At 33.5% G+C, this 72,089-nt stretch overlaps 1 protein-coding gene and 1 pseudogene across 1 annotated transcript; one reads left to right on the top strand and one right to left on the bottom strand.

The window, feature by feature from the left end:
- The first annotated feature begins 47,308 nt into the window (after window positions 1–47,308).
- Window positions 47,309–51,741, top strand: LOC120152617 (RNA-binding protein 38-like). Its single transcript, XM_039164812.1, has 6 exons — window positions 47,309–47,668; window positions 47,826–47,958; window positions 48,671–48,806; window positions 49,146–49,185; window positions 50,239–50,503; window positions 50,597–51,741. The coding sequence occupies exons 1-6, from the start codon at window positions 47,486–47,488 to the stop codon at window positions 50,638–50,640; spliced, it is 801 nt and encodes a 266-aa protein (XP_039020743.1). The 5' UTR covers window positions 47,309–47,485; the 3' UTR covers window positions 50,641–51,741.
- Window positions 51,742–64,710: 12,969 nt separating this feature from the next.
- LOC120152705 lies at window positions 64,711–65,375 on the bottom strand (annotated as a pseudogene).
- Between the last annotated feature and the right edge of the window lie 6,714 nt (window positions 65,376–72,089).

The following is a 72,089-nucleotide window of genomic DNA, read 5'->3' as shown; positions in this document are numbered from 1 at the left end:
CTCAAATAAATTAACACGAATTAATTGAAACACTCTACTAGAGGAAGCATTATTATTGGATTTAAAGGAAACTCTTTTATGTTTACCTTTAGCACATGTATCCCAAAATTTGTCAAAATCAAAATTTAGCTTTGGTAAAACTCTTACTAGATCACATTTTACAAGTTTATCTAATATGTCCAAGTTTTCTATTCTGCAACCATGAAATATTTTTATCTTTAGCAACTAGCCATACATTTAAGGAAACAATATCATCAAAAACCACCATGTAAGTGTTTTATATTTTATAACAAATAAAGCATAATCAAATTATAGGCAATATCAATAATTTTACAACCATTTTAACATTATAACCCTTATGAAACAGTTGAATAATACTAAGTAGATTATGATTTAATCCATTTACATATACTTCATTTTCAATTAGTATAGAATAATGGATACCAATTGAATCGATTCTTTCTATGTTGGAGTTGTCACAAATGTTGCTACTCCTCCACTATTAGGCTTGATCTTTTTAAAACAGTTCTTATAACTGGTCATATGTCCTAAGCATCCACAATCAAGATACCATGAATTTACTCTTACATTTTGTGCCTTTGAGCAATGCTCATCCACCTACAAACATATATTATTTTTTGATTTTTTGTATCCAAATTCTTTTGGGTCTATAGTCATTAGTTATCAATAATCTACTCCCACTAGGTAACCATTTTTCTAATATATCCTTGTCCTTAGTAGCAATGAGTCCTTTGAGGACCTATATACTTCTAATAACTTTCACATTTAAGGTTCTTTGTAGACCTCTATGTTTGTATGGTCTAAAGTTATTTTTAGCATAGTTGGATTTTGAGTTTTGTCCCTCTTTAAAATGATTTTATACAACCTTGTTAAAAGAATCTTTGAGATCATCAAGTTTCTCTTAATGATCATCATGAACCTTTGAAAGTAGGTTATGCAAATCTTAATTTTTCTTTTCAAATTCTTCAAGTTTGATTTGCATATCTATGAATTTGATTTGAAGTTCATTGTTGGTCTTTGATAAAAGAACATTTTCATTTTTGAAATATTTTTCTTATGTTTTGAAAGCTTGATCTCAAATTTTATGGCAAAATCATTATAAGCTTCTTGTAATTCGTCAAAAAGAATATTAATTTAATGTAGATAAATTATAGGTTACCTTAGGATCGTCCTCTATGGCCATGAGACACAAATTGGCTACCTCTTACTTCTCTTCATCGGAGCATTCTTCATCACTCCATGTAGTAACATGTGTATTTTGTTTCTTTTTGTTGAATCATTTCTTCAATTATAAGCAATCAAATTTGATATACCCTGACTTTTTGCACTCATAACAGATAATGGTATCCTTCTCTTTGGTTTCATTTTTCAAGCCTTCCTATTTGGAAGTTTTTTCCTTTATAAGACCTCATGAATCTCTTGAACTATTAGGCAAACATTTACATCTCTTCATCTTCAACTCCTTTACTGGAATCACTTTCATTTTTGTAGATTTGAGACCAATGCTATTTTTCTTCTCAATTTGTTTTTTTTTCACCTTTCTTTTTTTTGCTCTTATTTTTCCTTGACTGTCATTTCATGTGTAAGGAAAGATCCAATGAGCTCATCGAGAGTGAGAGTCTTTAGATTATTTTCTTCAACTATAGTGATTTGCTTGGATTGCCATGATTTAGGAATACTATAGATCATCTTCCTAACCAACTTTTCATTTGGGATGATCTCTCCAAATTCTTTGAGACCATTGACTATAACTGAAAATCTAATAGTCATAGTTTTGATGTCTTCATCTGGTCTCATATTGAGGTTCTCGTAATTATGATTGAGAAGAGTATTTTTAGTTTCTCTTACCTCATTTTTTCCTTAATGTGTAACTTCAAGTTTATCTCAAATTTCCTTAGCACTGGAACAAGATGACATTATCTCATATTTATTGAGGTCAATTGCATAAAATGGAAGCATTGAGCTGGAACATTTTTATCTCTTATTCATGTCACTCCTTCACATCTCTTGTTGGAATAGTTTGTCCTCTAATCAAGATGTTCCATGCTCCTAAATCTTTTTCTTGGATAATGAGCTTCATCATATTCTTCCAATAGGCATAGTTATCTCCATTACAGTTTGGAGGCTTATTGATAGGTTGTGAGTCACTAAAAATTGTCAAAGTATATACGATGGTAGACTTGAAAGATGATTGAACTCTTCTAGGATTTCCTCAGGTGGTGGCTAAACCTTCCAATGAGTTAGGCTCTCATACCAATTTTGGATTCAATGAAATGTATAAAATAGTTAAGACGGTGTGAATTGATAATTCAAAATTTTCGTGGAAGCTAATGAAAAGATAAAAATAGAACAAAAAAATTAAAATATTTAGAATTTCTCAACCAAAGTATATATCCACAATATTAGCTATTCACACTAAATATTTTCACAAATTCACTAATTTGTAGCAACCTTTAAGGATAAGGCATAACCTTACAACTCCCTCAAAAATTATACCCAAAATTTTTGAGACACCCTCTCAAAGGAAAAATTGAAAATTCTAAAATTATAAAGACCTCACAAGGAAATGTTTGCATAATTTTAGAACAAATAAGAAGACTTGAGAAATAAATACAAATGAAGTATAAAAGTGTTCCTTGAAATGAAAAGGAATATTGAAGAATGTTGACTTGAATTTTGCTCTATTTGATTGCTTAGGCTTTTTTTTGTTCTTCATATATGAATAGGAGTATTTTTGTACTCTCATTCAATTTTAGTTGTTCGGGTAGTTATGGGAGTTAATAGATTTGGTGAGAGAAGTTTTCCCGCAATAAGTGTTGCCCAGATGTTTAGAGTATCGATACTAGGTCTTAGAGTATTGGTACTACCTGCATTAATTACAAAAATATAATCATTAGAAAATAAGGATATTAGTACTGCATAAAATGAGTATCGATAGTATTGTAATAATTAGTATCGATACTGAATAAGTTTCAGTACAAACATTATTTAATGGAATTTGCCATTTTCAAAAACATAAGGATGGTATCGTTACTGCCATTTAGAGTATCGATAGTAATGTTAAAAGTAGCATCGATACTTAAATAGTGTCAATACCAAAATGGCTTACTGAAATTTACAAAGCAAAAGGAGTATCGATACTACTTTGAGCAATATCAGTACTTATGATAATTTTTAATCTTTTAGCCTGGATATGAATCTTGATATGATAGATTTTTATATAATCACATCATTCTATCATCAGTGTTACCACCAGAAATATATAATTTTAGATCAATTGAGCTTCTTTAAGATAAATTCTTTCAAAATAGTAAAACATATAATTCAAATTCAATTAAAGTTTTCTTTGCTTTACTGAAAACATTTTTCAAAAAAACATTTAAATGAAATATATTTTTTGGAAATTGTTTTTTGAAAAACAGCTTTTGAAAATCTTATAGTGTTTGAATGACATTTCTGTAAACCATATTCCACTAGTTGATAATTCTTTTAGAAATCATTTATTATAAATATTAATACAGTAAATGATATTATTTATTATAAAAAATTATTATTATTATTATTATTATTTATATATATAAATTAATTTGTGCTATTTTTATTTATGTAATATTAATATTAAAAATATTATTTTTACACTTTTATAAATGAAAATATTAAGACTAGTATATGTTATTGAAATAAAAATAATATAATTTATATTAAATATTTATTAAAAATAAGAATATTATGCACGAACCAACTTACCTCAGTGGTTCAAGGAATCATTGTTGATCCAAGAGATCACAGGTTCGAGCACCAACGACTACAACAGAGTGATTGAGCATTCATTGTCAAATGGTTGAGAATATTTAGAACATAAACTACTTTGTAATCATATCTTGATAAAAAATAGAATATTATATTATTAAAATAATATATATTAATTATTATATTAATTATTTATAAAAATATTATAATTATATTAAAAATTATATTATTAAAATAAAAATATTATATTATATTATAATTTGAAAATTATTAATAAATATATTTTAAGTATTTTTATTAAAATATTATTATATTATTATATTAACATTAAATTAGAGGTGAACATTCAATCGAGTTAAGTTGAGTAAAAATTTTAGATTTATTCGAGTCGATGAGTCATATTTTATAACTTCAAACTTTATTTAGAAAATTTTCAAGTTGAATCGAGTTTAAAAAATTCGAGTCTAGTTGAGTTGTTCGAGTTTTTGTTTAAACATAATTGTAAATATTCATAATGTAACCCCCACAGACCGATAAGGGTAACCAGATCCGATCCGAGGTGTCACATTTGGGCAACCGGAGCGACCCACTGTAAAATAAAGGAAAATTTAAAACTTTTATTAAAACGTGTAACTTATAAAATCAGTTGTCACTATTTAAAAATAAAACAGATTTCCAGACTCGTATATAAATCAAAATACAATTACATGCCCCCTAATCACATGTACCATACTCTGCAATAACGCCGGAATAACTCCCTTTCTGAAGTCGATAGATGCACTGGTACAATTCTTTTAACCTGAAAAGGTGAGTAATAGAGTGAGCTTTTGAAAGCTCAGTAATACAGAACTACTAGGTGATGCTGATGAAATTGCAGATACATATAAATATATATTTCCTTATTGTTTCCGAACATTTACAGATTTTTATGCTAAGCAGAGATCCTACCGATATTTCAGGTGGTAACAGACAATGAGCTTTCAGTTCAGAGAAATATTTTAGATGACTGAGTTCAGGAGATCAGAATAGGTTATCTAGTGTGTTCCCAAAAATCATGTAACTTTTCAGATCTTTTTAAAACATATACATATATATATACCCCCATCCGTCAAGTCCAAAATGTGTAGGTTCCCCAGAACCATACACCCACCGTCAAGTCTAGTAGGCCCTGAGTACACAGCCGAGGAGCCGGTAAGTAAGGCCCTAAGCACACAGCCGAGGAGCCTCCAGGTATACTTCCTCCAATATTACCCCCAAGTAAAACATGTTTCGTCCGTAAACGGATATATAAAAAAACAAAACATAATCCAGGTCAAGTATCAGATCAAAATCCAAGTCAAGTATCAGATCAAAATCTAAGTCAAGTATTCGATCAGAATCTAGGTCAAGTATCCGATCAGAATCCATGTCAGATATCAGATCAGAATCCATGTCAAGTATCAGATCAGTAATCAAATCGAAAATCAAGTAAAATATTCATGTGAGTAGGGAACACACCAAAATTTACAGATAGTATTCAAAGATATTGGATAATCTGAACAAGTAGAGGAACACGAATCTTCAGTATACCGATAGAATATTAGAATTCAAAATCACTATTGGAAGAGTTCAATAACTGACAGAATCATAAGTTATTCAGAGTGTGAATTATTAGGATCATATCTTATTCGGACAATTTTCAGAAGTTGTACGTAATCAGAAGGGTATTCAGAATCCTTTACATCCATGTCAATTGATCGAATAATCGAATAACTTGATAACGAAGATTCAGAACCTTAACAATTTATGTCCACTGGTCAATTCATTTTCCTTCCAGGGTATTTACTTTTTAATACCACAAATTCTTGTTCATAGATCATCTTCAAAATCATCGCTGAATAGATCTTCCAATGATCTTTATTTTATTTCCAGGCTTCCACGATATCATGAAATACAGACGTGCTTGAATTTTAGTTCATGTTCCATAAGGACAGTACATCTTATAAACTCATCAGAATTTCCAGACTTATCCAATTCACTTACTTAATCCTCAATCATTGAGGTTACTTAGCTTATTTAGCAGTCAAGTCTATTCCAGTTACTTTGGGGTTTTCCAAGGTAATTCACACGTTTCTGAATTTTGGATACATATTGTACTTCCGTTTAATTCAATTTGGTCTTCGTGGTTGATTTGTCTAACAAATATCAAATTATTACTGTTGAATGTGATCTAGAGTTGAGCTGAGCTGAATACTTCCAAAATTATCATCGAGCCAAACTTGAGAATGCAAGCACGCATTCAAGTGACATCTATGTCGTTCAGGTACTGATATAACACTAGCAGTGGTTGCTCGGCTTAATATGTGATCTGTAACTTTTAAGAGCAGTACCACATCCATGTTTATTTTGGTTCCTTAATTAATCCAAGACATTTCCTTAGTATAGGCCATAAGGGTATTTTGGTCATTTTGGTGTTCAGTTTATTCCAATCATTACAGAGCTCAATGATATCCAATAATTTCTGAGCTTGGTGATATTCTTGGGTCTTTTCCATTACAGGGGTATTTTTTGTCATTTTACAGATTCAGTGCACTTTAATCCTTTCCTTACGTCTGATCTTACTATTAATTTCAATCTTATCATTTATTTCAGTCATTTGAAACAATTTTGACAACAAAACACCCCCGAAAAATTGTTCTTCAGGTATTTACTCATAACTCGGATATTTCCGGGTCAAGTGCCTTCTTAGATTTTACAAACGGAATATCAGGAATTTTCCTGCACTAAGTCAAGATATTAACAATTAAATCCATACTTAATCGAGTTAAGTATGAATACTCTAAGTATTTTCTCATTCAGAGTCAACTCAGACTATTCTACCTCTTAAGGGCATTTTCGTAGTTTCTTAACCAAATAATTTCGAGATTAGCTCTTAATGAAAATAATATAATTTGGAGATCCTATAATTAATTTTTTTCTCGAACACTCTCTGATCTTGAAATAATTCCCTTAACAGACTTCTAGTATCCTTCACAGACCCTCATAAGACTAAAAACCGGTTATCCGCATTTCCTAAGCAAAACTAGCATTTCTTATGCACGTCAATAATTTTTACCGGATATATATATCTTTTTAGAGTTATTAACCAACTTCCAGGGACAATTCTTATCATCTTACAACATAAGGGTATTTTTGTAATTTTACCCTACCGGATTATTCTCATAATTTCCCATCCAAGTACCTTTAACATATGACCTTTGATGAAATAAATTATAAAATACAGATCCAGGTTAATTTCTTTACTACCAAACACAGAACTTGAAATTTAATTCTAACAACCCTTCAATCTCTTATATTAATCATTCGATCCATATTCAGATACCGAATTTCAACCACATTCATATCGAGTGTATAAATTATTCAACTCCACAAAAGTGACTAACATTATCTCATTCATGCATTTACCAATATCAACATATTTCATAAAACATAAAGAGGTAGTAAATTATTACCTCGATTTTCATGCAATACTGATCAACCATAAAAATTCAATTCGAACGCCTTTGATCTTCAATTCAACTTCCAATAATTCCTCAGATACATATCAACATAAATTATATCAGAAACGGAGCTTAATTGCGATAAACGAATCGAATCATGTGATAAATCAGTGAAAAATAGCTTACCGGGTTCGAATTTGGCGAAACAGACTTTGGATTCGGATTCAGAACGTCGAAAGCATAAAATAAGACTTTTCAAAAATTTGGAATTTTAGGTCAAAATCAAAGTCAACGGGTTTGACCGGAAATTTTGAGGCTTTCGGGTTTGAATTTTGAAAAACAGACTGCCGAATCGGATTTAGAACGTCGAAAAATGTCAGGATAGGTATACTCGGTCAAAGTCAAAGGTCGTTTAATGCCCGGTTAAAGCCAGTCAAAGTTTTGGTCAACAGCGGTCAACGCCGGTCAATGGATCAACGGTTCGGGTCGGGTCAACGGGTCGGGTAAAGGGGTCGGGTCAGGTTATGACCGGTTAAACCGGTCCAAATAGTTTCAAAACCGGTCAAACCGGTCACTTTTGACTTCCTCACGCGCAGTGGCGGCGCGTGGGGGCGTGTGAACAGTGCCCTGATATCGAAAAATTCCTAAAAATTATTTTAAGCGATTTCGAGATACTTACAAAGCTCGGTTCAAATTTTTGAACGGCGGAGAGCTCGATTTCAACGAATCGAAAACTTTGACCACTTCACCTCCTCACGCGCCGCCGTCGACGGAGACCAAGGATGACACCTGCAGACTTGGAACGATGCAAGGAACACGATGGTGCTGGAGGTGTCGTAAACGGATGCTCGGATCATCGTGAATCGATGAAAAAACAACTAAAATTGGGTTATTACCCATGATACTTCCGACTGAAATTAACGACGAATGGCGATGATTCATGACGAAATGTTTGAGGGGTTTTGTTCCTCGCTCGACAATGAACACGATGGTGGTTTTGGCTCGTCCATTGGAGGTCGGACGGTGAATAGATCGGAGTTGAAAGTTGGGTCAACGAGAGAGGAAAATTGGAAATCATTCTGCTGAACCTACGCTGCCCATAGGGGTTTATAATTCTCCCAAAAATAAAAATGGTCAAATCACAAGTTTAGCCACTGAACTTCATGTATTTCTTAAAATGGTCTGCCAACTTTGAAATTTTACAATTTAATCCTCAATTTTCTTCTAAAATACCAATTAATTTCAATACTTTATAATTTCTTAAATTTAGCCCTTAAATTGGAGTGTTACAATTCTCCCCTCCTTAAAAGAATTTCTTCCTCGAAATTCATTCACGTCACATAATTACATAAATAAAACTTCCATCAGTTCTTTCATATCTTTCACGTAGCTCTTATAGAAATACGGATCCTCCACTAATCCCTAACCAGTTAAGTATACATTCTTATCAGAAGTTTCTCTCATTTTAATAAAAGAATCCGAATGAAAATTTCCTTGAGTAATCAATTCAGTCTTGGTCATGAGAATAGGCTTATAAAGCAGTAGCATATCCCGATTTCATTTCTAGAGTCGAGTCAGAATTTCTCAGATAATTAAGTCTCACATGGCTCGGGGGTACTTTACAACGTCTAGACAGATGTTACTGGTATTTCTTTTTGTACAAGTATAGCCTTAACGGATAGAAACTTCGGTTTACTTGTTACAGATATGGACTCAGCCCTGGAGTTCTGGCTTAGAGAGGTATGATTGTAGTCTAGGGGCATGTATTGATCAGACATATTTTGACATTCGACTGGCCGGTCTATCTTGAAAAATTTTAACTCAAACCATAGCTCTGAACAAGTAGAGGAAAATTTAAAATCAGTTGTCACTATTTAAAAATTTTAACTCGACCCATTGTAAAAATAACGGAAAATTTAAAACTTTTATTAAAAAGTATAACTTATAAAATCAGTTGTCACTATTTAAAAATAAAACAGATTTCTAAACTCGTATATAAATCAAAATACAATTACATGCCCCCTAATCACATGTACCATACTCTGCAACAACGCCGGAAGAACTCCCTTACTAAAGTCGATAGATGCATTGGTACAATTCTTTTAACCTGAAAATGTAAGTAATAGAGTGAGCTTTGGAAAGCTCAGTAATACAAAACTACCAGGTGATGCTGATGAACGTGCATATATAGATAAAAATATATTTCCTTATTGTTTCTGAACATTTACAGATTTTTATACTGAGCAAAGATCCTACCGATATTTTAGGTGGTAACGGACAATGAGCTTTCAGTTCAGAGAAATATTTCAGATGACTGAGTTCAGGAGATCAGAATAGGTTATCTAGTGTGTTCCTAAAAATCAAGTAACTTTTCAGATCTTTTTAAAACATATATATATATATATATATACCCCCATCCGTCAAGTCCAAAATGTGTAGGTTCCCCAGAACCATACACTCCGTAAACGGATATATCAAAAATCATAACATAATCCAGGTCAAGTATCAGATCAAAATCTAGGTCAAGTATCAGATCAAAATTCAGGTCAAGTATTCGATCAAAATCCAGGTCAAGTATACGATCACAATCCATGTCAGATATCATATCAGAATCCATGTCAAGTATCAGATCAGTAATCAAATCGAAAATCAAGTAAAATATTCATGTGAGTAGGGAACACACCAGAATTTACAGATAGTATTCAAATATATTGGATAATCTTAACAAGTAGAGGAGCACAGATCTTCAGTATACCGATAGAATATTAGAATTCAAAATCACTATTGGAAGAGTTCAATAACTGACAGAATCATCAGTTATTCAGAGTGTGAATTATCAGGATCATATCTTATTCGGAAAATTTTCAGAAGTTGTACGTAATCAAAAGGGTATTCAGAATTCTTTACATCCATGTCAATTGATCGAATAATCGAACAACTTGAGAACGAAGACTCAGAACCTTAACAATTTATGTCTACTGGTCAATTCATTTTCCTTCCGGGGTATTTACTTTTTAATACCACAAATTCTTGTTCATAGATCATCTTCAGAATCATCGCTGAATAGATCTTCCAATGATCTTTATTTCATTTCCAAGCTTCCACGATATCATGAAATACTGACGTGCTTGATTTTTAGTTCATGTTCCATAACGACAGTACATCTTATAAACTCATCAGAATTTCCAGACTTATCCAATTCACTTACTTAATCCTCAATCATTGAGGTTACTTAGCTTATATAGCAGTCAAGTCCATTCCAGTTACTTTGGGGTTTTCCAAGGTAATTCAGACGTTTATGAATTTTGGATACATATTGTACTTCCGTTTAATTCAATTTGGTCTTCGTGGTTGATTTGTCTAACAAATATCAAATTATTACTGTTGAATGCGATCTAGAGTTGAGCTGAGCTGAATACTTCCAAAATTATCATAGAGCCAAACTTGAGAATACAAACACACATTCAAGTGACATCTATGTCGTTCAGGTACTGATATAACACTAGCATTGGTTGCTCGGCTTAATATGTGATCTGTAACTTTTAAGAGCAGTACCACATCCATGTTTATTTTAGTTCCTTAATTAATCCAAGACATTTCCTTAGTATAGGCCATAAGGGTATTTTGGTCATTTTGGTGTTCAGTTTATTCCAATCATTACAGAGCTCAAGGATATCCAATCATTTCTGAGCTTGGTGATATTCTTGGGTCATTTCCATTAAAGGAGTATTTTTGGTCATTTTACATATTCAATGCACTTTAATCCTTTCCTTCCGTCTGATCTTACTATTAATTTCAATCTTATCATTTATTTCAGTCATTTGAAACAATTCTGACAACAAAACAACCCCGAAAAATTATTCTTCAGGTATTTACTCATAACTCGGATATTTCTGGGTCAAGTGCCTTCTCAGATTTTACAAACGGAATATCAGGAATTTTCCTGCACTAAGTTAGAATCTTAACAATTAAATCCGTACTTAATCGAGTTAAGTACGAATCCTCTAAGTATTTTCTCATTAAGAGTCAACTCAGACTATTCTACCTCTTAAGGGCATTTCCGTAATTTCTTAACCAAATAATTTCGATATTAGCTCTTAACGAAAATAATATAATTTAGAGATCCTATATTTAATTATTTTCTCGAACACTCTCTGATCTTGAAATGATTCCATTAACAGACTTCTAGTATCCTTCACAAACACTCATAAGACTAAAAACCGGTTATCCGCATATCCTAAGCAAAACTAGCATTTCTTATGCACATCAATAATTTTTACCGGATCAATATGTCTTTTCAGAGTTATTAACCAACTTCCAGGGACAATTCTTGTCATCTTACAACATAAGGGTATTTTCATAATTTTACCCTATCAGATTATTCTCATAATTTCCCATCCAAGTACCTTTAACATATGACCTTTGATGAAATAAATTATAAAATACAGATCCAGGTTAATTTCTACCACATTCATATCGAGTGTATAAATTAATCAACTCCACAAAAGTGACCAACATTATCTCATTCATGCATTTACCAATATCAACATATTTCATAAAGCATAAAGATGTAGTAAAGTATTACCTCGATTTTCGTGCAATACTGATCGACCATAAAATTTCCATTCGAACACCTTTGATCTTTAATTCAATTTCCAATAATTCCTCAGATACATATCAACATAAATTATATCAGAAACGTAGCTTAATTGCGATAAACGGATCGAATCAGGTGATAAATCAGTGAAAAATAGCTTACCGGGTTCGAATTTGGCGAAACGGACTTCGGATTCGGATTCAGGACGTCGAAAGCATAAAATATGACTTTTCAAAAATTTGGAATTTTCGGTTAAAGTCAACGGGTTTGATCGGCAATTTCGAGGCCTTCGGATAACGGACTGCGGAATCGGATTTGGAACGTCGAAAAATGTCAGGATAGGTATACTCGGTCAAAGTCAAAGGTCGTTTAATGCCCGGTCAAAGCCAGTCAAAGTTTTGGTCAACAGTTGTCAACGTCGGTCAACGGTCAATGGGTAAACGGGTCGGGTCGGGTAAACGGGTCGGGTCAAGTCGGGTTATGACCGGTCAAACCGATCAAACCGATCACTTTTGACTTCCCCACGTGCAGTTGCGAAACGTGAACAGTGCCCTGATATCGAAAAATTCCTGGAAAATTCCTAAAAATTATTTTAAGCGATTTCGAGATACTTACAAAGCTCGGTTCAAATTTTTGAACGGCAGAGAGCTCGATTTCAACGAATCAGAAACTTTGACCGCTTTACCTCCTCATGCGCCGCCGTCGACGGAGACCAAGGATGACACCGACAGACTCAGAATGATGCAAGGAACACAATGGTGCGGGAGGTGTGGTAAACAGATGCTCGGATCGTCGTGAATCGATGAAAAACCAACTGAAATTGGGTTATTACCGACGATACTTCCGACTGCAATTAACGATGAACGGTGACAATTCATGACGAAATGTTTGAGGGGTTTTGTTCCTCGCTCGACAACGAACACGATGGTGGTTTTGGCTCGTCGATCGGTGGTCGAACGGCGAATAGATCAGAGTTGAAAGTTGGGTCAACGGGAGAGGAAAATTGGAAATCATTCTGCTGAACATGCGCTGCCCATAGGGGTTTATAATTCTCACAAAAATAAAAATGGTCAAATCATTAGTTTAGCCCCTGAACTTCCTGCATTTCTTAAAACGGTCTACCAACTTTGAAATCTTACAATTTAATCCTCAATTTTCTTCTAAAATACCAATTAATTTTAGTACTTTATAATTTCTTAAATTTAGCCCATAAATTGGAGTGTTACACATAATATCATGGTATCATTTCATTCCAATTTAAACAATTTTATACAATCATATACGATACATATATATTTCTTCATATTTTTTATGTGATAATATATATATATATATATATATATATATATATATATATATATATATATATATATATGTAACCTAAACATTAAAACATTAATCACTAAAAAATTCGAGTTATTATTTGAGTTATTCGAGTTCTATTTTATAACTCGGCTCAAATTTTAAAAAAAAATTCAAATTTGAGTCGAGTTTATGAAATTATTACTCAAAGTCAATTCAAGTAGAGTTTTTTCGAGTCAAGTTTTATAGACCCCTATATTAAATACATAAACTAATATTATTTATTATTATTGATTCAATAATATTATTATTTTTTAATTAATAAATATTATTAATTTTATCAATAATTTATTTATATTATCAAAATAAGAATATAATGTCATATACTATTATAATATAATTGAGTATATTATTATAATATTAAAAATAAATCATTATATTATTAAAATTATTAATTAATATATTTAAAAATATTTTCATAACTAATATTTTTATTAAAATGATATTAAAATATTATATTAATATTAAATATATAAATAATATTACTTTGAGTATTTATGTTTTGAAGTGAAAATTTTTGAAAATGACTTATAAAAAATCAGATTGTAAGTCATTTTTAAGAAAATACAAAGGAAGTTTCTTGGCCAAAAATATGAATTACATTAACCAACATATTTTTCACCGATTAAACACTGAAAAATAAAAAAAAATTAAAAAATATTTTACATAAAATAAATAGACCCTAAGATAATGTTGAGAAAATTCAACCATTTTTTGACAATGAAAATGGCCAACTACTTTATTAAAAGAAACCAAAAAGGTGTCCAAATACAAAATCACACAACTCCCTATATCCAATTGTATAAAAAGCTCGTGCAGCCCCCAAAGCAAAATAAATTTGAAAACTCAAAAATTAAATGTAATGTCAACTGAAAAAGGAAAGTAAACAGACAAGAAAAAAATTCTAAACCCTACTGGTTATTCTTCTTCCTTGCGAGAAACCATATGAAGACGATGATGAGCAAACCAGCATGAAAAAAATATCAAAGATTGAGCATGAAAAAAATATCAAAGATTAAGCATGTAAACAAATGAGCTGGCATATACCTTTAGCTAAGGTAGGTCAAGCCACCGTCTGTCCTCCACCACCTCCCTCTCCTATAGTAGTGGAGCTTCTTAAATCCAACATCGATCTACCAACCAAAATCCCTCATAAGCTGCTAATAGATGCGCATCCATGTTTCTAGTGTGAGGGGTAAAACAAAAAGTACATACAGAAAAGCCCTCTGCTTTCCGTTTTGCCTTCCAAATCAGTGTACTAATCTCAGATAAATCTAGTACCGGAGAAGCCAGTTTCTCAACTATCATTTTTGTTTCACCTTCAATCACCACATTTTGAAAGCCCAAATCAACAGCAAGCTCGACAGCATGAATCCTCGTTGTACCTTCTGCCATAAACGCTAAGGTAACCCTAAAAAATTCCTCCTACAATCACCTAAGATGCACAGATGGAGCCAGAACTAGATCTCAACAGAGGTTGAATCTTTTTAACAGCTTTAAGTTATATATATAATTTTACATTTATTATTTGTTTATTTCAAAAAAATATAAATGATAACATCAAATATGTATAATTCTATATTTATATGAAATAAAAAATTAAAAATTAAAAACTAAAGTAAAGTAAAGTAAATAATAAAAAAATATGATTTTAAAAAGTGCAAAAGACATAACTATCACATAATCACAATAAAATGCGTCATTCCTTCAAATCTCGAAATGCATCCATGAGTGATGTTGTACTAAAGCTCCTTGCAATATCTCTTTCAATTTTGATAAGCATGCAACTCTTAAAAAATTCATCCTCCATTTTGTTGCGAAGTGCTGTCTTGATGATATTCATTGTAGAAAAAGCTCTTTCAGCACTTGCTATGGAAACTAGGAGAGTAAACAAAAGTTTTAACGTTCAAAATATATATGGATAAGTGTTCACTTTCCTAGTATCCACCAACCACTGACTTAGATCAGAGATTGTCAACAATTTTCTTAGACCTAAATGCCAAGAATAATTCCACCTCATAATAACGTAATTGTGTTTGTAAATCATTCTTTTCAACTTCTGTGAAATCCTCCAGATAAAATTTATTCATAAGATTGCAAACTTCTTCAACCTTGAAAACTTGGTCACCATCTCTTGGCTCCAAAGCACAACCAAGAGTTAATAACTCTATCGATTTCTTATTAAATCTACTGTTTAACTCTTATAGTTGAGCATCAATTGTAGCATAAAATATTTCTACTCTATAGTGATGTTCAACTGTAAAATGATCTTGTTGGTGACGAGCGCAGCCTCCTCTTTCTCTATAAATAGAACTTATATTTGGGATATATAAGTTGCAACTTTCACAAAATGAGGTAACCTCCATAAAAATATTATTTCATCCATCATCTCTAAATTTCTGCAAAAGTAACTTTGAACTCTCAACAGGATGTAGTAAATTCAAAATATCCTTAGATTTTCGTTGTAATGATTGAGAAAGTGAATCAGTGATTTCTAATATTTTCTTCATAAGATGTAAAATGAAGACAAAATCAAAGGAAGTAAAAGTCTCTAAAGTTGTTGTCGCTTCTCCAAGTTTAGAAGATGTACTTCCTTCATCAATGAGTTTATATAGAATAACACAAGTGGCACTAAACATTTTTTATCAAGCTTGAAATTGATCTCAAGTAAGAACCCCATCAAGTATTACCTGCCCTTTGCAAATTACTTGTTTATTCAAACAAGTTCCAATTTCAAGTTATTCTTCTTCAATCAAATGATTTATCTCGTCAGAATAAGCATTTTTTAGTTCATTAATGCCCTTATATGAGGCAAGAACAACATTGATAATAAAGGATAACTTAGAAAAAATTGATAAATAGGTATGACCTCTTTAACTGCAGCTAATAGTGCCAAGTATAAACGATGGGCAAAACAATGCACATAGTAAGCAAAATGACGCTCATTGCTAACTAATGCTTGTAACCTATTCCACTTTCTTCGCATGTTACTTGCACCATCATAACCTTGGCCTCGAATATTCTTTATGTCAAAGCAATAACGAGAAAGAACATAAAATATTTCATCTTTTAAAGACATTGCTGAAGTGTTAGGAACATGAATAATGCTAAAAAATGTTCCTTTACTAGACCGAAATTATCAACATACCGTAAAATAATAGCCATTTGTTGTTTTCTTGATACATCCCATGCTTCATCAATAATAACACAAAATTTTTCTTCACCAATTTCTTCATGAATTGCTCTCTTAATTTTCTCTGACAGAATATGTAAAATCTCCTTTTGTATCTTAGGCGAAGTGTAAGAAGCATTATTTGGAGCATTTTCTAATATAACTTTTTCAACATCTTTATTATAAGAGGCTAATTGTTTCACGAGTTCAAGAAAATTTCCTCGGTTAGATGAAGATTGACTCTCGTCCCGACCACTCATTGGTAGCCCTTGTAAAGCTAGCAAACTCAATGCATCTATAGAGGTTTCAAGCCTCAGCCTATTATTAGCATTTTGTAATGATGTTTTCTTATGTAGCACTTGTGGTAGGTGTCTAGTTTAGTTAAGAAAATCCTCCAATTCTTGCTCAGCAATTTTTATGAGGTGAATTAGGTTCTTAACCTACATGCATCTTAAAATAACAACTTTTTCCATTTACTTTCTTCCAATTTCAAAACCCATTCATAGTGAAAGTCTTGTGTGATGGATGACTATCTGGTTTATTAAAAAGAAAGAAAATAAAACAGAAGGCAACATCATTTTCAGGAGAATAATGTAACCATGAACGAAAGTTTTTGTACCAGGAAGCTTGAAATCGGCGAGGGTGAGAAACATGTCTAGATTTTTTTGAATTCAGAGAGTACTGGTTGATATGGACCCTCAGCAATATAAGCTCTTTGAATTCCATTTCTTTCTTGTTCATAAGGATATTCCCATATTTGCTTGCGTTTACCAGGATCTCACTCTAAGTAATTAGAGTTGATATTTGGTTTCTGATTTCTAGCTATCTTTAAAGGTCTATCTTCTGAAGGTGAAACGTCAATAGGTGTATTAGTTGAAGTTGTTATACTTGTATTTTTTTGAAGTTTCCCCACTTTTTCTCTTAAAAAGCTCAATCATTGTATCAGGTGATTACTAAATTTGATTTTTTATGTTGAAAATTAATTCACAAACATAAAAAATAAAATTTAGTATTCACCATTCACCTTAACAATTATTAAATTAACTAAAGGAATACTAAAATTAAATATAAGATCAAATAATTCTAATTAAAAATAATAAATATAAAATTATTTAATTACGTACCTTTAAAAAATAAGTGTCGAACAATGGAGAATCAGATTAAAGCAATATTAGAGGAGCTTTAGTCGATGGGAGGGTGATTAACTCAAGATTTTTCTATGAAAGATTTTAATATTTTACTCTATTTATAAGCCTTTTGTCGGCTCCTACAATTATATTAGTACTAGGGTAAAAACATAAAATTGGAGCAGGGGTCGGGGCCCCAAGGGCCCTCTAAGTAGCAATTGATACCCACTTCTCACACTATATTTTTAATACCCCAAACTTTTATTAGTGACCAAAATATATATTTTGAAAGTTTGGTGGCCAAAGTAAAAAGATTGGAAAAGTTTAAGGATCAAAAGAGTAATTTTCCAAAAGTTTAGGGACTAGAAGTGTAATTTTCAAATGTTATGTATTTTGGCCCATAAATGAATAGTTCATCCCCAAGAATGACTTTTGGTTAGAAATCAGATTCTTGATCCGAAAATTGTGTTAAAAGCTACAAAGTGTTAAGTCTGGTAACAATTCGATAAATCGAATGGAATATAAATTCTGGAAAAATTTGAAGGTTATTAAGTTAAGCTTAGAAACATTATTTCAACATTTTAAAATGATAGAAAATAATATGGATTATTGGATTTGAGAATTAATTTTCATGTTCAATTTGGACATTTAAATTAAAGTGGCATGATTGAAATTTTTGGAATGTTGCATGGATAAAATGGTAAAGTGTATAATATTTTGTCCATCTTTGACTTTGGAAAGATGATAAGGGTTATATGGCTTGGTATGGATGTAAATATGAGGATTCATTAAAGGTAAAATTGTCATTTCACATAAAATAAATTTTAAATTTATGCTCATCTTTAAGCCTCAATTTCGTACTCCCCATGAACTCGGTAAGAAAAATTTTGTTTTTAATTTTTGAGCATTTTCCTTTGGATTTTGGATTTAACCGTGAAATAGAAAATTGTTCTATTAGAAAAATGTTATTATTTGGTACCATTATTGCATGCTAATTTTGCTTGAGTTCAAATATCCCAAATTCTAGGGTTTATGTTCATGTTAGGGTTTTAAGAATTGATTATGGATTTTTAGGTTATTGAGGTTATAGATTCATTTCCAAGTTTGATTGATGGTTAAAATCACTTATACATGTGTATATAACTTTTGACCTAACCCTAAATTTTGGGGAACGATGTGATTTGATGAAATTAAGTTAGGGATTTAATTTTATAGGTTTTGAAATGTTGAATAGAGGTTGATTTCATACTCGAATCGAATTGAATCAAGTGAAATCATGAAACCCTACACTCTTGATATTCGGCCTAAGCTTTAAGAAGTGAAAACAATTATGGAAAAATTATGTAAGGGTTGGAAACGAAGTATGAAAGATTCTTCAAGCCTTAGAAAGTTATAGGGGCCCTTTTGTAATTTTATAAAAGTTATGGGACCTATTCAAAAATTATGAAAAATTTATGGGATAATGTGCAATTGTTAAATAGTTGTTGTACTAGGCTGGAAATTATGTTAGAGTGCTAAAATTGATGTTAGAATGTGAAATTGTGTCATTTTGGGAAGTTGAGAAAGTTGAGGATAAAATCATAAATATGGAAAAGTTGAGAACTTAAATGAGAGTGTTATGTGAAGTTTGGATAAATTGGATAAAAAGGAGTTGGAATGGTCAGCTTGAAGTGATAAAGTCAATATTTATGTCATGACATGGAAATTGTATAGAATGAGCATCAAAATGTTTTTAGGAATTTATTTTCCATTGTGAGCCTATATTAGTGAGATTCTAACATGTGGTTTGAAATGTATATGTTTTATAATGATGTTTATTTATATTTTGTGCTTGAAATTAATATCAAACATTATTAAAGCTAATGAGAAGCTTAAGGATGAAATGTTAATCTCTAAGGAAGGTTTACAAGCTAAGGACATCAGGTGAGTTCAAATTTAATTTGTACTTATGTTATCGCACGAACATTGGCTTGCGATGAGCCAGTGACTGAGTTACTATGGTAAGAAGTGAATCTTAATTGCTATGTGATTTGTTGTTTACGCATACATGTACATTTGGTGAGCTAATAGAGTTACTATGTTAAGAAGTGAATCTTAATTGCTATGTGATTTGTTGTTTATGCATACATGTACATTTGGTGAGCTAATAGAGTTAGTGAATAAGTTGAAAATCCAAATTGGTGAAATCTGTCAAGATTTGTGTCCCGAACAGTAAGTTTAGAAAATCACCATAAATTCTAATGAAATTATTAGAGGATTAATTATATACAAATGGATTTGTATACCAATCTAGTTTTGTTTAGACCAAATAACAATTGATTTTGAGGAGTGTTGGGATTCGAGGAAGCTCTAATCGACAAGCGTAATGGTTCGCCAAGAGGGGTTGAGTCGGTTCTTGTGTTTAGGGAGTAAGGAGATTGAAAGATAGAAAATTTGCACAGCGATTTATAGTGGTTTGACTTCTCAACCAAGTCTACATCTACTACCTTAGCTCCTCACCAAGGATTTTCTAATAAATTCACTAATTTGCGCTTTCTTTTTCAAGGATAAAGAGATAACCTTTACAAACTTCCTAGTTTTTCACGGGCTAAATTATAAACTTTCCCTAGATTTTAGTAGGCTAAGCTAGAACCAAAACCCCCTTACAATTAAAGGAAATGTAAACAAGAAAACCTCTCTAAGGTAGGTGTTTACAAAATTTAAGCTCACAAAAACAAAAATATTTACAAGAGAAAAGAAAATAAGATTGAAAAACTCTTCTCTTGTGTTTGATTGCTTAGATAGGTGTTCTCTACTTTCTTCAAGTGTTATTGGCTTGTTTTTATAGCTTGAAATGAGTTTGAAGTCGTATCTAGCCGTTGGGGATGTTTTGAAGCCGTTGGGGATTAATTTTCTGCAAAATAAGGCTATCCAGAACTGGAAGTATCAATACTACACTATGGGGGTATCAGTACTACCTTTGTTAAATTTAAATTAACTAGCCGTTGGAGCCTTGTGGTATCGATACTATCTCAGGACTATCGGTACTACTTTGCACTATGGTATCGATACCCTTTCATGGTATCGATACTATTTTTGCACTCTGGAATTTGAGCCTTCATGGTAGTATCGATACTACCTTGATGGTATCGGTACTACCTTGGCCTATGGTATCTATATCATAAGAATAGTATCGGTACCATTCATGTGGTATCGATACTGCAAAGAACAGTATCAATACTACTTGTACAAATATCAATTTTTGCTCAATTCAAATTTTAAAATGGACTTTGAATTATTTTTGAAATCTTTGAAAAACTTTGAATAAATTCAATTCAAGTCCAAAAGCATTTTGCCTTAATTTGTTATATCGAAACATAGTTTTACAATCTCCCCCTTTTTGATATAACAAAACATTTGAAAATTTGTTTTTGGCAAAACTCCCCCTTAATAAAATGTTTAATGAAAAAGACACAAATTGTTACCAATTGTTAGAAAATATATGAAAATGTTCAGATCCCCCTTTTTCATTAAGAAATTGATTTTTTTTCAAACCATAGTTCTCCCCCTTTTTGTTATATCAAAAAATAATTCAATCTTTAAAGTTCTAAAATAACAATTGAGAGTAAGTGGTAAATTTGACATTTAAAAAATTATTTGAAAAATCAAAGCTCCTCCTCAATAAGTGCATTCCAAACATAAATTAGCTTTAAAATTTTGACACTCAAACAAAATTAAATTTCAACAAAGAATAACAAACATGATAGTAACACGTGAAATTCAATATATCCAAGTCTAAAATATTTTATGCAATACCAATTATTGAAATTAAGTACATATGCATAAAGTCTTCCAAAAATGTTATGCCTTTGAAAATTTTGACATCAATTGTTAGAGAGATATCAATTTCATTTAAACCACATGCATAAAATTCAAATTTAGGTCAAAAAATTAAAAGTTATAAAATCAAAACATTTGAAAAATTGATATCAATTCTTAGAGAGATATCATTGTATTTAAAACCAATTTTGGCTAAAATTCCTTATGATGAACTAAAATTTATGAAAATCATTAAAACTTTAAAATGTTCATCATAAAGAATTTTTCAACATACATGAGATTAAAACAATGCGTAATCATTTAAAATCAAAACTCATGCATGCTTAAACCAAAATGAGCAACCAAATAATCAAAATCAAAAGCATTAATCTTAGATGTTACCCATTCTTTTTTCATGTGTGGCTAGAGCATTTGAATATCTTCACCTTCATCACCATTGCTTCCACACACCTACAACAGACATTTATTTGGATTTTGGTATCCAAATTGCTTTGGATCCTTGATAGTTAGTTTCAATGCCCCTTGTTCCCTTGGGAACCCATACTTGTCTAATTTTAAAAGATTTTCTTTTCTTTATAGGACAAGTATGTTCCAAACGACCATGAAAATGGCAATGTGAGTATTTTTCCATTTTTAAACATAATGAGTTTTTTATAAATTAATTCTTTTTCTTTTGTTAAGCTTTCAAGCTTAACTTTTAAATCAATTTTTTTTCTAAATAATTGATTTGGCTTTTGAAAGCTCTAAATCATTTTGCAAAATTTCATTTTGATTTTCAAAATCAACTTTTGCTTTCAAAACCAAATTATTTTTTTCATTTTTAAGTTTTAAAATTAATTTCTTATATTTGGAATTCATTGTCTCAAATCCAAATACAACACATTATAATTATCTTGTAACTCATCAAAAGAATATGAATTTAATTCATTTGAGTTAGAAGACACCTCAGAATATTCTTCTTCGATGGCCATGAGGCATAGATTAACTATTTCTTCATCATCATTGGAGTCATCTTCATCACTCCAATCTACCACAAATGCCTTCTTCTTAGATGATCCCTTTTTTTCTTAGAAGGGGACAATCATACTTAACATGCCTCGTTCTTTGACAATTTAAGCACACCGGGGGACTCTTTTTCTTGGTTGATTCATGCTTCACTTCCTTGGAAAACATGAATCTCTTGAGTTCTTTGAATAGCTTGGACATCTCTTCTTTCTCATCATCGTCTTCATCCACCTCTTCACTTGAATCTTGATAGCTCTCATTGGTGGACTCGAAGGCAATTCCTACCTCATTCTTCTTGTTTTTCTTCTCTTAATCTTCTTCCTCTTCCTTCACCATCAACTCTTGAGTGAGAAGAGAACAAATTAGCTCATCGAGAGTGAGAGACTTTAGGTTTCTAGCTTCGATAATAGTCGTCTTCTTCGATTGCCACGACTTAGGAAGAGAGAAGATCATCTTCCTCAAAAGCTTATCGTTAGGGATTACTTCTCCAAATCCCTTGACACCATTAATAATTACAGAAAATCTATTCGTCATAGCTTTGATGTCTTCATCGGGTTTCATCTTTAAGTTCTTGTAGCTATGGTTGAGAAGACTTATCTTTGTTTCCCTCACTTCGTCGGTTCCTTCATGAGTGACATGGAGCTTATCCCAAATCTCTTTGGCATTAGAACAAGAGGATATTCTTTCATATTCATCTGGGCCTAAAGCACAAAAGAGAGAATATGTATAGCCTTAGCATTAAGCTAGAACCTTTTCTTCTCTTCATTACTCCAATCGTCGTACTCACCGGATGGAGTGGAGTAACCCTTCATGATTGAGTTCCAAGCTTCTAGATCATTGACTTGGATAACGAACATCATCTTATTCTTCCAATAGGCATAATTTGCTTCATTGAAAAATGGTGGCTTGTTAACCGGTTGTGAATCTTGAATGTGTGAATCGTCAATGTAATAGGCACCGGAGGTTGAAACCATTTTTTTCGGTTGCATCTGGAATCGGTAGAGCTTCTTCGAGGATCGTCTCAAGGATATGAAGCCTTCTAACAATTCAAGTTCTGATACCAATTGTTGTAATTTGAGGAAGCTCGAATCGACAACCGAAATGGTTCGCCGAGAGGGGTTGAATTGGTTCTTGTGTTTAGGAGTAAGGAGATTGAAATATAGAAGATTTTCACAACGATTTATAGCGGTTCGACTTCTCAACCAAGTCTACATCCACTACCTTAGCTCCTCACCAAGGATTTTCTAACAAATTCACTAATTTGTTCTTTCTTTCTTCAAGGATAAAGATATAACCTTTACAAACTCCCTAGTTTTTCACGGGTTAAACTAGAACATTTCCTAGATTTTAACAGGATAAGCTAGAACCAAAAACCCCTTTAAAATTAAAGGAAATGTAAACAAGAAAACCTCTCTAAGATAGGTGTTTACAAAATTTAAGCTCGCAATAAAAAAAATATTTACAAGAGATAGGAAAATAAGATTGAAAACCTCTTCTCTTGTGTTTGATTACTTGGATAGGTGTTCTCTACTTTCTTCAAGTGTCCTCTGATTGTTTTTATAGCTTGAAATGAGCTTGAAGTTGTATCTAGCTGTTGGGGATTAATTTTCTTTAAAATAAGGTTATCCAGAACTAGAAGTATCGGTACTCCACTATGGGGTATCGGTACTACCTTTGTTAAATTCAAATTAACTAGTCGTTACTAGCCGTTGGAGCCTTGTGGTATCGATACTGTCTCAGGAGTATCGGTACTACGTTACACTATGGTATCGATACCCTTTCATGGTATCTGTACCATTTTTGCATTATGGAATCTGAGCCTTCTGGTAGTATCGATACTACCTTGATGGTATCGGTACTACCATTGCCTATGGTATCGATACCATAAGAACAGTATTGGTACCGTTCATATGGTATCGATACTTCAAAGAACAGTACCGGAACTACTTGTACAAATATCAATTTTTGCTCAATTCCAATTTTAAAATGGACTTTGAATTATTTTTGAAATCTTTAAAAAACTTTGAATAAATTCAATTCAAGTCCAAAAACATTTTACCTTGATTTTAACTCATTCTAAAGTATTTTCATAAAGTTTATGAAAATGATTTTATTGAAGAATTTTAGGGTATGACCTGCCCTAAAATAATTGGATGTATTTTACTGTATTTAACATCTATTGATGTTTCAGAATAAATGCTTAATTTACGTTTTGTGATATAACAACATATTGCATGTACATTGAGAGTCATAGGTGCATTTCGACATACTTTGAGTATGATGGTTATCGATCGATTTTTTTAATGCATTATTGTATTTTTGTACCAATACTTTGTGTACTTGGAGTAGTACTTTGTGTACTATGGCACTATGTGTGCAATGATGGTGTTCATAATGATCACTTGTTAATACCTTGCATAAGGTGGTTATCGATCTATTTTGTTTAATGCATTTGTTGCATTTTTTGTATTAGTACCTTTGCGTACTTTCAACACGATGCGTGCATTTATGTTATTCATAATGATTTTGTTAATTAACATTTCGATATATTTGTATAGTGTAGTTATTACTATAGTACCTATACTTTTGTTTAACACTTATGTGCAATAGATGTACCTTACATTCTCATCTGTCATACAATGGGCTATGAATGGATATTTTTTATAGACCAATTGATAAGTATGATATGCATATGAAATAATGTTTTGCAGGTTATCTGATAGAAATTTGGCTTATTAAGTCAGTTTTATGCGTTTGTATATATTTTATATGATTTAATTTGTATTTTGATCTTTGATGGATTACTTATGCTTTAAAATGTTTTACTTACTCTTCTTATTCCTCACTAAGTGTATACTTAGTGTGTGATGTTTTTCACGCGTATATAAAAGGAGCAAGTGGAGTAAGGAGCTAAGTTTTGCATCAATCATCGAAGATTACTTACCGGTATCAGTAATGACATACTACTGTTGTTTTAAATTTCTAGTTGGCATGTATACGTGTAAAAAGAGTTTGTATTGTTTTAATATGGGTTTTGACACAAGTTATAGTAGAAGTATATATATTTATAAAATTGTTTTATTTAAAGAAACCAAATTTTACTGGTTTTCAAGTAAATAAATGTTTTAAAAGACATGTGACAGCTACAACACGTGTATAGGGACACAAGTGTTACAATATTTGTCTGTGTCTTGTCAGTACTATAAATTTACATGATATATGTTCAAGTATACACAATCGAACAAGTAATAAAGTGATGTGTGAGTATTGTCACCACAGAGATTGAAGGGATCTTGAGTAAAGTTCATGAAATATTCTAAAATAACTAAGTATAGTTACTGTGGTATGAACAAGTAAGATGGAAATACTGAGACAAAATGAATTTTACACAGATGAAGTTACAATGGCAATATGGAAAGGTAGCAAATGGAAATGTTGTGACAAAATGAAATATATGCAGGTGGAATTTCAATGGTAATGAGGATGGGTGGCAGATGGAAATGTTTTGGTTAATTGAGATGTAATGGTAATGTGGCAATGAAGCAGATGGAAATGATATGACTATTCGAGATGCTTAGTGTGACCAATTAAAATGTTAAACCAAAATAGATTGAGGATTCGGGGATAAGTAAGATAACTTGACAATCTTCACATGAACAAGCTACAATGGGTATGATTGATGGGGATACTAAGGAATCTTAAGACTTACCTCTCATAATGATTCAAGCCTCTACGGTTTATTTTCTCAACAGAGTTTACTAAGAGTGTTCCTATGCTATCTCTAGTCATGGGACTTAATAGACCAAAACAACACCTCTCAGCATGAACAGTAACATAGAACCTATCAAATCAGCATTACTCCTTTTAGTTGTTGAAAGCATATCATTATCTCTAAGGTGGATTAGTTCTTAGTTAGCAGTTAAAACTCATTTCTCACGTTGAACACTAAGGATTTTTTACCTAGTTTTTGTCGAACTCTAAGCATTCTACCTAGGAAATAGCTACTCTCATATCTCTTGCAATCCTAAGTAATTAAGAACAATGAGCAAAGCAAATAGATAAAGCATAAAAAATTAAATCATTCATTAAAGCAAACACTTAATCATCCATAATAACCCACACCAAATAAGGTTTAGTTCATGGTGGGGTACAAATCATCCATGTAAATAATTTGTTCCTTACAACCCATAAAATAGAAATAAAAATGAAAGCACAAGGATAGAGGAAACTCCCAACACGTACACCACCGTAAGCTCCCTTAGGCCACTATGAACCAGCTTAGCGATGCTAGCTCCTCTCGGATGCTTAGGTCACCACCCCCTTGAGCTTTGATATGGAGGTTACCACCAAGAAGATGAAAGGGGAAAAATGGAAACTTTCAGCCCTCCTTTTCACTCTTGCCTACCTCAATTTTTCCCTCCACGAAACCTCATTTTTATGACATCATTTTATATTTATACTAGGGGAATGTCTTAGGGTTTTGTGACAAAATTCCCTGTGTACCCTAGGATTCATTCCTTTCACATGAAGGGGAAGCTAGGTTATCATGTGGTCTCAAAAATAACAGTTGGGTATGACATTCACGTGTAAACATGGACAGCTGGCAGCTCCCATAAAAATATGCATGGCAAAGTTCAGATTGAAGACAGTCATATGGGGTAAAGTTTCATCCCTCAGACTAATTGGCTTTAACATGCTATACTGGTTGAGAAATCAAGTATTATTCTATAGGGCAAGGCCCTTTGCAAAGGTGTGTGCTTGACTGTATATAATCTATACTTAACGAAGCTAGAAAGTTTTTAATCAAGCACTACTGTTTTACCATAGAATTTATTATTCAATTAAGCACATGATTCACTCTCATTTCCTTAACACTTAATTAATTAATTAATTTTTTTCACTTCTACGAGGGGAGTCAGCCTATCACAACTATCATCCCACACTCTAGATGAATTAGAGCAAACATTATATCCCCGAGCTTGTCATGCAAAGTTATCTCGTGACTACTTTCGTTCACTCGTATGCTATAGCTACCATTTATTGAAACGCGATATCCAAGCAATGCCATAGCAAAAAGGAGTGTCCCTCTACAGTTATGTCAAAGAATTTATTTGTAACTCAACATAATTCACAAACATAAGGGAGTTAAATTCAACCTTTAAGCAATCATTTATCATTTAAGTTCACTGTCAAAATTTTATGCTACGACATGGAAGAGTTCTCTCATAAAAATTTTATAAGTTTTTTAAGCATAAATAACATATAACTGTGTATTAATGAATCATAAAGAATCGAGTCCTAAGGTTTTTTCTGTCATTCACAACATTCATGCACATTCAATTATATCCATAAAGAAGTATCATTATTGGGCATCATCAACTTATTCCAACAAGCTATCGTAATTCTTACTAATGTCATGGAAAATTAATTCTGCTAACACTATCATGTAAATGACCTACTAAAAACACTATCTCCCCCAAACTTGAGGGAAGCATTTCCCTCAATACTTTAATAAAAACCAAGTTAAAATAAACTACATGTTATGCAATGCAATGCAATATACCTCGACTTTTCTAAAGTGGTGGTGCCATGGTGGTTATGCTACATCGTGGTAGCTTATTGAACGAGGTAGGGATCAGCTCTGAGTCAGAGGCTGGTTCAGTCGGTGGGGTACTCGGGCCCTCAATGGCCTTAGCAATCGATGTCTCCACATAACCAGCAGACTTCTTCAAGCATCGTCTGCTCTTGTACGGGGAAGATTGTTGCGGTATTGTTTATATGGGCATCTGGTTGGGAGGTTTCGTAGTAGAAAGTGGGCCTCTCTTGGTTGTTCTAGCTCAGTCTAAGTCTGTGGCTAGGTGACATATGTAAATATCGAGCATCTTTAGTTTATTATACTATGGAGTCGAGAAAAATTGGGAGATCATGAGCCAATTGGGGAGCATCTCCTTGAATTAGGTCTCTAGCACAACATCTCTTTGCTTAACATAAGCAAAGAGCATCTAGAGATCACCAGAAAAAGCTTCAAGTGCTCCCTTATCTGCGTGGAAGACTCGATGCAGTAGCTAACTTTGCTATGGCAATTGAATCTGCACCAGATTCCATATTTTCCTTTGGGTTGTCCTTGTTGAATCATAATAACATGGGTATCTTTGTCTTAGCGTTGCACTTTAACCCAGGTAAGATTTCATCATATTCATCCTCCATAATACCCTTCTTCCCAAGTGGGTGCAGTATCCATGGGGACTTTACCCTTGGTAAACATGCGTGGGAATCCCTTCTATCAAAAAAACTTATATTAAAATTAAAAATAAAGAAATAAAGCAAAAAAAAAAACAAATAAACAAGTACACAAGACAAAACAAAATTGTTATAGCATAAATTAAAGAGGTTTGAAGGGGTGCAAACTCCAAAACATCCTGAATTGGTATGGCATTTTTATCGCGTTCAATTGGAGCACCAGTGTAGACCAAAATGCTCCACACATAACACCTTTAGTGTAAGCCAATAGAACCCAAATTGTATGATCTTTGCAGTATTCCTCTCTCATCTTGAGTGCTCTCTATATGAAGTTTAATGGTAGTGGAAGATGATCTCTTCTCGCTCTTCTTTAATGTAACATCTTTTACTCGTTTGGGTAGTAAATTCTTTGAAGATGCAGGATCATCTCAATCACAGTAGCCACCCTCGTGAATGAACCTGCTCTTTCCCTAGCTAATCAAATTAGGAGGAAAAATGCCACTAACGATAAAATTGACAATGCCATCACATTAAAAAATTTACATGACAAATAATAATTTCTCATTAGGAGATTCCTTCTCAATTTCAAATTCATTTCTTAATTCTTTCATAATTTCTAGCCTAGAAAGATGGTCAGCCACTTGGTTTTTAATGACTTTCAAATAAGTAATGGTCTAACCTAAAGCCCTTTTATATTGAGCTAAAACATTAATCAAACTACTCTCTTGCTCAGGCTTGAGATTACCAACACTAATCATAAGAAAAGTCTCATTTCAACCCAAATAAAATTGCTCAAGGTGTGAAGGTAAGGGATTTAGTTCTAAAGTGGGTGGTTGCTCAAGTGAGGATTTGGGAGGATTAAATTCAATGAAATCCAAAGGTTTGAATTTTGTACCTGGTCCAATTATGAGCAAGCTAGACGGTTGTACCTCCAATAGAAAGTCCTCAACCTTCTATTTGTTTTCATGGTCCAATATCTTTTCATAATCGTCCAGTTGTATGGCATTGTTGTGGCAAAATTGTTATGCTTCCCTTTCTATCATTGAGTCGACATCTTGAAGTAATTGACACTCCCTAGAATCATTACCATATTTTGGAGTGTTGAAGACATTGGGGTTTACCCTATGGTCATCCACTCTTGCTAGTAAGGTATTTTTTGTGATATTATGTTTCTTGTCTTCATTGGGTTCACTCATCGAACTCTCATCCTTGTTTTCCATTGATGGTGAGCCTCTTTCAACTGAGATTTTTCATGCACCAACTCATGGTTTGGTTCTCTGAGCATCTCCCCCCCCCCCAAAAAAAAAAAACTTAGCATGTTTGTAGATCTGGGTTCCACTCCTTAAGGTGAATACACTAAATTGCTCATTGCCTTGAGCCTTAGTGTCTTGTAGCATAGTCCATGTAGCTGTTATAAAATCTTACATAATAGCCTCAATGAATTAGTATTCGATGAAGATATTACCCCTTTGTTCGAAATTATGCCACGACATATTCATTTGAAAACCTTGGGGTTCATTCATATTCTGCTGCCAAGTGGAATGACTAGCATTGGTGGCTCCTTGATTTCCCCATGAAAAATTTGGATAATGACAACATCTTAGGTTGTAGGTTTTCGAATAGGGGTTGATGTTGCTCCAATTGAAATTTCTCACATAGTTGGTAGATTCGTGGTTTTTAGAGCATTTGATCATATGATGATTGCCACGGTAAAGTACATAAGCAGAACTGGCCACCTTGACTTCCTTCACTTTGCTAGGACCTTGAAAATTCTTCAAAATATTAGTAATGGTTGACAATTTAGCTGAAATAGAGTCCTCAGATCCAACTCAAATGTCACTTGAGATTTTATCCTCGTTCCTAGCCTAGAAGAAGAGAATTGATAGGCATTATCTACTATCCTATCAAGGATATCAAATGCTTCTTCAGGTGACTTGTCTAACATAGTACCATTTGTTGCATCATCTAGTATCATCCTCGTGGTAGTATTCACTTCATGGTAGAACATATCAACTTGCGTGCAATCATGCAATCCATGGTTAGTGCACTTGCGTAGGAGTCCCTTATATCTATCCTAACACTCAAACATAGATTTATCATCAGGTTGACGAAAAGATGCTATGGCATTCCTAAGATGCTTGTTCATATTGGGAGGATTATGCCATAGATTTTTTTTGTACGTGTCTACACATGATTTTATCGAGCTGGAATGTACTCCATTAAACAGCGCCCTTAGTCGATCTCTCAATGAGTATAGAAACAACTTTAATTTCAACACATCCTCATGCACATCTTACTGTCTAAAGGAATCACACACCTCTAGAAATGCTCGAGCATGTTGCCTTCCATTCTCATGAGGTGTACCACCAAACTATCCAATCAAGTCCAACATGTCGAACATCGCCGATTTGAGCTCAAAATAGGATGCCTAAATCTCTAAAGCTATGATATCAGGTTTGAGTTCGTCCAAGATGGGAGCTAAGTAATCTCTAATAGTTTGTGGTCGAGCTACAACCCCATCATTTCGAATTATTATGGCATTTAGAACTGCTAGATCCTCCACTTGATTTTGAACTACATGAACCTCAGGTTCAAAATGAAATAATGGTTCTTTAGGTCTTTTACGGGTCATACGACAACATAACACCTGATAAAGGTAAACACAAAAACCAGTAAATATGTGAAAAAAAAAGAAATAAAACGGTGCAACAACTAAACAACATCACCAATTGCCAATCCCTAACAACGGCACCAAAAACATCTCCTCGTTTTGTGAGTACTATAAATTTCCGTGAAATATGTGCAAGTATACACAATCAAAAAAGTAATAAAGTCATGAGTAAGTATCGTATCCACAAGGATTGGAGGGATCTTGAGTAAAGTTTATGCACTATTCTAAAATAACTAAGTATAGTTAATATAGTATGAACAAGTGAGATGGAAATGCTGAGGCAAAATGAACTTTACACAGATGAAGTTGCAATGGAAATAAGGAAAGGTAGAAAATGAAAATGTTGTGAAAAAATGAAATGTATAAAGGTGGAATTTTAATGGTAATGTGGATGGGTAGCAGATGGAAATGTTTTGGTTAATTGAGATGTAATGGTAATGTGGTAATGAAGCATGTGGAAATGCTATGGCAAATTGAGATGTTTAGAATGTAACCAATTAAAATATAAAAGCAAAATAGATTGAGGATTCGGGGGTAAGTAAGATAACTTGACAATCCTCAGACAAAAAAAACTACAATGGGAATGATTGATGGGGATAATAAGGAATCCTAAGCCTTACCTCTCAAAATGATTCAAGCTTCTACAGTTTATTTGCTTGATAGAGTTTACTAAGAGTGTACCTACGCTATCTCTAGTCATGGCACCTGACAAATAAAAATACCATGGAAATACCTCTCGATGTGAATAGTAACATAGACCCTATCGAATCAACAGTACTCCTTTTAGTCGTTGAAATCATATCCTTATCTCTAAGGTGGATAAGGTCTTAGTTAGCAGCTAAAATCCATTGGTCACATTGACTTTCCTTAGTTTCTCTCGAACACTAAGGATCTTCTACCTAGTTTCTCTCGAACACTAAGCATTCTACCTAAGAAATGGTTATTCTCATAGCTCTTACAATCCTAAGTAATTAACCATAAAAACTTAAATCATTCATGAAAGAAAACAAATAAAGAAACCATAAAAACTTAAATCATTCATGAAAGAAAATACTTAATCATCCATAATAAGTCACACCAAATAAGGTTTAGTTCATGGTGGGGTACAAATCATCCATGGAAATAATTTGTTCCTTACAACCCATAAAATACAAAATAAAACTGAAAGCAAAAGGATAAAGAAAACCCCCAACACGCGCGCCACCGTGAGCTCCCTTGGGAAACCATGAACCACCTTAGAGATTCTAACTCCTCTCAAATGCTTAGCTCGCCACTCCCTTGAGCTTTGATATGGAGGTTACCACCAAGAAGATGAAAGGAAAAAATGGAAACTTTTAGCCCCCTTTTCAGTTTTGCCTACCTCAGTTTTTCCCTCCAAGAATACTTTTTTTATGGCATCATTTTCTATTTATACTAGGGGAATGTCCTAGGGTTTTGTGCCAAAATTCCCTTTGTACCCTAGGATTCATGCCCTTCACATGAAGGGGAAGCTAGGTTGTCATATGGTCCTAAAAATAACAACTGGATATGACATTCACGTGCAAACATGGACAGCTGGCAGCTCCCAAAAAAATAGCTTTGTCATTTTTGTCTTTTCTTCCATTAAATGTTGTCTAAAATGCCATAACATTTGTGTTTGTCTCGCCATCTCAATTTACTGCGAAAATTCTCCTTGCTCATCATTGACTCCATAAACATGCACATCATCAGTCAACACTACCTTCCCCGTTAAGTCGAACTATTTTCAAAATAAAATGTCACGGAAAATAGAATCCACCAAATACAATAATAGACTCTAAATATAGCCTTTTTATAGAGTTATCGATATTCGTCTGTCTTCTCCAGCTCCAAATACGACAATCCGTTTGAGGGAACCTAGTGATCAGAATTCCCAAAATCAAATTTGCCTCATCTGCATTAAATACCTCCAAAATCAAGTCCTCCCTCCAAGACTTAGTATCGGTCTCTAATAAGTCCGAAACATATTCAATCGAATCAATTGTCCTAGACTCAACATAGCAAGAGAGAGGTGTAATGGAAGCCAAAAGTCATTCCAAATAGAAATAGAATGAAAATTTCCAGCTCTATATCGTAAACCTTTATCAAGCAAACCTCGCACACACCACAAACTAAGACAAACATAGGATGGCTTGGATCCAAGCTTTGCACGTGCAAAGTGACTTGTGATATAATATTTTGCACACAATACACGACCAACCAACGATATTAGATTCGTCATTAGTCTCCACCCTTGCTTAGCTCAAAACGCAATATTGAATTTTGTCATAAATCAAAACCCCAAACCACATTCTTCCTTTAATCAGCATAACTCCTCCCACGAGCCCCAGTGGATTCCTCGGGGAGACTCATATTTTTACCACCAAAATCGAGCCACGATCGCATTCAATTCTAGACATAAACTTTGTGGTAATAAAAAACAATTCATCGCATATAGTGGTAGTGCTTGAAGAACTGAATTGATGAAATCTTCTTTACCCCTCGAAAAAGTGCCCTAGTAGACCAACTGACAACTCTACTACGAAACTTATCCTTTAAGTGAGCAAACGTCCCTTTCTTATTCCTACATACTATTGCTGAAAGGCCTAAATATCTCTCCAGAGTAGAAACAGTTGCAACTTCAAGGATACAACGATAGACATTCTGCTTCTCCTCAATAACATTCGAACTAAAGAAGAGTCCTAACTTATCAAAATTAATCTCCTGACTTAAACTCCCTCCATAAATGCCCATATCTCCTTAACTCAGGCAACCGTGCGAGCATCTACTACTCCAAAAATAAGACAATCATTAACAAACAAAAGATGAGATATCATATGTGCATACCTAATTAATTATACCCTTTTGAAAGCACCCGATAAGACAACCCGAATAAATAAAATGTATAGGCCCTCGCTACATATGAGGAACAAATATGGACTAAGAGAGTCACCCTGACGAAGACCAGGTTGAGGAACAAAATGATCTCTGACCAAACCATTCCTCACAATTGAGTAGGAGACCAAGAACGCACATAGTCTGAGATAATATATCAAAGCGGTTGCAAAACCGATCTTCTCCATGATAGCACAAAGAAAAGACCACTCAACTCGAATACACCTTAGTCATATCCAACTTTAGAGCAAAATTACCCTGCCGACCAATCTTCCTCAATTGGAAAGAGTGCAACATATCATATGAAGTGATAACATTGTCCATTATTAATCGACCCAGAACAAAAGCACTTTGAGCCTCATCAATAAATAAATGGAGGTATTTTTGCATGCGATGAACAAGCATCTTCGACCTATTTTTTTTTTAAAAAAACATTGCACGGACTAATTGAGCGAAATTGACTAAGTTTTTTAGAACATCAACTTTTGTAATAAGCACAATGTGAGTATGATTAATCTGTGCCATCTCATATTTCCCCAAAAGCAATTCAATACAGAATTTAGCTACTTCTGGTCTAATTAAATCCTATAACCTCTAAAAAATATAGTTCTGAGTTCATCCTCACCCGAATCTTTCAACGAATTTTAAAAAATGAATTATTTTGGACATATAATCCTATTGATATAATAGAAATAAACTGTGATCGACTATCTAGAGAAGTGATAGCAGGAATAGGCACTTCACCAGTAGCATGTGCTCAAAGAAATGATTGATAAGAGTAAACACTTCTTAGACTATATATTTTGAATATAGGTGCTTTTGTATCAATAAATTAAAATAAATTAATAATATATATTACACATGTTCTTTTCGATTAACTTTTAGGGTAAACTATACAATTGACCACTTAATTATTTAGCCATTTTACTTTTAGCATTGATCTTTCAATTTTTTCAATCAAACCACCTAACTATTTAATTATATCCAATCAAGCCACTTATCGTTAATATCTAATGGTAGTGGTGACGTGACAGTTAATAAAATTTGTATAATTATATATTTTATCCTCAATACTTATATATTCTATAAATTTAATCCTAATTTAAGTTTAATTCAATAAATTAATCCTTCAATCAAGATGTAACACGTGTCAACACATGAATGTTTCACCACTTGATTTGAAGATTTTTTTTAATAATTTTATTTTATTTAATTAAATAAATTTTCTGTTCAATCAAGCGATGACACCTGTCACCATTGATTGTGTAACACCCTAAACCCAATTGGGCTTAAAGTGCCACGTTGGGCTATTGAGATAACCTCTGATTTTCAAAACATGTTCATTTTCATTTCAAAACATACTATATGGTACCAAAATACATATACATGATAGTTATAAAAACTAGTTTATGAATCGGAGCTCCATGACACATAGTTTAAGACCAAAAATAATACAAACTCAGAGTTATAAATCTTAATACAATATATAGAGGTCATATGAATACACATGCCCATTAAAGAGACAGTAAAGTACTCTGGAGGAGATGTTGGAAGTCTTTTTGCGACAGTGCTCCCCAAACAACTCAAGCATATAACCTATGAACGGAAAACATCCGAACATTGAGCTTATAAAGCACAGGAGTATAATCGCTAATTTAGAGTAGCGTTATGAGTCACGTAAGTATAAACATTCTAAAGACATGATACTAAGCGGTAGGTACATGCATGATCATAATCAAATATTATCTACTAAAGCTTCAAGTATTCTTTCACTAAAGTAAGAGTCTTATGCTTCTCTTAGTCCTCTACTGAGGGCCTCACCATGAGTACACATGTATTGGATCTCTAACTACAATGACTGTAACTATTGTACATTCTCTGAATGCAATATATGACACACTATTAGTATATGTTCTCACATAGCCATTAGATACTAGGTAGCTGAGGGAACTAGATAATCACGAAGCATCGGTAAAATTATCACTAAACTGATTAATGATCTCCTGGTCTCACGTAGCCATCAAGTATATCATAGAGGGGAACAATGTAATCACGTAGCATCGATATAATTCTCATTCAACTAAAGCATTGGCTTGGTCTCAAACAGTCGTCAAGCCAAGCTCTAATGGGTATATGTTTTTCTGTGCTAATACAACTACACATGCATTTTCGAGGGCACAAGGCACTAACAATACCTCACAAGGGCAACTAAGGTAGCCTAGCTACACACTAGTGACAATGCCCCATTAGGGAAACTAAGGTAGCCCGCCACACACTAGCATAACTCGTCATAGTAAAGTAAGGTCATCCCCTCACTAGCTGTTATCTCATTCATTTTCTCATATAGGAAGTTATACAATGATTTATTAGTATGTTGTATTTTCTATTCTGTAGAGCTGTTTTATTCCGGTCATTCAACATTGGATGATGCTTTAGCCAATTTTGTCTCTAAGGAGATCTTTATGTATTTCATGATTTTATGATAATTATTGTTTCTGATATTCACTTTCTGAATTATTTGCTAGCCTGATACTTGACTCGGGTTCATTCCTTGGTAACGATACTCTAGTTGCTCTTATCACGCTTTCCCTTAATTTACCATTGAATTAGAGGGATGACTTATGCGTCATCACTTTATCGATATTCACATGATATACGCTTTCTCTATCACATTATTTGTATAATACACTACTTCACTTGCAAGCATATCCTTCATAATGATTCTTCATTTGTGATCATTCACTACGTTCACCTTTATGGGTACTTTTATAGTTATTTATCATTAAGGGCATCTAGGTAATTTATTCCACTTTGGAGTATTTGAGACAATTCATAAATTAGGACCATTTTCTAAGCTTAGTTGTACATTTTATAGCAATATATAGAAATTCATATACGACGAGTGATGTTTTGAATCTTTTGGTGTTGAAGAGTATTGGTACTATAATCACAGTATTGGCACTTATAGTATCAGCACTCACAGTATCGATACTCATAGTATCGGTACTTATAGTACAAATACTACAAGAACAATATTGATACTACAACCCAAAAACCTAGAAATAGGCTCTAGAATCACCCAAAAACCATCTAAACACTTTATTTTAACCAAAAAACAACAAACAAAGCTTAAGGGAGTCTTATAGGGTCATCTAACACCATAAAAACACAATCTTTACAAGAATAACATCATCTAGTGAATAAATCAAGCATAAACCCTAAAATACTTAAATATATAAATCTCAATAAATCATCATGATTATGAAAGCCTTATCATCAAAAAGGATTATAAATACATTACCTTGCTAAGAGAATCCTGAAATGAAGCTTCTTTAGCTAGCTATTACTCTCCACCAAGACTTAGTTGCTCAACCTCCACTTTCTCTTTAACTATAAAGAACCCAAGGCTTTGAAACATCAAAATAAGTTTGTTTAAGGTTTTGGGGATGAATTTGAAGCTTAAAAAAAAGCATAATAGATGCTCTATAACTTACCTTTAGCTGTGGCACATGAAAAGGAATTAGAAGAATGAGATGAGGGAGTTAGGAAATGAAGATAAAAAGATGAAGGAAAAAAACAAAGGCTTCTCTTTTTATTAAAAATGCTAAAATCACACTATTGGTCCCTCTTCATTTTTCTATTATGCAAAAATCCCCTAAATTCACGACCAATTAAGGTTACACTCAGCCCAACGGCTGTAATTGAAACCTCTACATAGTCCACTTACCTCTTAGGTTAAACCTAAAACTACTAATTCATAATTTGGGGTGTTACAACTCTCTCCTCCTTGAAATAAATTTTGTCATCAAAGTTTACTTGGATCAAATAACAAACAATCCTTAGGTCAAACACTTATAAGCCATAATACACCTAAACTCTTATCAAGTTTAATTCTCAAGGAATAAGTCCCCACAACATGACATGCAACTCAGAACTCAAAATCGATCCATGATTTTCTAAGGGTGTTATCTACGTTAAACCTTAAGTAATAACCTTCGAAAGGCCCAAAGCCAAAGAATCTCTTTCTTGCTTTCTAACACTGAATGCTCGAAACACTTCATAAGGATAAATACTTTTCCACAACACGTATGCAACCACTTAACCCTTTATTGGCCAACTCTACTCAATTGAGTTAATATACTGCACCACTTTATAAGTCTCTTTTACTTACTCAAACTACGAAACTCATCACTCTACATGTTGAGATCCTACAAACACTTGCCATACACAATCTTGATGTGGACTACTAAAGATATGATAATGATTCTTGACTTTTTACATATCAGTCTAAAATGTCTCAACTGCGTAACTCTGATTCAATATTCATCTATGCTAATCGATTGATTCTCATTTTCCTTGCAGTTTACATAGATATTACTCACAATGTCGTGCATATAAGGTAATCACAGTTGAAAATTCTTACTTACTTAGCGAAACTAGCAATGTATAGTTCTCCTAGAGAGCATACATTACAAAATAGAGATCTACCTCAGTACTTAGGGTGAGATCTGAAACTACATCATCGAAAACGTACACCCTTCTAACTTACTCTTTGTGAATACTTGGGGCCTCTAAACCTAGTTAACAACTGAAGTGTCTTGGCACTAGCTGATGTGTATCTTGATATTTCTAGCAACCAAGACGATTATCATACTAGATAAAGTAAATTGGGTATTCTTAACACTCTTATGGACATTTATACCTCCAAACCTGAACTTGGGATTACTAAATCTCTATAGGGCTGGTTACATGAGCCCTTAACTAAAAATGCAAAAATATCCTTATAGAATCATATCTAATTTAACAACCCATAAGGATGCACCACTAGGGAACACACAAGTGTGGTGGATTCTACTGCTAAACAATTTCTTAGAGTTAATTTTTAACTTAATAAGGAACGTTCACTTATTCTCATGAGGTTTTCATGCATCTCTAGTCTTTTAACTTCAAGATCTAAGTAGCAGTTCTACTAAAAACTTCCCTTAGACCGGATAATAAGTCTGACTCAAGTCCTCGATGAATATCTAATGTAAACCTTGTGTATTCTCCTAAGGCCTACCAACTAGGCACTTGGATCCTCACGCTAGCATCCTCTACATGAATATTTTTTCCAACTTAGTTCACTTGACATCATAAAAGAATACACGTATTTATGTCTATTGGAGCAACATTAAAAAATTAAGATAGCTGAAAACAATTATGACATCTCATCTACAATATCAACGTCTTGTCCCTTCTTTACTGTGATCTGATAAGTTGGATCATACACAGTCAAATCCAGAATAGGTTGATCTCCTCCTTTACTCTCATGCATGAGCATAGAACTGACACATCTCTAGGTAGGCTCTCTACCATGTTGAGCTATCGAGATCGTTCTGTCAGGTCGAGCTGAGATATTATCATCCTCACTAGGGTAATCCCTCACTATATGCTCCAAAGCCCTGCATCTATAGCACTTCCTAGAAAGTTTAAAGCACTTTCCTCGATGATTTTTACTACAATACTCGTACTCTAGATATCTCAATACTCTAGAAAAGCCTCTAGAGCTCGTCACGGATGGCAGAGTTGACGTTCTCGTATGAGACCCTACCTCTAACCCCTGACTAGACTATAGTGATAAAGCTGACATCACTCTCTTTTGCTCACATAGTTCTCTAGGCATTTCTATTATCGATTACGATAAGCCTATTGGTACAAAAATCCTAATACTTGGGGCACCTGACTCACTCAACAAACTCTTCCTCATACTTTATGCCCTCTCTACGGCATTTGCATATCGTGTCAACTTTGAAAATATATTCGGTCGGTCTACCTCTAACTAAACATGGATATCAATATGAAGTCCCTAGAGAAACCTCTTGCACCTCAAGAACTCATTCGTAACCAGTTCTAGAGCATAAAGACTCAACCAAAGAAAATCTCACTCGTACTCATATATTAAACAAATATATTAATTGATCCTCTTGAACCATCTGGGAGAACTTCATTCTCAACCCATCCATGTGAACCTAACTAATGTACTTATCTCTAAACACATTTAAGAAATAATCCTACTTAGGCACATCTGGATATAGAGTCATTTCAATAGTCTTTTACAAGTCGATAACATCACCTTTGAGCAAAGCAATGATGCACTCTAACTTACCCTTTAGGCTAAGGTAAAGTTGCCTCAAAGTCCTTATGGTCTTTCTCAACTACTGATCGGTCAAAATCGGATCATCATCACTTGAACCATAGAGATGAATTGTCTTGTACCTCCTGAGTCTCTATACTATGAACTTTATCTATGTTAAAGTAGTATGGGTGGTTGACTGAACAGTCTGCGCTCTAGGAACATCATTTATAATCACTCTAGGATTGGAAGTCAAACCTCTAAAGAAGATCATCTCTGCGAATCCCGCACCTAACGGGACTCCAACATCCAACATTATCATGATGGGAAGAACGAATCTCCATCATATCCTCAAGGTTATGCTCAAAATTTTTGGCAATCGTAAATTTCTACAAACAAACAAATAAAAGAACCATCATCATGACTTCATACTTATATGAGCACTTTCAGTACATAGGGGCATATATTCACTGATACCTTACTATAACTGATCACTTGGTCCTAGGACTGACTCAACCTGACACTCTGATACCACTAAATGTAACACTCTAAACTTGATTGGGCTTAAAGTACCACATTGGGCTACCAAGACAAACCCTGATTTTTAAAATCTATTATTTTTATTTCAAAACATACTATGTGGTACCAAAATAGACATACATGACAATTATAAAAACACTTTTATAAACCAGAGCTCCATGACGCATAGTTTAAAACCAAAATAATGCAAACTCAGAGTTATAAATTTGAATAAAATCAATAGGGGTACTATGAATACACATGCCCACAAAAGCTACAATATAATACTCTGAATAAGATATTGGAAGTCTTGTTGCGATAGTGTTCTATGAACAGCTCAAGCTAATAACCTACGAACAGGAAACATCCGAACTCTAAGCTTATAAAGCCCAACAGTATAATCATTAATCTAGAGTAGCATTATGAGTCACATTAACACAAGCATACTAAAGACATGTTACTAAATAGACTTGCATGATCATAATCAAGTATTATTTACTTAAGGTTCAATTATTTTGTCACTAAAGTAAGAGTTTCATGCATTCTTTAGTCCTCTGCTAAGGGTCTCGCCATGAGTACACCTCTATGGGTCTCTAACCATAATGACAGTAACTTCTATGCATTCTTTAAATGCAACTTATGACATGCTGCTAGTATATGGTCTTATATAGCCATCATATACTAGTTAGCTGACCGATAATCACATAGCATCAGTAAAATTACCACTAGATTAATTCATGATCTTCTAGTCTCACGTAGCAATCAAGTAGATCACAAAGGGGAACCCGATGATCACATAGCATCGATATAATTCTTATTCAACTAAAGCATTAGCTCAATCTCATATAGCCATCAAGACAAGCTCTAAGGGTACTTATTGTACCATGCTAATACAACAACACATTCATAATGAGGGAGCAAGGCCACAAAACTTTGACAATATCCCATGAGGGTAACTGAGCTAGCCTAGCTACGCACCACTGGCAATGCCCCATTAGGATAATTAAGGTAGCTTTGCCACACATTAGTATAACTCTGCATACTAAAGTAAAGTCATCCCCTCACTATATGATATCTCACTCACTCTCACCTAGAATGTTATGCAAGGTTTTAGTAATCTATTGTATTTGTTAGTCTATGGAGCTGCACTATTCTGGTCATTTAACATTGAAGGGTGTTTTGGTTATTTTTATCTCTAAAAATATCTTTATTTGTTTCATGATTTTATGACAACTATTCACTTGCTGGATTATTTTCTAGCCCGATACCTGACTTGGGTTCATTCCTTGGTAATGATACTCTAGTCACTCTCATCACGTTTTCCCTCAATTTACCCTTTAATTAGAGGATGAATTATGCTTCATCACTTTATTAATATTCACATGATACACGGTTTCTCTATTACATTATTCGTATAATACACCACTTCATTTGCAATCATATCTTTCACAATGATTCTTCATTTACGATCGTTCACTAGGTGCACCTTCAAGGGTTCTATTGTACTTATTTATCATTAAGTGTATTTTGATAATTTATACTGCCCAGGGGAATTTGAGCTATTTCATAAATTATGATCCTTTTCAAAGCTTATTTTTACATTTTATAGCAATCTATAGACATTCGGATGCGACAAACGATGTTTTGAATCTTTTGGTATTGATGAGTATTGGTACTCACATTATCGATACTCATGGTATCGATACTCATAGTATCGATTGTCACAATATCGGCACTCATAGTATTTGTACTCATAGTACAGATACTACAAGAACATTATCGATACTATGACCTGAAAAACCAAGAAATAAGCTCGGAAGTCACCAAAAAATTCTCATAAACACTCTAGTTTACCCCCAAATTAACAAATAAAGCTTAAAGGGGTCTTATAAGGTCATCTAACACCATAAAATCACAATATTTACAATAATAACATCATCCAGGGAATAAATCAAGCATAAACTCTAAAATTCTTACATACCAAAATCTCAATAAAACATCATGATTATGAAAATCTTAACACCACAAAGGATTAGAAATACACTACCTTGCTAAAAGAATCTCAAAATGAATATCTTTTAGCTAGGTATCACTCTCCTCCAAGACTTGGTTGCTCAACCCCCACTTTCTCTTTAGCTATAAAGAACACAAGGCTTTGAAACATCGAAACAAGTTTGTTAGAGGGATTAAGTACGAATTTAAAGCTTAAAAGAAGCATAATAGATGCTCAATAACTTAACTTTAGCTATGGCACATAGAGAGGAAGAAGGAGAATGAGAATGAGAATGAGATGAGGGAGTTGGGAAATGAGGAGGAAAATAAAAAGGCTTCTCATATTTTCAAAATGGTAAAATCACACTATTGGTCCCTTATAATCTTTCGACTATGCAAAAATCCACTTTTTATGATCAATTGGGCCCAATTCACAACCAATTAAGCTAACACTTGGCCAAACTACTTTAATTGAAACCTCAACACAATTCACTAACCTCTCGAGTAAATCCGAAACTACTAACCCAAAATTTGGCGTGTTATAGATTCTATACAAAATAAGGTGGAGGTTAAATATGCATTACTAGGGGTTCAAACTTGGGATCCCTAAGGTATCAAGCAAAGCCCTAATCACTAAACCAAATATATCATTTTGTTAATTTTTTACACTAACTTCTATCTATTGTATAATTATTAAGGATAAAAAATAAAAATATATACAAAACATTCAAATGATATTTAATTTTTAATATTTATTCATTTTAAAACAAAATAAAATAAATTTAACATTTTTATATTTTTGAACTAAATTTATGAAGGAAAAAAATAAATTAAAAATATTTTTTCATTTAATATTTTTAAACAAAATATTGTAATTGTTTTTCTAATTATTTTAGTTATCCCATTCTTTCGGTCAATTCTTTTAAGTGTGTTTATTTTTCTCTTTTTAATTGTTGGTTTTAATGCTTAATTTCTTTAGTTTAGTATTATAAATTCTTTTTAGTTATTTTTTCATTATTTTTTTTAAAAAAATATTCCTTGTTTTAGTTATCTTATGCTCATATAAAATATTAAATTTATTTTGTTTAAATATAAAAAAAAATATTTTTTTATTATTTGTTTTTTCATAATTTTTAAAAATATTAATTTTATTTTATTTTATTTTAAAATTTAAATGTATTTATAGTTAAATATCACTTTGAATGTTTTTATTTCTTTTTCCTTTTATCCTTAATAATATTATGCAATAGATAGAAATTAGTGTAAAGAATTAATATTATGCGATAGAAATAAATTAATGATGTATTTGTTTAAGGCAAAGGGTTTGTTTATACCTTGGGTAACCCAATTTAAACCCCACAAATTCATATTTTACCTTAAGCTTATTTTCTATCCAATCATAGGTGACACGTGTTATCATTTCATTGGATATAAAAATTATTTAATTAAATAAAATAAAATTATTTTAAAAATCTTCAAATCAGGTAGTAACATGTGTCATTAGTGACACATGTTATCATTATCATATTTTAACACAAGTCACATCCTAATTAAAGGCTTTAATTTATTAAATTAAACTTAAATTTGAATCAAACCGGTATAATGTATAAGTATTTGGGACTAAATTTATAATTATACAAATTTTATTAATTGACTGATCAACACTTTCATTAGATATTAATGATAAGTGGCTTGAATGGATACAATTAAATAATTACTTAGTCTGATTGACAAAATTGAAAGATTGATAGTAAAACTAAAAGGGCTAAATACTTAAACGTTCAACGTAAAGTCTACTCTAACTTTAAAAAATATACTTAATATAAAATAAAAATTAGGTTATTTTAATTATTTTATTTTATTTTATTAAAAATATTTTATTTAAACCATTCAATTTCGATATATTTTAATTTTATAATTTCTTATTCAAACTAGTATAGGTTGGAATAATTACTAGTTAAAACTAAATGAGTGCAAATCATATTGGGTTTGTTGAATTAAAATCAAAATTAATTGCAAGAAAAAAGTTATTCATAAATATATTTTAAGTATTTTTATTAAAATATCACTATATTATTATATTAATATTAAATTAGGGGTGAGTATTCTATCGAGTCAAGTCCATTAAAATTTTCTGAGTTTTCCGAGTTGAGAAGTCATCTTTTATAACTTCAAACATTATTTGAAAATTTTCAATTCGAATCAAGTTTATAGAATTTGTGTCTAGTCGAGTTATTAGAGTTTATGTTTAAATTTAATCATAAATGTTTATATTATGGTACTATTTGATTCTAATTTAAACAATTTTCTTCAACCGTATATAATACAAATATATTTCTTCATATTTTTATGTGATATATACATCATACAAAGTCGAGAGATTCAACTCAAATATGAAAACTAATTCACCAATCACTAAAAATTTTGAGTTATTCGAGTTCTATTTTATAACTCGACTCAAATTTGAACTTTTTTATTTGACTCGAGTTTATTAAATCATGACTCGAAGTCAATTCAATTAGAGTTTTTGTTAATCGAGTTGAGCTTTGCTCACCCCTATATTAAATGCATAAAATATATCAATAGTATTATTTTTATGAAATTAATAAATTTTATTAATTTTATTAACACTTTATTATATATTATTAAAATAAGAATAGAATATCATATACTATTATAATATAACTGAGTATATTATTATAGTATTAGAAAAATAAAATTATATTATTAAAATTATTATTACTATATTTTAAATATTTTAATGATTAATATATTTATTAAAATTATACTAAATTATTATGTTAATATAAAAAAATATTAATTTGAGTATTTATGTTTTGAAGTGAAAAATTTTAAAAATAAATTACGAAAAATAAGACCGTAAGTTATTTTTTTAAAAAAATATAAAGGAAATTTATTAACCAGAAAGATTAATTACATTGATCAAAGTATTTTTTATCAATTAAACGCTAAAAAAATTAATATATTTACTTGAAACAAATAGATCCTAAAATAGTATTGAAAAAATTCAACTATTTTTATCTTCAATGTAATAAAAAGATTTCACTAAATCATTTCATAATAATCTTTAAAGATCATCATTTAAATGTTTAAGTTCTCCATAAAAGAAATGCATTGTTTTGAACACAAAATCCTATTGAAATAGTAAAAATAATACTGTTATCGACTATCAGAGAAGTGTCTGTAGGAGTGGGCACTTCACCAATGACATGTGCTCAAAGAAATGGTAGATAAGAGTAAACACTTCTTAGACCATATTTTTCGAATATAATCCCTTTTGCATAAATAAATTAATAATGTATATTACACATTTTCTTTTAGATCAACTTTTAAAAACTCTACGAATTAATTAGTGGTTAAAAAACTATTGTTATTTTTAAGGGTCTCGGATTTAAGCCCTAATGATTGTAATAGGGGTGATTGAGCGTTCATTGTCAATGACTGAAAATATCTAGAATAGATACTACTTTATACTTACCTTAGCTTAATTAAAAGAAAAAAGCTTTTAAAAATCTACTTAATATAAAATCGGGTTATTTTAATTATTTTATTTTATAAAAAAAAGTACTTTATTTAAATCATTCAATTTCGATATATTTTAAATTAGAATTTTTTATTCAACTTAGTTTATGTTGGAATAATTAGGAGTTAAAACTAAATGAGTGCAAATCATATTAGGTTGTTAAATTAAAATAAAAATTAATTGGAAAAAATAAGTTAAAATGGAAATTGACAGCTAGATTTAATAATTTACTTTTGAACGCCACATCTGAAACCGTAATTCCTTTGTATTTGTTTCTTTGGGTTCAAAAAAAGAAGATACACAGAATCACAGCTTTAGACAGAAGCAACAAGGAATTGGATGGTTGACCGTTGACCTCCCGCGTTTCCTTAACTTCCCCGTTCCGTTTCTGCCACCAAGGACCCCTGCACCAATAATTCCAAATCCTGCTGGTAAGCCCCGTAGTTATCTCAAAAGTCAGAGGGCATAAGTATCATTTCACTCATGTACTTAAAACTAAAATAATAGAAGGTACAGCTAAGCCAAGCGGACATAATAATTCTGCGGATCCTAAACCCCACTCTCTAAATCGCACGTGATGTCCAGAGCTTCCAAAACACAAGTGGAGGCAGAGAACGGAAATAGGGCCCGTTCATGATTTTTTTAAATTTAATTCGAAATTAAAGTAAAAAGTTAAAATTCAATGTAAGTTTGAAAATCTTAAATTAAAAATATTCTTAAATCTAACTTGATTGAAGTTTAAAATCGAACTTTAATATAAAACTTAACTATACAAAAGCTTTATATTATATTTTAAAAAATAACATATAAATACAAGTACTATTAATAATTTAATTCAAATCGTTAAAAATTGGTACTAAATCTGTTTAATTTAAGTGTTAACTATATTTTAACCGAATTAATTTTATACGACGGCAAAGAAGAGCGCGTGGGAAATGGAGATGCAGAATGTAAAGCGGTGGTAGGGCAAACGATGTATAATTATTTCTCTTTTATCTAACTTTTGCTCTCCCCCCCCCCTCTCTCTCTCTCACCTAAACCTAGTTCATTTTGATTGTTAGAGGAGAGGGTGAACTCAAGAAGAAGAAGAATACCACATCAGAGAAAGCTCTCGAGAATTCTGATTCGTTATATTTTGGTAGCAACGTAGAAGAAGATCACTAAAAGGAGGAAGAGGAAGAAGATGACTCCAGCTAATTTGACAGGGCAATTCGGTGACACCACTTACACTAAGGTGTTTGTTGGAGGTCTGGCTTGGGAGACTCACAAGGATACCATGAAGAAGTACTTTGACCAATTCGGTGACATCTTGGAGGCTGTCGTCATCTCCGATAAGGCCACCGGCAGATCTAAAGGCTATGGATTCGTATACCCCCTTTCCTTTCTGTTTTTCAACTTCATTCTTCGTTCACATACGATATTTCTTATTGATCTAGTAACTACCCGAATTGATCGTTTGGTGAAATTGGAGATTGAAAATATCTTGTTTTGCTTTGGATAATGATGGTGGTTGATATTGATAGGTGACGTTTAAAGAACCGGATGCGGCCATGAGAGCTTGCGTGGATGCGGCTCCAGTGATCGACGGGCGAAGGGCTAACTGCAACCTTGCTTCTTTGGGTGTTCAAAGATCCAAGCCCTCTACTCCAAAACATGGTGATGAACGCTTTCTTTTTCTTCATTCAACTTGTTTCCCAAGGATCTTTGCTTCTTTTTTTTAATCTGAATTTATTAGGGTTTAGGTGATCGCATAAATATTTCAGATCTGGAGTAAAAGATCAATTATGTCTTTTCCTTCTTTATTCTTTTTTGCTTTATTGTTAGTTAGTTATCATCAAGTTTAGCAAGTGGTTACTATGTACTTAACGTTATCAGTAAAAAGAAAGGTGGTATCCAGGGCCCAAGCAAACATTCCATTTTCATGCAAAAAAATAAAATTCACCATGGAATATAGCGACGAATATTCCTCAGCAAGTGGAAAATTTTACTAAATTAAGATCGTAATGCTTGCATGGGAAGTTTACTAAATTATGTCCTCTTCTTTTCTTAAAATTCTGCTAAGAAAGAAAGTATGGTAGTAGTAAATATCGAAATATTACCATGATATTTGTTGTTGTTATTAGGGCTTGTAATTCATTCATGCATTAAAGAATCAGTATCGCTTAGTTGTTTTGGTTTTTAAAAATGAGTGATTTAAGCACGAACTAAATGATCTTAGTGGTTAATATATTGTTGTTATCTTTCGACGTCGTATGAACGTCCATTGTTAGTCCATTGTTAATTTAACAAATATTATCTTGTATTCATCCTCATTTAATAAAAAAATGTTATTTAATAAATATGAAATGGTGGGTTTCGGTGTTTGCAGGCAGGAATTTCAGGGTAATGAGCACATTCCATACGGGGTTTGGAGGAGGGGTGGGAAATGCAACAGCTTTTGCTTCGGCAGCAACCTTCCCCCCTCATTATGCCATCCAACAAGGGATCCCTTGTAATCTTTATGGGTATGCATAACGCTTCTCTCTTCTCTTCCTCGCATGCCATTAAACTAATTAACAAACACATTACTTATTACATCATCTCTCTCTAACTTCTTCTACCTATCTCTCTCTAAATATATATATGTCTCGAATTTAATGATGACCACTCATGTGATGTTTCGAATGCAGTACACATGAAATTTCATATATAAATTTAAGTTAATTAATATATTAAAGAGCATGTTATTTTATGCTTTTGCATGCAAAATGCACATGCATGCATGCCCGAGTTATAATATCATATTGCATGTTTCTGCTATGATTTAAAATGCTAAACTTTATTTCCTTCTCCCATTCTTTTAGGTACTCTTCATTCTCGCCGGATTACTCTAATTATCCCACAGTGTGTACACATTTCTCTCTCTAAATATCTCTCCTTTCTTTTTGCTTTATCTTCACGGCTTCAAATTCACTTTTTTCTCTTAAAATGGAAAATAATCCTAATTACGTGAAGCAATTAATAATAAACTTTACGATGGTTTAAATTAATAAACACTAATCAAATAATAAACCAGGGTTGGCGGTAAGAGGAAAAGCTAATTTTCCTTACTTAATCGCTGGCTGTAGTTGGCGGGCGGAAATTAGCTTTGTTTTACTTTTCTGTCATTCATTTTTGACCAATAATTTAATATAGTTTTCGTATTTGATAAAATGTAAGTCTACAAATTTATATATTAGTAGAAGAGCTCGATTATACTCTTTTTTTTAATAATTAACATGCTCAGATATTTAAATAAAGGTTCTTTATTAGAATAGCGGCCGTTATATTACGGTAATAGTATCGTCTTAAATTAATATTGGATGACTATAATACTCACAATAACTATATAACATCTACAATTACAATAGATACAATATAATAAAAAACGCGGCCGCAATCATAATTTAAATCCTTGATATTATTATAATTTGATGTCAATGTATACATTTATATTATTAACATGCATCAAACATAAATCTAGTTAATGTTACACAATAAAGTGCTTTTCGTGTAGGTAATATTAGCCAATAAAGTTAAAGGATGACAAACATGGGGTGAAACATGTTGTCTGTACGTCTGACTAGGGTCAGAGCCTTTGTACTGTTTGGCCCAGCATTTGACATTAGCACTTGCATTTCCTTATGCATACAGCTGTTGGGTGTCTTTGCTTTGTCCTCAACAGCTTCATCATTATAAATTGGAACGGTGGTCCATCCCTCCATTATTCTTCTAAAATTTTGTGTGAAACATTTACCAATCTTCATTCCTACTCCTAGCTAGGTTTGTTCCAATTGAGTGTGTCTTTACCAATGTTTCTGAAACTTGCATTTTCATGGCCATAAAGTCGGTTGTTGCTCCCACATGCATATATTGAGCAATATTACTAACTGTTTGCAATTGTGTGTTATGGTTCAGAGCTACAACAACGTGTATGGAGGGGCCGCTGCACAGTTCCCTATGTATGGTGCCGGGCCGGGTGGGTTGATCACTGGTGCGGGAACAACATTCTACCCTTATCTTCAATTCGGAGAAGGAACCGGGGGCGGAGCCACCACCTACTCTTCCGGCCAAGGATATGGTGTTCAGTATCCACATCACCTTTTTCAGTTCTCTACTGGGAGTTACCCACAGAACTATGGTGCACCAATGTCTCTTGCTCCTACTCCACCCTTGCAATCAGGTTTGTACTAATTGTATTTAAATCAATCTCCTCAAATGACATGCAACCATATTTCTTATTCACTGGCAAAAGATGGTAATTGCTGTTCAACAGGCGTGACCATGTCTCTTCATGCATCTGCAATCCCACATCATTGAAGAGACTCATTCCAAGCGTAGCTAGCTTCTGGGAAAGTTACTCAGCTGCTCTAAATTCCACCTTTGGTCTAACCATGGTTCTATTTCTCCCTCTAACTCGAATCAAAGGCCCAGCCCAAGGTTGGCATCTGGGCCTTTGAACACTGGAAATACCCCCCATAGGGGCACCACCTCCGGAACTGGAGGGTCATGCATGTTTATTTTTCCTATTGCATCGTTTTCAAGCAAGGGTTCCAAGAAGATAACCAAAGCATTTTTATCTAAATCCCAATTTCAGCTATCGGATCAGCTAAGTTGGGAAAAGTTTTTGTGCCCTGGAAAAAAGGCAGACAAAAAAGACTTTTTTGTTACTTTTAGCCTAGGCAAGGCTCATAAACAAAACAAAATGGTTTGCAATAACTGTAATTTTCAACAAAAGAAAAAGCAAGCCTCACATGAATGGCTAATCACCTCTTTTGACAATGAGGCAGTTTTTAGCAAAAAAAACCTGAGGGCATTGTATGTCCCCAAGTTATTTTTTCCCTTTTTTGTTCATTGACATTTAGTCATAGGGGCTTAGAAACTAGGAGTTCATGTGGTCATATTTTTACAAATATGTGTTTTTTTCAAGAATCGTCACTTCAGATCTTATTATAATATGTCTGAAGCAAACACTGTCTTCTCTTAGAGAAAGAGAAGATGATGTTTTACTAACACTTGTGTGTATTGTAAATTCAGTGTGGCTAAACTTTGGGAAGTATTAGCCCTTTTGCATTTAGTAGCATAACTCCATGAATGAATATGGACCTGAAAGCATTATGCATGCAACCCTAGGAGATATTTGGGTTCCTTAGGGTTCTTCTCTTCTAACGGACCGACCATGGTTAGGACTTAGGTAATTCCTCATCGCTTTACCTTTCCTTTTTCCTCCATCTCTTCTTCACTGTTGAACTTGTTAATCTTTATGTATGTGTAAGCCTATGGATTTGGATTGTAAACTAGCTAGGGATATTCTTCTCCATCCATGACCGTGATGATGCGTGGTTTGAGAATGAATTTGCTACTTTGAAATATGCTTTTATTTCAGACTCTTTACGTCTATGCTGCTAATGCTTTGTCCTTGATGTTCTAAGCTTCAAATTTTGTCGTGTTTAATTATATTTGGCTGATATTAACTAGTTTACTATATATGCCAACTATTTACTTTGGATTCTTTTTTTTTTGTGAACATAAACTACTGCCTCAGCCCATTTACTATTTACTATTTACTAGTTGGTAAAGTTAACTTTTCAAACAAACCGACGTACGAGTATTAATCACACTATATTTGAGGCCAACTACAACAACAAAGCAATAGTTACATCAGTTACACATTTTTTTAATCATTCACAGTTAGTTGAGCATTCTTTATTAAAATTTGACAAATGCTCGATTCTGATTAATTCAATTCGAGATTTTAACGAGTTGAGTCTATAATTTGATTTATTAACTTTATTAATAGTTCATAATTTTTTTATAATTCCTAAATAGTTATCTTAAAAAAATATCCCATTAAAAAATCTAAAATATAATTATTAATTTGCTAATAGATAATAAGTAAGATATTAAATTATTAATTAATAATTACTATTAATTTATTAATCTACTAATTTTATAGTAAACAATAAGGAAAAAATAAATCATTATTTATTAGTTATTAATTTACTACATCCAAAAATCAAACCTTAATTATTCTACTTAAACATTTTGTAAGTTTAACTAGCAACGAATCAAGTTGAGCATCAAGTTTTTTTTAATGAATACGAGTCAAATAAATTTTTAACGAGCATAACGAATAACAAGTAAAGTCGAATAGCAAAATTTTTTAACAAACACGTGTCGAACAAAATTTTGAAGAGTATAACAAATAACGAGTCAATTCCAATATCATTTTTTTTAAAGAACACAAATCAAACATTGCTCTACTTTGGATAAGCCCCTGTCCACATGACTTTAGTGAGTACATGTGTAAGACACTGTAACCTATACTTATAATTGTTATATAATATAATTTAAAGCAAAACATAAAAAATATTCTATAGATAAATCCGTTTGTAAACATCGTTACAGCCGTTGATTTTTATATATATTTTTTAAATAGTCAGTAGTAGTGACTATAAAGTAGTATATGTTTAAGATTTTTTTTAACATTGATGAAGCACACACCTTGCATAAGCAGCTATTCGAACTTATTACCTCAAGGGAGAACAACACTCTAAGCCACTAAAGGGGTGTTTGGTTAAAAAAATATCATTATTGGGGGAATAACTATTTTCAGAATCACATTTTAACGTTTGGTTTAAAAGCGATCCCTCCCGAGGGTAATGAAGTATTCTCAACCGTGACAATTTTCATGTCTTTTCCTAAGAATGTCATTCTCTCCATTTTCTTAGATATTATACAATTCTCCCCCTATGATAATAATACCCTTAAAATAATATATTTATTTCAAAATGATCATTACTTTTGTATATAATTACATGATTATGAATTTATTTTAACTCTTTAATGATTTTAATTTTTATAATACTTATTATAAAATAATATGATGCATACAAAATAAAAAGTAAAATAATAATATCAAATTTAATTTAATTTTTATTATTTATAATATATTTTTTATTTAAGTTTTTTATTATTTCTTTTGTTGCCCTCCTAATTCTAAAGTTTTACTTTGACTAATCCGGATTGATCCCGCATCGATGCAGCCACCTCAAATCAAAAAATTAGATTATAGAATCAATGTCTTTTTCTACTAGGAGAATGGTAAAGAACAGTCCCAATTTCTTTACCCTTTGTCGATGGAGCAAGCCTATCAGCCACAAGGTTTGCTTCATGATGCATGTGACTTATTCTTATTTCCCAATCTCGTTGCAGTAATTCACGGATCAAGCTTACAACCGTACAACTATTAATAGTCTAGATATTGTTATTGAGGATTTCCACCGCCTTTGCACAGTCTGTTTCTAATTCGATTTTTCTGAAACCAATATTCCAGATATGGCTCAAAGAATCTTGAATTGCCCACATTTCCACCATTAGAACAGAACAAATACCCAAACTCCGAGCGAAACCAAAGATCCATGTACCTTAATCATCTCACAGCACTCCCACTGCAGCAGCCATCTTCATCTCTCCACCTACAGCTCCATTTGAATTCACCTTTATCCAATCCATTTTAGGCCGACACCACGTACAGCAGCTCGACCAGCACCACGATGTCCTGACCAGTAAGCTTCACTCGCCGTTATTTAATTTTGAGTCGTACGCTCTACACTATTAAATCTTCCTGTTCGATATAGTGTGGTTGAAAAAGCAAACTACACTAATGCTTTCAGATTTTCCAGCAATGGCAAACATGATATTCCAGTTCCTACCATTGAACGAGAATTCACCTTGGCTTTTCACATTCATTATAATCCATTCATCGTAAGGCATTGAAAGAAACAATTGGAGTTTATTTTTATATATCAGCCTGCGTCGAATACCAATAGCCATAGTATCAAATTGCGGTTGCAGATGCGGTTGCGGATGCTGCGAACGTTACGTAACGTGTTGCGGCTATTGTGAGTCTGATTTCTTCCTCAAAAATTACAATACGTCTAAAATATTATATTTATACATTTTACAATTATCTTTTAATATACTAATATTAATATACTCTTTTAATATTTTATTTTGAAAATAAAAATTTAATTTAATAGATAAAAATTTATTAAAAACAAATATAAACCATAGAATTGTTATCATACTGGATAATGGGTAATAACAATTATAATGTTAATGAATAACATATAAAGAATATCACTAAAATCATATCAAATTTTTTATATTGTAACATAAAAATGTTCATTTTACATAACTTAGAAAGAAAAAAAAATACATAACTACAAATATAAAAATTATATATCTTACATTTTACAACTAAAATGAATAGTGTGGCGGATATAAAGCATTTACATCTTCCTCATTGTCTTGGTTTTGATACCTTCCTATTTCATGTGAAGAAGACATCGCATTATGTGCATCATAAGATGCATCATTGGTAGGAAACAAGTTGTATGATAAAATTTTATAGTAAATAGATTAGATAAAATTTTATAGTTTCATAGTAAATAAATAAAATGCATATACTATTATAGTATTATAAATTGAATTCCTATTTTATACAAAATTTATATAATAATAAATAAATATATATAATTATGATACTTAATGTTAATATAAAAATTTAATTTAAAATTAATCACGTCAATTTTAGATATGAGAAAAAATCAATTTAAATTTAAATTAATTTAATTTTAATCCAGTTTTAAGAATTAAATTAGAACAATTCATCTATGTAATTTTATATTTCAGATAATTTAAAGTTTGTTGCGACATTGCGGCGCAATTTATAACGTGTTGCGGTGTTATGTAACGATTTTTGACCGCAACAATCGTGATGCAGATCCCTTATCGCGTTGCACCGATATTGCGTCGCGGTAACCTTAAAAAACATTACAATGCGTGTGTTATGTTGCGTTGCGGCCACAATTTAGTACTATGGATCGAGCCGTAAAGGTATGGTTCGATTCCCATATTCAACCCGAGATATCCTTACCCAAATTCGAACTAGGTGGGTAAGTAGCAGCTATTCGATCAACATATTTCTAACCATTTGGGAATGAGGGTGTTACTATTATTTAATACAATAATATATTTATTTGAGAATGAATTATTATTATTAAATGATAGAAGTTTATTTTATGATTAATTGATTAATTTCATGATTTAATTAATTGTAGGAAGACGAGCAACGAGTCATCTGTCGTCAATTCAATATTCCTGATAAATCACACCATTTGATTGAAGATAACTTGCAAGAGGCTGGATTTTACTATATTACAATTGTTTGAGAGTACAAGTTGGTCCAGAGTTTGATCAGTAATTTGATTGAGCGCTGGAGACCATAAACACATACATTTCATTTTTCGTGTGGTGAAAAACGATATCGATAATGTAGAAGTACCTTGCAATGAGTTTTTTGGGCAGACGACGGCAAAACCAGAATTAAAAGGGTGGCGTTTGAAGCTATCATGGTTGGAGAATCAATTTAAGCTCCAACAAAATAATACACAACAAAAAATTTATATGCAACTCAAGCATATATATTTGTAAGGTATGACTCATAAATATACCGATAAAGAGGATAGGGGAGTGAGCGAACATCAACTGTCCTTACAAAGAAAGTCTTGTAGAGGGGGTTACGATTATGTGGGTTGGGGGTACGGGGGTTGTGCCCCCGCGGTACGGTACAGGGTTAATTTTGTAATTATGTACCAGGGTTTTCTATTATAAATAGAGATGTAACCTAAACCTATTATCATTGAATAAAAATTTTCTAGCGCCGCCTAGGCACTGAGGACGTAAGCATATTGCCGAACCTCGTTAAAATTCTTGTGTTCTTTCGTTTACTTTGCCCGATTTATCAATAATTGGTATCAGATGTCAGGAGCAAAATTCGAAGTTGCAAAATTTGATGGTCTGGGTAACTTCGGATTATGGCAAACGAGGGTGAAGGATCTGTTGGCGCAGCAGGAGATCCTGGAGGCTTTGCGACCGATGGAGGAGAAATATTGGGAAGAATTGCAACAACGAGCGGCAGGAACCATACGATTATGCTTGGAGAACGAGGTTATGTATCACGTCATGCATCTATCGTCTCCAGACGAAATTTGGAGGAAGTTGGAAAGTCAGTTTATGTCCAAATCCTTAACGACAAAACTGTATCTAAAGCAGCGGCTTTATGGGCTGAAGATGTAGGACGATCATGATTTGGCACAACACGTGAATGTCTTCAATCAAATCGTTTCTGATTTGGCTCGGCTTGATGTAAAAATTGAGGATGAAGACAGAGCGATGATTTTGTTGTGTTCGTTACCTCCCTCTTACGAACACATGGTGACTACTCTTACATATGGGAAAGAGACTATCAACGTTGAGGAGATTACTGCAGCCTTGTTGGCTTACAACCAGCGGAAGCAGAATGCAGGGGAAAACTCTCAAGCCGATAGCTTATATGTCAAGGGTAATCGAGACCGTGGACGGAAGCCAGAGAAGGCATGGTCTGGCAAGCGGAATTCCAGATCCAAATCTAGGGATAAGAAGACAATTCACTGTTACAAGTGCAAGGAGGCGGGACATATGAAGCGAGACTGTCCGAAGTTGAAAAAGCATACTGATGAGAAGCGTGATGTTTCATCCAAGTTTGTGAACGTGGTCGAGGATGACAATTCTGATTGCAGTGAGGGTGATATGCTTTCTATTTCAATGACTCAATTGACGGATGCGTGGATTCTTGATTCTGGATGTTCTTATCACATCACGCCAAATAGGGAATGGTTTTCGACATACAGGTCGGTTAATTCTGGTTCTGTTTATTTGGGTGATGATCGATGTTGCAATATTGTTGGTATTGGTGATATCAGAATTAAGATGTATAATGGCTCTGTTCGGACGTTGATTGGTGTTTTAACATATCCCAGATTTGAAGAAGAATTTGATTTCTTTGGGCACTTTGCACAAGAATGGTTTTATCCCTAAGGCTGATGAGGATAGGGAAACCATTCGGATTGTTAAAGGTGCTTTGACTGTGATGAAAGGAAAGATGACTGCAGGAAATATTTATAGATTGTTAGGGAGTACCGTTGCAGGTGGAGTTCATTCTGTTGAATCCTGTGATGATACTACAAAACTGTGGCATATGCGTCTTGTTCATCTTAGTGAACGTGGTATGACATAATTACACAAAAGAAATCTGTTGCATGGTGTCAAAAGCTGTAAGCTTGATTTTTGCAAGTATTGTGTTCTTGGTAAACAGACTAAAGTCCGTTTCAAGACTGCGAAGCACACAACTCAAGGGATTCTTGATTATGTGCATTCTGATGTATGGGGGCCTTCCACGACATCGTCTTTGGGTGGATCTAGGTATTATGTTACTTTTATTGATGATTTTTCACGGAAAGTTTGGGTGTATTTTTTGAAACAGAAATCTGAAGTTTTGGAGAAGTTCAAGCTGTGGAAAGGAGAGGTAGAAAACCAATCAGGATGAAAAATCAAGTGTTTGCGGTCTGACAATGGTACGGAGTACACAGATTCACAGTTCTTACACTTCTGTAAGGAGCACGGGATTAAGAGACATTTTATAGTGGGCAAGACACCACAACAGAATGGTGTTGCGGAACGGATGAACAGGTCGTTGAATGAAAGAGCCAGATGTTTGCAGTTGAATGCGGGGCTTCCCAAACACTTCTGGGCCGAGGCTGTTAACATGGCGTGTTATCTTATCAACAGATCGCCAAGGGCATCATTGGCTGGGAAAGTTGCAGAAAAGGTATGGACTGGTCATGATGTTAGTTTTGATAACTTACGGATTTTTGGTTGTCCTGCTTATGTGCATGTACCTGCTGATGAGAGATCCAAACTTGATGCAAAATCGAAGGAGTGCATTTTTCTGGGTTACAAGAAAGGTGTCAAAGGATTTAAGTTCTTGGATCCAGTTGCGAAGAAAATTGTGATCAGTAGAGATGTTGTTTTTGATGAACAATCCATGTTGCAACAGAAGAAAGACACGACAGTGGTGGATTTCGAGCAGTTTCCAGTTGAGAAACCAGAAACGTCTCAACCGACTTCTGGTGGTTCCACTACGAATGATTTGCAGGATTATAGTCTCGCCAGAGACAGGGTGAGACGGACAAATATAAAGCCTCCGAGTAGATTGGGTTTTGAAGACTTGGTCTCTTTTGTACTTATTGTTAGCAGTGATGATCCGGTTACTTTTCATGATGCTGTTACTAGTCAGGAAAACGACAAGTGGATGGCAGCCATGGTTGAGGATATGGAGTCTTTGAATCACAATCGTACATGGGAGTTGGTTCCCCTTCCTGAGGGTAAAAAGCCGATTGGTTGCAAATGGGTGTATAAGAAGAAACCAACAGTAACAGAAAAAGAGGGGGAGAAGTTCAAGGCTCGTTTGGTGGCAAAGGGTTTTTCACAGCAGAAAGGAGTTGATTATGATGAAATCTTTTCTCCTGTGGTCAGACACACTTCAATCCGAGCAGTACTTGCATTGGTGGCCAGTTGGGATTTGCATTTAGAGAAGATGGATGTTAAAACTGCTTTTTTGCATGGTGATTTAGAGGAGCAGATCTACATGCGGCAACCTGAAGGTTTCACTCAACCTGGAAACGAGCATTTAGTTTACAGATTGAAGAAATCTTTGTACGGGTTGAAACAGTCTCCGAGACAGTGGTATAAATGGTTTGACTCCTATATGATCAAGATTGGCTACAACCGATGTGAGTATGATTGTTGTGTCTATGTTAAGAGCCTTGATGATGGTTCTTTTATTTTTCTATTACTGTATGTTGATGATATGTTGATTGCTGCGAAGAACATGGATGATGTTATCGATTTGAAAATTTTATTGAGTCAGGAATATGATATGAAAGATTTAGGTGCTGCAAAGAAAATTCTTGGAATGGAAATTTGCAGGGACAGAGACTCAAGGAAACTGTGGCTATCTCAACGGGGTTGTTAAAAAAATGCTAGAAAGGTTTTCGATGAGCAGCGCAAAACCAGTTAGCACTCTATTGGCGAACCACTTTAAGCTCTCATCAGAACAGTGCCCTAAGACAGATAAGGAAGCTGAAGATATGGCAAAGGTTCCGTATTCTAATGTTGTTGGCTACTTGATGTATGCAATGGTATGTACTTGTCCTGATTTAGCTCATGTTGTTAGTCAAGTTTGTAAGTACATGTCTAAACCTAGTAAGCAACATTGGGAAGCAGTCAAGTGCATCTTTCGGTACTTAAAGGGTACTGTGGGACATGGAATTGTTTTTGGTAGTCAACGAGATAATCCTTTGGTTGTAGGATATGTGGATTCAGACTATGCAAGTGACTTGGATAATAGAAGATCTACGACAGGGTATGTTTTTACTCTTGGTGGAGGACCTATTTTTTGGAAGTCTACTGTTCAATCTGTTGTGGCACTATCTACAACTGAAGCTGAGTACATGGTAGCGGCTAAAGCTGCAAAAGAAGCTTTATGGCTCACTGGTTTAGTGAAGGAGTTGGGTGTTCAGCAAGGTGGAGTTCAGCTGCTCTGCGACAATCAAAGTGCTATTCACTTAGCTAAGAATCATGTATATCGTGTTAGAACTAAGCACATTGATGTACGTTTTCACAAGATCAGAGAGTTGGTTGCATCTGGAGAGATTTTGTTTCAGAAGGTACACACTGATGAGAATGCCGCTGATATGTTCACCAAGTCAGTTACAACAGACAAGTTCAAGCATTGCTTGGACTTGTTGAATGTTTCAAGTTGTTTAGGAAGTAAGGTAACCCAACCCACATTGAATATTTCCTAAGGGCCAGGATATTCGCCAAGGTGGAGATTTTGTAATTATGTACCAGGGTTTTCTATTATAAATAGAGATGTAACCTAAACCTATTATCATTGAATAAAAATTTTCTAGCGCCGCCTAGGCACCGAGGACGTAAGAACATTGCCGAACCTCGTTAAAATTCTTGTGTTCTTTCGTTTACTTTGCCCGATTTATCAACAATATTGCAGTTGATTGAGGGAATTTTGATGTCGGATAAATCTGGTAATCTAGTTCACATGCAATATCTCCCGTTGTTGAGAAATTTTAAGAATATCCGTCAATATAGTTAGGGATCGGTGAAATTGGTGTTCTTGTACCATGAGATGTACAAGGCGTCATTAATTGTGAATAATAATAATACAATGAAAATTAGTGGATGTTTAATGTTGTTACAATCATGGGGTTGGTGCAGACTTCCATTTTTAACATCGATTAGTATAATTGCAGTTGACTTTCCTCTTATCAGAAGATAATATTTCTCTATTTTAATTTAAAATCTTAATTATAATTTATTTATTTTGATTAAAAATAATTAACAAATATTGTTTTGATTGATATATAGATAGAGGCATAAAATAGAAGGAACATGGTTGATACATAATAATATTAAAGAGTTTAGGATCGAAGTCTTGCACTTTGTGATGACCTAAGCATCGTGCCTTTAAATTTTTGATACTCTGATCTTCCACTTGCACTTTGGATCATATTTAACACACTTCGTATATATCATTTTCTAGTTGGACTTTACAACATGGACATCAACATGTCCTTTGATGTTATACTCTTTAATCACCAACGTAGCTTCATTTTTCCTCTAAATTGCATCTCAATTGAAAATTCACCCAAAATTTCAAATGATTCAGCCATGTGGTGTGGAGTTAAATGTGGCATGTGTGGAATTCAGGTGTCATTGCATCATAATATATCTCATACACGTGAAGGATAGGTTGATACGATGCTAGAACTTCATCAATGGTCAAATCAGATGCACCACCATTGCCAAAATTATCGTCGTCGGCTAAAATGAGTTCCTCAGTTTCTTCGTCTTTGCTGGAATAATCATGTATTTCCCCCCATTTATTTTTCAGAAACTATTTGAATAATGTATGTATTCTTCTCGCCCCATACTCTGTTGTTGCGGATGTCTTATTGAATTCATCTCCACTTTCCAATAGAACCATAAAATTGTTTATCGACTTGTATGTCGGGTCATCAAACTCACTTCCGAAAGCCATTTGAGATTAATTTCCAACCCACATTTCTTGATGACCTAGGAACATTAGATATCTTACGCACCTCAACAAATAACGCAATAACTGTAATATTTGTTGACTCATGTAATCCAATCATGGTTTCAATATCATCATCTTCTTCAAGTGATACTGCAACATGTCTAACTCAATTGAGACAAACCATAAACTTGTATTTCAAACCATAATTTTTCTTTTTATCCCTCGCTTCATTTCCACAAACGTGATATCCCTTATGAACATCATATTTATAAGTCTTTCAGACTGAAAAATAATTCGGCCTCATTTTCCATAATATGTCCATTATAATGTACAATCGTGAAAAAGTTGTTGCTCATTTTCTCTACAAATTAAAATTTTGTATTTAGAATAAAAAATACAGGTACATAAATATTTATACTATAATCATAACATGATAACAATAAATCGTAAAATGATATTATAAAAATAATATTAACATAAAAACAATAAATCCGTAGAGATAAAATACAACTACAAATATTATAAACAAAATATTAACATAACAATAAATGATAAAATACTTTAAATAAAAATTTTCACGCTTATTTTACCGTTTCTCCCAACAACTTGATTTGAAAAAAAAAATCTTTCGATCACCTTTTTTTGTTTGCAAAAAATTAAAATATTAAACAAATCATATTTAAAAGAATAATATTAGACAAAATACAAAAAACATAAATAAATTTATCTTATAATACTTACTCAACTCTGAATAACAAAAGAAAAAGATGCACTAAAATTTTGGAAGTGCTCCCTCTAGCAAAATTCTTAAGCAAATGCACCCTCTATGAAATGGATGCAGTGTGAATTGCTCTCGCTTTCAATCTCCTGTTTTTTTTTTTTCATTCATTTCCGAACAATTGCTCCCTCATTCATAAAATTTTAGAATTGAAAAAAGATATTTTTATGCTAAAGTTATATTTAGTTTACTAAATGGAGTAGCTACGAGAATCGAAACTTATCAAACCGCTGTTAATAGTCTAGTCTTGCTCCCCTTCTCGCCTAGTCTGTTCCCCTCGCATAGACTTTCGCCCTTGAAATGGATGCAGACTGTGAGGAGAGTGGGAGACGCATTGCAATTGCAGTGCCTCACCTGGGATTGTCGAAAACGCATGGTGTTCCATGCAACACACATGGACGTCATGCTCGAAATGAGACGAGATAGATCGTGAGCTACTTGAGTTTCACTCGATCAAAGCTCAATCAACACTCGAATTTAAAGGACTATACTCGAAAAGCTCGCGACCAACTCGATAAAAATAATATATTAAAATTTTAATTTTTTAAATTAAATTATTAATAATATTAATTTTATATATTGTTGTTTTTTCAAAATAAAATATAAGGATTTCATATACTTATGGTTCAAGTTTAAAGTGGAGTTTAGCTTGAATTGAACTCGAGTTTGAGCTTCAGTTGAGCTAAGTCTGAAAATGTTTTAAGTTTTTCGAGTTTGAGTCAAACTTTAATTTTTTTATTTCGAGTAGAGCTTGAAAATTTTAAGCTCGTGAACTTTTCGAGTCGAGCTTTAATTTTTTGTTTTGAGTTCAAATTGAGCTTGACAATTTTAAGCTCGTGAGCTTACGAATCGAGTCGAGTTCAATTTTAAACTTTTCGAGTCGAGTCAATTCAATTTTAAACTTTTTGAGTCGAGTCGAGTCAAATTCAATTTTAAACTTTTTGATTCGAGTCGAGTTCAATTTTAAACTTTTCGAGTCCAGTCGAGTTCAATTTTAAACTTTTCGAGTCGAGTCAAGCTCATGAATATTCAAGCTCGACTCGACTCGTTTACAACTCTAGTTGAGAGCATTTCAAACAAATACTATATTGTATCCACCATGGACAAATAATATATATATATATCATAAAAGTCAAAGTTTTCCATCACTTGTAAAGAGAACAAAATTCGTTAAGATTGGGGAAAAAGAAGAAACGAACCTTCAAAGGAGCACCCGAAAACAAGGCGAGAAAAAAAAGCCAATCACACTATACTCGTCCGTTCCAAAAACGGATATATAATTAGCCTTCACCATCACGTTATGTTCACATGAAAAGCTAAAGCTATCTGTACAATAAGAGTTCGATTATTCTCTTTCAACATCCATATTTTGAAGTTATGGGCATTCTTTACCAACCCAACTTAACCTTCTTTATTTCCTTTTCTGTTTTGATTCGAGGAGCTGTGTCGCAACGAGCACTCTGTGTTTGGAGACTCATTAGTTGATATCGGCAACAACAATTTTCTTAACTCCATCATCTAACTATTTCCCTTACAGTATTGTGACTGGATCAAAACCAAAGTCAGCAAAAACTTTACAAGTTTACCAAAACCTTTGAAATAAAAAGAAAACCCGAAAATTACGGGATTAAATATACCTGCTTCAGCACTAATTGAAGAAAAAGGTAGATTTGAAATAACCATAAATAGAGGGAAATTTTAACAGGTAAAGGAAGGGAGGAGGAAGACGAATAAAAAAAAAAAAGAAAACCCCCTCAAAGAAATCAGTTTGAGAAATATTCGAAAGATGTATGTTGTTAGGGGATTTTTCAATAGTCCAGCAGTGTAAGAAATGGGCTTCCTACAAATGTATTGCAGGGATGCTCACCTTTTGAACGACTTTTTGGCTAGAAACCAACCTACGATCACTTAAGGGTGTTTGGTTGCTTATGCTTTCCACACACACATCCCTTCCAAGATCATAAACTCGCCAATAGATCACAGCCATGTGTTTTCCTTGGATATAGTTTACAATGTCAGGTTTACCTGTGTTCAGCCTCTGATGGTAGAATGTTATTCTCTCGCAATGTGATGTTTCATGAAAGTGTGTTCCCATATGCTAATAAGCAGGAAACAGATACTACTGCCATGCACTCTGCTCAGCATCTTAGCTCCTCATTACAATTAATACCTGGTGCCATTCAAGTTCTTGAAGATTCCTCAGGAGGTACAAAGCACACTGGTCTCTTCGGACCTTTGTCTACCAATATGATGATTTGGTTCATTCTAATTCTTCCAGTTGTATTTCTGGCTCGGATCCAGTCAGTGTGGTAGATCCCATAGGTATTCCACATTCTCAAGAGGAACATCAAACTTCATCTTCCGCTTCGAGCTCTCGTGCAGATCATATCTTGCCTGAGGTTGTGACTCAACCCTCAAATGTCCCTGTGAATAGTCATCCCATGATAACTAGAGGAAAAATCGGTGTCTTCAAACTCAACTTTTTCTGCCGATATTTCATCCATTGTAATTTAGCCCTAATTTTCTTTAACCCTAAATTCTCAAGTCATACTCTCAAAATATCATCGCCAACACGAAAAATAATAAGCAAGATCTTAGAACTTCGCCCAGATTTCTGAAGCAAACAGTAGAGTTTCTTCAACGGTAACTCTTCTGGAACCTCTCCCTGGCACATCTTCAACCGAACTTCTTGGGCTCGCACCTCCTCGGATCAGCAACTTGTAAAGTTCTATCGTACCTAACCAAAATATCCTCAAATCTTAATCTACTCCTCGGTTTGCTCGTCAATGTACTTTTGATAAATCACGACAAAGGATTTGGAAATACTTTGACAGATAGCGTAGATCTGAGAAGTGTGGCCTCCTCCTTTGACTCGGATCCTCATGTCGACACCCGCGAAACGGTGGGGGCCAAGGTGCAGTGGCAGATGCACTAAGTCCCGGGCCAAGTGTATCTCATTATTTTAAAAAAATTGTTAAATTTATTTTAATGTGTTAAGGAAAAAAAGAAAAAAAATTACAATTTTTGTATACCCATCATTTTTAAGAAAATAAAATTAAAATTTTGAATCCTTATTTTTAAATATCTGGATCCGCTACTGCCAAGGAGGACGATTGGCTCAACGGCCTTGAAGAGGAGGATTTCCGGCTCAACGAGATCAATGAGAAAATCATTGATCTTGAGTAGACCACGACCTCTCTTGCAGTAGATCACGACCTTCGCCATCTTCTTTCGGCCAAAGCATTGTACGATCTTGACCAGAGTACTTTCTGCCATTTTTCTCCATAGAAATTTGCCAGAAATGTTAATATTAGGGTTTGTTTTAGGGTTCTTCAAAACCTAAAACGGTGAGTTTTAATTATTGACATTTTCTATTTTTTCAAGTTGCATCAGCAGGGGAATTACTCAACCAAATTCAAGGACAGTGGAGCCCCTCTAATAAGTGGTCTTCTTGATGCATTATTATTGGTAACCCGCTTGAATGCATCTAAGCAGTTCTCTATTTTTACTATTTATTCATTTTTCAAGAGTATTCTCCCTTAGTGCAAATTGTCGACTTAGATTGGTTTTATATCGGTTACATGGTGGCCGGCTGCAGTGGTGACCAAGAAGCAGTGATGGGTCTATCTTTAGGTATTTTAGATAAAAGGGATCAAAATGTAATGATTGTATGGTTTTGTTCCTTGCTTGTAATTTATTAAAATTGGACTTTTATTGTAATTTGAAAAACGTATATCTCATTATTGTAATTTATAAGAAGTTTTACTTTTTATAGTAATTTACGAAAAGTTTTGTTCTTTATTGTAATTTATGAAAAAAAAAATTCTCTCATTTTAATTTTTTTAAAAGTTTTACTTTATATTTGTAATTTGTGAAAAGTTTTATCCTCTATTATAATTTATGAAAAGTGGTGTCCTGTATGTAATTTATGAAAAGTGAATTCCTTTATTGGAGTTTATAAAAAAATATTCATTTATTGTAATTTAAAAGAAAATTAATTTTTATTATAATTTCGTGATTTTTAGAATTTTAATATTTTTTAATTTTTCAATAAAAAAATTGCGATGATATTGTTATGGTCATTTATACAATAAAAATATTATAATATTAGTGACGAATTAAATAATTAGTGATAGAATTTTATATTATTTGGTGACGTATTTAATTGTCCCTAAATATTAATTATAACATGACATTATTTATTAATGTCATTATGTTTGTGTTTAATAATATGTGACGAAAATATATAAATCATCATATTTAACATTTAATGACACACTTAAAGTGACTTTCGTCGTAATATTAAATTCAATGACAATATTTTAGATGTCAAATATATATTTGTAGTGGTTGATGAAGTTGAACTTGTGTCAGTATCTCAAGCTCTTAAGACCCAAAGTGGAAACATGCAGTTTTTGAAGAGTATAATGCATTCATAAAAAATGGAACTCGGCAGGTTCAACCTCTTCCACCTGATACTGTTGCAATTGGGTATAAGCATAGTACTAAATTACGGCCGCAACGTAACGCTCATATCGTAATTTTTTTGTAAGGTTACTGCGACGTAATATCGGCGCAGCTCGATAAGGGAACTGCATCACGATTGTTGTGATCAAAAGCAGTTACGTAACACCGCAACACGCTATAAATTACGCCGCAACGTCGCAAAAACTTTAAATTATCTGACATATAAAATTACATAGATGAATTGTTCTAATTTAATTCTTAAAATTGGATTATAAATGTATATCATTAATAATATCATAATAGTTATGTTTAAAATTAGTTACTTAAATTTGAATTAATTAAATTATTTATTTTGGTGGTGAACTGTAAATATAAAATTTTTATATTTGTAGTTATGTATTTTTTTCTTTCTAAATTATGTAAAATGAACATTTTTACATTACAATATAAAAAATTTGATATGATTTTAGTGATATTATTTACATGTTATTCATTAAAATTATAATTGTTATTACCCAGTATGATACCACTTTTATGGTTTATATTTGTTTTTAATAAATTTTTATCTATGAAATTAAATTTTTATTTTCAAAATAAAATATTAAAAGAATATATTAATATTAGTATATTAAAAGATAACTGTAAAATGTATAAATATAATATTTTGGACATATTATGATTTTTAGGAAAAGATTACGCTCGCGACAGCTGCAACATGTTACGTAACATCCGCAATCGCGATACCGCTACCGCAATTTGATACTATGGATACAAGTGTCTATTTAAACTCAAACGGCAATTCTGATGGATCTGTTGCGACACACAGCGCGTTTTGCGGCGAAAGGGTTCTCCCAAGTCCTTGGCCATGACTTTGGAGACACGTTTAGCCCGGTAGTTCAATCATCCACTATCACACATTGTGCTTTCTATTGCTGTTTCAAATGGCTGGGCTCTACGCCAGATCAATGTCAATAATCCATTCCTTGATGGTGATCTTACTGAAGAGGTTTTTATGCTGCCGCCTCCCGGCTCTGAGCAACAATCAGTGGATGGTACTCCCTTGGTTTGTCGTCTTCAGAACGCCTTGTATGGCCTCAAACAGGCCCCTCGTATGTGGTATGCTAAACTTAAGCAGTTTCTTACTTAGCTAGGGTTTACAGAATCTGCTGCCGATGCATCGTTATTTGTTCGACGAATGGGAAGCACTCGTGTTTATTTTAATTTATGTCGATGACATAGTGCTCACTGAAAACTCCAATGATGCTATTGAAGAGGTTATTCATCAACTTGGTGTTAAGTTTTCCCTAAAAGACTTGGGGGAGTTACGATTCTTTCTCAGCCTTGAAGTTACAAGAAACAAACAACGTCTGGTGCTTTGACAAAGGACATTTATAAGAGACATTTTCGAATGAAAAAATATGATTAACACAAAACCAGACCCAACAGTGACGCTTCTATCTCCAAAGGTCACTAGAAAAGAAATGATGACAAATCCCTCACTGATGCTCAACAGTTCAGAAGTGTAGTTGGTGCCGTATTATATCTCACCTACACTGGTCCGGATATAACATTTAGCATTCATAAGGTGGCACAGTATATGCACAGTCCTTGTGAAGGGCATTGGGTGGTTTTACAAAGAATCTTACGATATCTTAATGGAACTATTCATCATGGTTTAGTGTTTCAAGCTGATAGCACCTCAGGCAAAGTAACTGCCTTCACTGGCGTTGTTTGGACGTGCAGTGCTGATGATTGGCGATCAATTACAGGCTACAGCGTGTTTCTTTGCAATAACTTGGTTTCTTGGAGCTCCAAGAAACAAAAGACTATCCCTCAATCAACCACTGAAGTCGAATTTTGGAGCGTGGTAGATGTGGCTTCTGAAATAGTTTGGCTCAAGATTCTGCTTGCTGATTTAGGTGAAAAGGTGGAAGAAGCTCCAACAATCTGGTGTGATAACACCAGTGCAGTTTCCATGAGTGTCAACCTGGTGTTTTATGCCCTAACAAAGCATGTGGAATTGGGTATGTGCTTTTTTTGAGAAAAGGTGGTAGGAAAATAACTCTGTGTGAATTACATCCCGCTGCTCATCAGGTTGCAGATGGTCTAACCAAGCCGTTGACAAAATCATTCTTTGTGACATTTCGAGAAAGAATTCAGGTTCTGGACGATGAAGAACTGGAAGAGTAGATAGAATGTGGAGGATATATATGTGCTTTATTGAGGTAATGATAAGGTTTTATAGGTTGTTATATGAGCTGTCATACGGTTACATTGTTAGTGAACAAGTGTCTTTTTTCTCACGGGCAGGTGTCCCTCCTTGTTCCTATAAGATAGGGTTCCTGTGTAATCAATGATATATACAAGTTTTCCCTTTCTTCATTACTTTTCCTTGTTATATAGATTATGAGAAAAGATGAAAACTGTGGATGTAGTAATGGTTACAGCCCAAACCTGATGCAACACTCAAACTCGAGTGTTCATGGAGGATTTATTGCAGCTACAACTGGATATTGCTACTGAATCCAACACTGGTCAGAAAATTACCAACAATTATTGTCGAAAATCATTAAGAACTAATATTTATCGTTTCCCATCTGACGGAAGATGTTGTTCATTCTGCTTAGGACTATTTCCCTCAACGGGTATTTTAGTAATAAATTTAGGAAAATCCAGAAGCTAAAATTTTTTCAGTTTCACTCGATAGACCTTTAACTTGCCTTCAGAAGAGATATCTGAGGATATATTTACATATACATACATATATATATATATATATATATATAGACGTGCAAAGTGTTTATTATCTTTTCGTATTCGTTTAAATTTTCAGTATCGTATTAATTTATTTTTTAATGTATTCATATTTGTTCGTTTAGCGTTTGTGGGCATGTTCATTTAACATTTGTGAACATGTTCATTTAATGTTCTACTGTTGATAAATCGGGCAAAGTAAACGAAAGAACACAAGAATTTTAACGAGGTTCGGTAATGTGCTTACGTCCTCGGTGCCTAGGCGGCGCTAGAAAAATTTTATTCAATGATAATAGGTTTAGGTTACATCTCTATTTTATAATAGAAAACCCTGGTATATAATTCCAAAATTAACCCTGTACCGTACCGCGGGGGCGCAGCCCCCGCACCCCAAACCCACATAATCATAACCCCCTCTACGATCCATCCCCTGTCCTCTTTACCGGTATATTTATGAGCCATACCTTACAAATCTCCACCTTGGTGAATATCCTGCCCCTTAGGAAACATTCAATATGGATTGGGTTACCTTACTTCTTTAACAACTTGAAACATTCAACAAGTCCAAGCAATGCTTGAACTTGTCTGTTGTAACCGGCTTGGTGAACATATCAGCGGCATTCTCATCAGTGTGTACCTTCTGAAACAAAATCTCTCCAGATGCAACCAACTCTCTGATCTTGTGAAAACGTACATAAATGTGCTTAGTTCTAACACGATATACTTGATTCTTAGCTAAGTGAATATCACTTTGATTGTCGCAGAGCAGCTGAACTCCACCTTGCTGAACACCCAACTCCTTCACTAAACCAGTGAGCCATAAGGCTTCTTTTGTAGCTTCAGCCGCTTCCATGTACTCAGCTTCAGTTTTAGATAGTGCCACAACAGATTGAACAGTAGACTTCCAACAAATAGGTCCTCCACCAAGAGTAAAAACATACCCTGTCGTAGATCTTCTATTATCCAAGTCACCTGCATAGTCTGAATCCACATATCCTACAACCAAAGAATTATCTCGTTGACTACCAAAAACAATTTCATGTCCCACAGTACCCTTTAAGTACCGAAAGATCCACTTGACTGCTTCCCAATGTTGCTTACCAGGTTTAGACATGTACTTACAAACTTGACTAACAGCATGAGCTAAATCAGAACGAGTACATACTATTGCATACATCAAGCAACCAACAGCATTAGAATACGGAACATTTGCCATATCTTCAGCTTCCTTATCTGTCTTAGGGCACTGTTCTGATGAGAGCTTAAAGTGGTTCGCCAATGGAGTGCTAACTGGTTTTGCGCTGCTCATCGCAAACCTTTCTAGCATTTTTTTAACATAACCCCGTTGAGATAGCCACAGTTTCCTTGAGTCTCTGTCCCTGCAAATTTCCATTCCAAGAATTTTCTTTGCAGCACCTAAATCTTTCATATCAAATTCCTGACTCAATAAAGTTTTCAAACCGATAACATCATCCATGTTCTTCGCAGCAATCAACATATCATCAACATACAGTAATAGAAAAATAAAAGAACCATCATCAAGGCTCCTAACATAGACACAACAATCATACTCACATCGGTTGTAGCCAATCTTGATCATATAGGAGTCAAACCGTTTATACCACTGTCTCGGAGACTGTTTCAACTCGTACAAAGATTTCTTCAATCTGCAAACTAAATGCTTGTTTCCAGGTTGAGTGAAACCTTCTGGTTGCCGCATGTAGATCTGCTCCTCTAAATCACCATGCAAAAAAGTAGTTTTAACATCCATCTGCTCTAAATGCAAATCCCAACTGGCCACCAATGCAAGTACTGCTCGGATTGAAGTGTGCCTGACCACAGGAGAAAAGATTTCATCATAATCAACTTCTTTCTGCTGTGAAAAACCCTTTGCTACCAAACGAGCCTTGAACTTCTCCCCCTCTTTTTCTGTTACTATTGGTTTCTTATACACTCATTTGCAACCAATCGGCTTTTTACCCTCAGGAAGGGGAACCAACTCCCATGTACGATTGTGATTCAAAGACTCCATCTCCTCAACCATGGCTGCCATCCACTTGTCGTTTTCCTGACTAGTAACAGCATCATGAAAAGTAACCGGATCATCATTGCTAACAATAAGTGCAAAAGAGACCAAGTCTTCAAAACCCAATCTACTCGGAGGCTTTATATTCGTCTGTCTCACCCTGTCTCTGGCGAGACTATAATCCTGCAAATCATCTGTAGTGGAACCACCAGAAGTCGGTTGAGACGTTTCTGGTTTCTCAACTGGAAACTGCTCGAAATCCACCACTGTCGTGTCTTTCTTCTGTTGTAACATGGATTGTTCATCAAAAACAACATCTCTATTGATCACAATTTTCTTCGCAACTGGATCCCAGAACTTGAATCCTTTGACACCTTTCTTGTAACCCAGAAAAATGCACTCCTTCAATTTTGCATCAAGTTTGGATCTCTCATCAGCAGGTACATGCACATAAGCAGGACAACCAAAAATCCGTAAGTTATCAAAACTAGCATCATGACTAGTCCATACCTCTTCTGCAACTTTCCCAGCCAATGATGCCCTTGGCGATCTGTTGATAAGATAACACGCCATGTTAACAGCCTTGGCCCAAAAGTGTTTGGGAAGCCCCGCATTCAACCGCAAACATCTGGCTCTTTCATTCAACGACCTGTTCATCCGTTCTGCAACACCATTCTGTTGTGGTGTCTTGCGCACTGTAAAATGTCTCTTAATCCCGTGCTCCTTACAGAAGTGTAAGAACT

The sequence above is a fragment of the Hibiscus syriacus genome, unplaced genomic scaffold (assembly GCF_006381635.1).
Source record: "Hibiscus syriacus cultivar Baekdansim isolate YM2019G1 unplaced genomic scaffold, ASM638163v2 tig00111095_pilon, whole genome shotgun sequence".
In the NCBI taxonomy this organism is placed as follows: Eukaryota; Viridiplantae; Streptophyta; class Magnoliopsida; order Malvales; family Malvaceae; genus Hibiscus; species Hibiscus syriacus.
The sequence above is the reverse complement of the archived record's forward strand: the minus strand, read 5'-3'. Positions and strand labels throughout refer to the sequence as shown.

What these genes read in the sequence shown, in the direction of transcription:
- LOC120152617 (XM_039164812.1), top strand. Translation starts at nt 47,486, where the DNA reads ATGACTCCAGCTAATTTGACAGGGCAATTCGGTGACACCACTTACACT. An exon ending in GATCTAAAGGCTATGGATTC is followed by an intron (nt 47,669 to 47,825) that starts GTATACCCCCTT and finishes TGATATTGATAG; the next exon opens with GTGACGTTTAAAGAACCGGA. An exon ending in ATTACTCTAATTATCCCACA is followed by an intron (nt 49,186 to 50,238) that starts GTGTGTACACAT and finishes GTTATGGTTCAG; the next exon opens with AGCTACAACAACGTGTATGG.